The sequence below is a fragment of the Neolamprologus brichardi genome, chromosome 22 (genome assembly GCF_056152115.1).
Source record: "Neolamprologus brichardi isolate AB-2024 chromosome 22, ASM5615211v1, whole genome shotgun sequence".
Taxonomy (NCBI): Eukaryota; Metazoa; Chordata; class Actinopteri; order Cichliformes; family Cichlidae; genus Neolamprologus; species Neolamprologus brichardi.
In genome coordinates, this window is record NC_142124.1 from 9,924,703 (window position 1) to 9,996,791 (window position 72,089).

Genomic DNA, 72,089 nt, shown 5'->3' on the forward strand with positions numbered 1-72,089 from the left:
ATCTTGTCTGGTAGGTGGGATGGCAGACTCAATCACTGCTGACAATCATTTTATCTTAATGTAACCTGTTACATCCTTTAGAAAAGATGATCCAGTGAAATAGCCTTTAAAAAAGGATCTTTTCACTTGTAAACAACAATTATTTCATATATGCATGCTACAGATTTGACCATTAAAGCCTCTTATTTTCCACCTCATTTCCCCTTTAATTTAATGACTGATATGTTGAAATGGTTTGACACACAGTGAAATGATTTAATGCATCTCCACATTAAGATGAGTGTAGCCTGGAAAATGGTTAGCCACACAGGACACAAATACTGGGGTTCTTCATGTGCAGTTTTTATTGTCAATAAACAAAAATGTCCTTTGACCTTTACTTTTGTCAAACAGCAGCCATATGGACTTGTACTGAACACTGACAACATGAGAGGCAACGTGGCAAAGTAACAGAATAAACAATTTAAAAAAAAAAGATGTGCCGGTACAATATGAGGAAGAAAGGAAATGAAATAAAATACAAAACACAAAAATACAGCAGCGGCCTCTGTCTGTGCAGAACAAAATACAAAGAGCTAAATCACACAAGGCTCCTTTTTTAAAAAAAATGTGGAAGTGTTACATACATTTTCTATAAACACTGACATTCCACAGCAATCTCAGCTCACTTGGAATACTGCAGCACACAGCTCACAACTTATCCCTTGCATGCAGAAAATAGCTGCTCATGCACATACAGGTCCTTTGCATCATCCATTTCAGAAACACATCATCTTGTTAAAATACTGATGTTTTACCACTGCACTACAATTATACCAATATGTTTCAACGAGTTATGTGCATATTTAACAATTCCTTACCAACAATTTAACTTCTTCACAACAATCCCGTTCCACATTAACAAATAAAAGTAAACAGGAAGTCCCAAGATGCATTTCTTGGTAAGTTTTTTTGGGGAAACTGCAGGTAAAGCCTTAAGCACTGCTCCCCCTGTGACCACAATATGTAACTACACAAACCAATAAAATCAACAGGTTCAAGTGCACATAACATGCAGATAACAAAAGAAACAGCACAAGGAATAACATTAAATTACTCAATAACATTGTTGTCTTAACATACATGGAAGCAAAGAAACAACATTTTAAGACCCTGTTTTGAACCTTATATGGATATTTGGTTAACTGAAGGTTAACTGGCATGTTTTCTGCAACTGCAAACATACGAAATCCCATCTCATCTTTAGGTTTCTGCTCTGTGCTGGCCCCTTTCAGCTCATCTTTGTCAGGATTTGGATGGAAGACTTTATAATAAATAACTTTAAGTATTAGACCGAGGACGTAAACTGCAATAACACAGGCAGCTGTGATTAAAGCGTACATGGGCTGTATCACAAAATCAGGAGGATGTTTGCTCATCGTCCAGCACCACACAGCACAGATGATGCAAATATCAGTCATTATCAGTCAATAATCAGCATTTTTCCGTCTACAGAAAATGAAAATGGACTTTCTTTTGGTACTGTCACGAATACCTCGTACATTAAGGGATTATATTTTTAAGGAACTGAAATGTAAGTCTGACATAAGGGAAGAAGGGAACAAATAAAGTGAACTGGATGTATTTTATTAAAATAACTAGAAACTTGTAACATGCTAAGGTATAAACACCTAAAGAAGATACTCTCAAAAGGGAACAGTAAGTTTTCAGTACCTAAGTAAAATTTATTAGACTGTTTTTTCTTTGTTCAATGAAGTGACCAAAATGCTTAAGCAAATTAAGTCCCGTTTCAAACATGAACGGTAAGAGAATCGAGCCATGACGTCAGAAACTCTTACAGCCTGTTCTTTGTGGGCGTTACCTATTTTCAATCAGCCAATAGGGACCGTTGTTGTGGGCGGGGCCTGTTTCAAAGATGAAAGGCAAGAGAATCAGGCTGTGACGTCAAAGTCAACCCAACTCTATAAATAGCAGGTGAGACCCACACTGGACAAGCACGTTTCTTACTTACAGTCTCGAGCGATTCACTGGATGAACTTTTGTTCTGACACTTCAGTCATATCTGAATATCTGTTTCATTGTAACACCGTAGCGTTGTTTCAAATGTCAAAAATGAGCAACCAAGAAGCAAAACCACAATTTGTGTGCACTTTGCCAAAAAGTACACTGGACAAACTTAATCAGGTGAGGAAAGCCTTCCAAAACACTCTCTCTGAAAATCAACTTTTAAAAGAGGATACAAAGACAGCCAGACAGCAAATCAAACAGCTGATGGCCCAAATTTCACTGATGCGTGCCAAGCTGGACCAGTATGAGATCCAAGCTGGAGAACTCACTGATGAATCAGTGTCACGCAAAGTGGAAATGAGCAGCGCCACCAAAGAAAAAGGGGATCAGACTTGTTCAGGTCAGACCAACAACTTTGACCTTGACATGAACCGTCTGAAACAGCAGCTTCAGCAGAGGGACAGCGAAATCCTGACCCTGAAACAGGAGAAGGACAGTCTGTCTCCCGAACCTGCACAGCTTCAGACACACGAGAAACCCAAAGTTGTGTGCACGCTGCCAAAGAGTACACTGGACGACCTTGTTCGGGTTAGGAAAGCCTTCCTAAAAGCTCTGTCCGAAAATAAACTTTTAAAAGAGGATTCAAAGACAGCCAGACAGCAAATCAAACAGCTGATGGCCCAAATATCAATGATGCGTACCAAGCTGGAACAATATGAGATCCAAGCTGGAGAAGAAAAGGAGGAACAGACTTGTTCAGATCAGGAGAAGACCATCACCTCTGACCTTGAAATGAACTGTGTGAAAGAGCAGCTTGGGCAGAGGGACAGTGAAATCCTGATCCTGAAACAGGAGAAGGAAAGTCTGTCTGCTGAGCTCGCACAGGTTCAGAAACACCAGGCCTCTCTGGCAGAAACTCTGTGGAATGAGAGAAAACACAGAGAGAATCTGGAGCAGGAGAAGAAAGTCTTGGAGGAAGAAAATAAAGTCCTGGAAGAGCAGAAAGTGGTCAAGGACACAAACGAAATGCAGAAAAAGATGGACAAGCAGACCAAAGAATTAGCAGAGGCCAGGACTGAGACAGTAGAGACGGCAACCCCAGAGTTGTCCTCATCAGAAACCCTCCAGGTGTTTCAGAGCGCAGATGAGATCAACCAAATACTGGAGACAAAGGCTGAAACATCAACACTGGAGAAAACAATGAAAATGGAGGATAAGTTGCGCGTCAACAGACTGATCCAGTTGGTGGTTTCTCAGGCCATAGAAAAAGTCTCCTCTAAATACAAGCTCTTCACAGAGCGCCTCACTCCCGACTGCATCAGCGATCGCCTGATTGAGAAAATCTGGCCTGAAATCGAGCTGAAACATTTGGATCTGTCCCCAAAACGGCTGAAAAATCTAGACAAGGCCATTCTCAAGGATCTTTGCAAAACACACAACTGCAAGGAAAAATATTTGATTTTTAATCTGAGGGAACAGCTTGATAATATTACTGTCCCAGCCTTCACCAAACACCTGTTGTCATTACCAATAAGAGTCCTCAGTGTCTCTAAACACAGAGAAGAGTACAAGGAAGTGGTGAAAAATGTCACTAAAGATCTGGTAATGCACGCCATGAGCCAAGAAAATGTGACGACAACATGGCGTCCAGGAACATCAGATTTTATTATACAGAAGCTTTCCCATAAGATCTGGAAGAAAATTCTGTCCAAAAACTACAAAATGTCCTTGGAGAACATTGAACAACTCGCCCTGACAGTGTACAACGAACTGCATGACAGGTGGGATTCTCCAGCACTCTTATTGAAGTCAAGCAACCCAGTGGTTGACGAAATAATCGTCAAAACGTTCAAAAAACATGCCAAACTGAGGAGCCAAAACATCATCTTTAGGGCTTTCTCGTGTGCACGCTATGAATTGAACTGACACGTGCATGCGACTATGTGACAAAACTCTTAAAGTGGCTTAAAATATTCCTTTAAATTGGGCATCTAAATTTAATTTTAAAACCAGAGTGGTTAAAAAGAACCACTCTTCTTCTCCCAACTTCCTTCCCTCATCACCAACTGGCCGAGGCAGATGGCCACCCCATCCCAGAGCCTGGGTCTGCCGGAGGTTTCTCTCTTTTCAAAGTGAGTTTTTCCTTCCCACTGTCGCCAAAGTGCTTGCTCTAGGGGGTTGGAGTTTGTATGCATTATTGTAGGGTCTTGACCTTACAATATAAAGCACCATGAGGGAAGTGTTGTTGGGTTTGGTGCTCTTTATTAGCTCAAAATGTCCAATTACAACAAGACATTTTGAGTTCAGAAACAGCACCAAACCACAAAACAAATAAAACAATAAAATAAATAAAATAAAATAAAAATTGAATTTGTGCTTTGTTCTATTTGCTGTAAATTTGCTAAGAATGTCATACAAGATTAGAATTGTGTGTCTCAGTATCATGAATCGTAGCATCACCCTGTAGTTCAATTTGAAGTGGATGTCACAGTAATGTCTTTCTGTATGTGTGAAAAACACGGGAGATACATAAAGTATAACCGGTGTTTGAGGTTAGCTGGTTACATCTGTTTAGATATTCTACTCTCCGTGTTCCAGATCCCCAGAATTGATGCTTTCACCAAATGGTCTTTTCTGTCTGCCAGTGTGTCAAGCAGTTTTCAAGATTAAAGACCTTGGCAAAGAAAAAAGTTCCCCACTCCTGGAAATGCATCTAGCCTTCATAACAATATTATTTACAGACAATTAATTATTTTAATTTTGAATAGTGAAATGCCAAACACTGAAATGATTTAACACACAGGAGAAAGTGCATATTCAAATTCATCTCCACATTAAGATGAGTAATACCTTCAGATATTATATCTGTGGCTAATCAGACAAAATGTCAGAGTGCTACAAAACAGAGCCACGTGATCTCTATAAAACATTCTACATGACTCGGTCTCTTTCCAGTCGTCCTGTGGATGTCAAGTGCACATCAGGAGTAGAAGTTCTCGGCCAGCTTCCTCATTCTTTTATTGCAGTGTGCTGATGGGGCAGACGGACAGTGGTCTGCCATGTTTGCTGCAGCTGCAAACATACGAAATCCCACCTCATCTTCAGGTAGCTGCTCTGTGTTGGCTCCTTTTAGCTCATCTTTGCCAGGGTTGGATGGAAGACTTTATAATAAATAACTTTAAGTATTAGACATAGGACGTAAACAGAGGAATGGCTTATTTGAAGAGTTTCAGTCAGGTTTCAGAGGTCATCAGTACAGAAACAGATTTAGTGAAGGTTACAAATGATCTTCTTATGGCCTCTGACAGTGGACTCATCTCTGTGCTTGTCCCGCTTGACCTCAGTGCAGCGTCGAAACTGTTGACCATAATATCCTATTAGAGCGATTAGAGCATGCTGTAGGTATTACCAGAATCAAAACTAGATGATAGTAGCATCATAGACCTGCACTACACTGACAACACCTCTTTATTGTGGTAACATGAGACTGTATCTTCGAGGCCTGAGTTTTGAGAACCTATCAATAACATTTTCAAGGTCAATATTATTCAAGTATTCCTTTTCCATAGATAATATGATGAGTTACTAGTTTGTGCCATATTATTTTTTAATTCTACCAAAGTCCACTATTTAGATTCAGAAAAGTTTATAAAACTATTTAGCCTTGTTGTGCAAACAAGCCTGCTTAACTTAATAAATACAGAATTTGAAAAATAACAAACCTAAAAAGATACACTAGGTACTAGATACATGTTCTCATGAGTTTTGGCAAACAACCATTTGACTAACATGTGTGTCTCACCTGGCTCTCGTTCCATTTCTCTTCTGTCCTCATTCTCCTCTCCATCTACCTCTCTCTCCCTCTCTGTTCCTCTCTCTCCCTCTTTGTGCTGACAATCAAGCCAAACACCAACATCATCAAATATACAGTTGAAACCAGATATTTACATACTCTTCAGATAAAAACAAAAACACTTTTTTAATTGTAAAACATCAAATCAGACTAAATGTTTATTTTTTTAGATTGATGAATATAAAAAACATATTTGTTAACTTTAAGAGTAAAGAGAGAAACTATCTGTATTTATTAATTGCAAATGGCACCAAATTGTATTCAACATTGAGCTACACTTATGGAGCTCAACAATTCTTTTCCTGGTGTTTTGGTTGATATCTCTAGATTTTCCCATTTCAAAGAAACAGGCTGTGTTTTGCCTTATATGCATCCACAGGTGTGCCACCAATTTACTCAGATGGACTCTACTAACCTATCAGAAGCTTCTTAAGCTCAGATGGAATCGTCTGGAGTTTTCTTATTAATTAAAGACACAATAAACTTAGTGTATATGTACTCCTAAATATGATGAAAGTGATGAAAAAATTCGGACATTTAACTAATTCAAAAGTTATTTCAATATTTATTTATCTAAAACAAAAAAATTTACTCTAAATTGATGTTCAACAGTAAAAAAATGTTTTTTTGTTTTTTCCCTAAAGTGTATGTAAATATCTGGTTTCAACTGTGAATATACTGCTGTGTATTCAAATTCCTCTTGTTTTGCATAGAAATATATTAAACAACATACAAAGCATAATATATAAAATAACATTTACCTGAGTATTTTTCTTTGAAAGAAGCCGCTTATGTCCATTGTTGTGTTCATTTGCACATAACTGAAACTGATTTAGAGAGCTTTGTTTAGCCGTGGAGGGTAACAACTGAAAACATTAAAATTAACACACATGTAAGCTAAGATTCTCGAAAAAAAATAGCATTGTTGTTGTTCGGCTTTTCATTTCGCCATTTGTTGATTCACTCGAAGACCAAGTAACATAATATGGGTCAAGTGATCAGTTTGATATCAATCTTTTGTGATACACCGTCATATTTACATTATTTGTACAGTACGAATGATTTGCTTTGGTACCTGGTCAAACTTAAGCTCTCCTCTGTCTGCAGCAAACTCGCAGGCAGCAGCTTCTCCCCCCTCGCTCACATGCGTAAGTGCTCAGCCGCCTAGTGCCCGAGCTCGGATCATACCAAAATTAGGGGGAATTTACGACTGTGCGCTATGTGCTTCGAATATTGTGTAGTTTTTGTTTTATACAGCTGTCAGTCAGGCATCTAACTATGAGACAAATTACACTCCAAAAAACCCCGGGCTTCTGAAACAACAGCCCGGGCTTAAGCCCAGTAATGTCCCACTTGTCACTCTGGATACCCCTGACCGCCAACCGAAACACATTCATGTCACGAAAGCATATTTTTTAAAAAATGGCTAAGCAAACACGGCCAATAACTTTCATTCTGATGATCTGCAGAATGATTCGGGCACAAAACAAATTTCACTGTTCAAAAACTTGCAGACTATATACTGTGTGGACAGTGTGGACTGATCATATCCCACAAACTAAGTTTGTGCAAACTAAACTGTATTTGTTTGTATTCACTTACACAACATGTCTCTCAGGATTAACTGGAGTCATCAGCAACAGCATAGAGCAGTCAGGTCTCAAGTCTAATAACAGAAGACAGGAAAAGATCAATAAAGAAACAACTTCCCCAAACCAAAGCACAAATTAAACAATAAGTAAAACAGGTTGATCTAAAGTATAATTAAAGCTCAGCCTGATTAATATAAATGTCACTGACAATTATTAATATATTGGAAAACCAAAATAGTTACCACTCAGTTGATGACTTTCTGTCCAACTACTTCTTCTTACAGACTTGTAAGGGTTTGATGTAACCTGGGGAGCGCTGGTCCCGAGCCTCAAAGACAGTAAGAAGCAAGCAGAGGGAGAAAAAACAGAAAATTATTTAGAAACTGATTTGATCCTTAATAGCTGTGCAGCAGTTATAACTTACAACAGAGAAGGTCAATGTAAATCTCATACAACCAAAATAGACTAGCACATATAGTACTAAAAACATCTATTACTGTGTCTGAATGTGTGGCATTAACACTGTTAGTTTAGGCCTAAAGAGATGTGTTTAAAGAAAAGACCACCTAACTTAAATGTAATCATTGCACGCTTGTTAAAAGCTAACTTTCAATATATAAAGTTTCTAACAAGCACAATTACCAGATATAACATATGGCAGTGTTTATATGTGACACAGGCAACCCCAACATGTTTCTGATGATTCAACTGTGGGATTTAACTTCATTATTTAGAAAATAGAAGAAACTATAAAGCCAACATTGTCACGGCGAGTGAGATGAGCCGTGTGGAAAATAAAGGAGGATCCAAATGCAGGCACTTGTAAAGGTGTGATGGTGGTTTATTAAACACAAAATAAAAATGGACAAAAGGCGAACCGAACAAAGACTAAACTATACTGGGAACAAACTGAGTACAGAACACGAACATGAACGAGAGCGGGCGGAAACAGATGACGGTAGACTGCAGGGAAACACACAGATGAAGCAGGGTGGAAACGCAGACGGACCAGCAACTACAAACACAGAAGACACGACTTAAATACACTCAGAAAATCACAGGGAGATTACACACAGGTGGGAGACACAGCTGGGAGTCATTAACGAGACGAGAGGTAAAACTGAACACACTCACATGAGACGCAGACCTTCACAATAAAACAGGAACAAGAAATCATCACACTAAGACGCAGACTTGACATTGAGAGACAGACAGAAAATGACACATGGAACTAGACATATACTAAGCAGACACAACCGAAGAACAAATCCTAAACACAAATAAACAGAAACATGAAACTCTAATAATAAGCATCATAATCGTCATCATCAACACAACAAGAGAACAAGAAAACAATCCCTGATGGAAAATTAAACCAAAACATTATAAACTCAAAATACTGGGTAGAAACTGACCCAGAACCGTGACAAACATAGACTTTAACCATTTAACAAGCCACGAATCTGGTTTATGGCTTTGGACTTTCACAACAAAAAATGTGTTAAATTATTGTTTAAAATGTAATTACACAGATATGTTTGTTAAATGTAAAAGTAGTTTGCTTATGGCTGAAGGCTAGATTTGACATTAAGGATGCCACAGATGTTCAAAAGCTGCCACAAAGCATTCAAATAAATACAGGGGTTAAGAATAAACGGTTCATATGTTAGAAAGTTTTATATGGACTGAAAACAAGCCCCCAACCTTAACGGCTGCACCTTCCGAAAATGTTTCTTCTGGGCTCTTATATAATAGCTGCTCACTTTTCTATTTCAATTAATCAAAATAAAATTTCACTTTTTAAAACTGTGGGGTTAATGTTAAATAACAGGAGCCGAGAGGCAGCAGCAATGCTAGGCTAACACTAGCTAGCACATTCATAAATCTGGTGCTAAATTGAGAGAAGACACAAAAACAGTTTGAATAACAGTAAACATTTACTCACCAAATCAGTATATAACGTAAGGAATCACAGCAATGACAAGCGGCTCGATAAAGCCATTCTCCACAAAGACTTTCCATGAAGTTCGTCTTGAATCGCTAACGAAGAAGAATAAAACCAGCCAAGTGCAGATGAAGTGGGCGAAGATGAAGCAGGGCAGCACGGAAGCGAAAGAGCGAGGGCAGTGAGACGAGAAGAGATGAGAACCAGTGTCACGGCCTTTTAAGTTCTGGCGTTTATTTCGTGGAAAAATATAAACAAAAATCAACCCAATAATTTCTTACAACTGAAACATATACGGAAGTTAACTTAATCTGTGGTGTGGTTTAAAAAAATCATTTTAAACCCTCCCGTCGCCCCAACTGACATTTGGCAAACAAAACATTTCCACCACACACCTCCAGGGGGCTCTTGATTAGTGATGGGTCGGTCGCGAACGAAATGGCTCTTAGAGCCGAGTCTTTGACGTGAACGACGCGAGCCGGCTCCTTATCTCATGCTGTGGGGTTTTTTTTTCTTTCTCTCACCCTCTCTCTCGCACTTTTTCCGCTTCACTCAGCATGCGAGCCTTGTGCTTTATGCTGGGAAGAGGGGGGAGGGGCGGTAGTTACACTCACTAGCACAGGAACAGAGCAGGAGGGAAAGACAGAGAAAGAGCCAGGGACAACACCGTCACATTAGAAAGGTATAGTAATCATCCACAACTATTTTCAGTTGCAGATGATAAAGGATTCAGAAAGTTTATTCATGCAGGTCCATATGACAGAGAATATGCATCTTCTTTTTGTTTTCATATTTTAATTTATATTTAATTGTGTTGTGGTTTGCAGTGTTTTGTGTTGTTTCACTTTAAATTTGTAAAAGGAAAAAGCTGAAAATTTAAATAGTTAAAAGTTGAAATGTGAATAGTTGATTTTTGCATTATATGATTTATTTATTACATTTTATGTGGAGTGAATAAATAAAAGTATATTTACGGTGGCCCCTACAGACAAAGCACATACAAACTTCAAATCACGTACGAACTCTGAAGCACGTACAAACTCCAAAACACATAAAAACACGTTAAAACACGTACAAACTCCAAAACATGTAAAAACTCCAAAACATGTAAAAACTCCAAAACACGTAAAAACTCCAAAACACGTAAAAACTCCAAAACACATAAAAACTCCAAAACACGTAAAAACATGTACAAACTCCAAAGCACGTAAAAACTCAGAAGCACATAAAAACTCAAAACACGTACAAAAGACAACAGAAGTGCTCCAGGATGTTAGGGCCAGTGTTGAGCTTTTGTTACCTAGTGGCTACACAAGCCAACGACCGGATTTGGTGTGTGGTAATAACGGGTAAATGAACATTTTTTTAAAATTATTTGACTATATATGAATGCTTGTGTATAAATACATAAACAATACACATATGCTTTCATGCTTTCAATTGTGTAATTTAAGTGATCTAGGTAGCTCTGTTTTGGAAGTTCAGTTCATGCTAGAAATGTGTTTTGGAGTTTGTACGTGCTTTGTCTCTAGGGGGCCACCGCATATATTTATATATAAACATATATAAATAAAACCACTTTTTTTTGTACATTAGTAATTCCTTTTGTGCATAATTTTATATTAAAAATCAAATCAAATCACTTTTATTGTCACATCACATGTGCAGGTACACTGGTACAGTACATGTGAGTGAAATTCTTGTGTGCGAGCTTCACAAGCAACAGAGGTGTGCAAAGTACAATAACATAAGAACAAACAAATGTAAGAATGGCTAAATCTGAGAATTATATGAATAAATATATGTACAATATAAGAGTGTATGCATATTACTGAATGTGTATACTAAATATGTATGTCTACGTGTGTGTATATATGTGTGTGTGTATACATATTTTGCAAATTAAATAGAGTAAAAATAAAATAAATATATAAAATATACAGAGGTTGGTAGTTGGATATTGTGCAAAACAAGTGGCATTTATATACAGCATGGATTGGATAATGTTGAAGTTCCAGTAGTGAAGGTGAGGTGTCTATGAAGTGTTCAGCAGTCTGATGACCTGGTGGAAAAAGCTGTCTCTCAGTCTGCTGGTACGGACCGGATGCTGCAGAACCTCCTTCCTGATGGAAGTAGTTTGAACAGTTTATGGCTGGGGTGACTGGAGTCCTTGATGATCCTCCCCGCTTTCCTCAGGCACCGCTTCCTGTAGATGTCCTGGAGGGAGGGAAGCTCACCTCCAATTATCAATTATTAACAATTATTATTGTTAATAATAAATTAATTAAAGCAACAAAACAACCTGAAGAGCCGGTTCGGAGCCGAAAGAGCCGGCTCTTTTTAGTGAGCCAAACCGAAAGAGCCGGTTCTCTAAAAAGAACCGAAAATCCCATCACTACTCTTAATCCCTTAATTATTGGGAGGGTCCAGAAGTTAACAAACTATTCACTTTTACAAACCTTTTCCAAAAATAAAATTAATTACAAAACTACATAGCAAAACTAGGTAAGCATATTCTTACTGTTATAACAAACAGGACTTTCTAACAAATGTGTATTTGTATTGCAGGGAATAGGTAAGGTTAAAGTTAAACAACAAACACTGAGCCTCACTTTTGATATTCGCACAACACATGAATAAACTGAGATCCAAATCTGTCTCGCAGCCTTTTCTATTAAAATACCTCATATAGCACTAAATGTGGTACCTGAACACAGTGAAATATCTTCATTTTTAACATATTTATGGCTGTGATGAATCAGCATCTCTCTCATGTGTTTTAATCAGGGGCGATTCTAGGATCAGAGCTTTGGGGGTGCTGAGCACCCAGAGAGCTGCCCATCCAGGCAAGATAAACTTTACTCGTCACGATGAGACGTCTTCCCCGTCTCTGTCAGTCCGTGCATCCTTAAATGTCTCCAGTTGTCCCGAGTTCCCTCTGACTGTCTCCTTGGTGCATTTAAACCCCTGTTCCTCCCTGTCCTCATCGTCTGCTGACTTCATCTCCATTATCAGTCATCAAAATTTAAGCCTCTCTGTGCAAGTCTGCAAATTTCTTTATTAAATCATAAGATTCTTAAATTCATCAAGTCTCTCTGTGCCTGGTTCCTCATCACAAAAGATGACATCACTGTTTTGTACATTTTAACACAATTTAATCCCCACATTTGTGAAAGAAAAGCAAAACACTTTTTTGAAAAGTCTGTAACAAAACCATCAAATCTGATCAAGGTTATTTAAATGCTGCAAAAGAAGAATGGATTGGAATTTTAAAAAAAAACCCATATCCTAACCTTAATTACTGGGAGAATAATGAATGATGCTCATAATGATGCTCATAGTGAGTATGCAGTACAGAGAGGCTGCCTCTCTGTACTGCATCCAGTCAGTTAGCTAGTTAGTAACTTGGGTTCAATATCGGCACATGCACATATGACAAAATAACCAGTTTCTCTCATTACATTTCAAACAGGACAGTGGTAACAACAGCAGGCAAGATAATGTTAAGTTTTAGATTTTAAATAGGCTGTATAAATTTCAATGGGAGCAACGGGACGGTCAAATATCACTGATTTTACTACAGAGTAGGACGGATTGTAGGGTAGCAAACATCGTCGGAAAAGACATTTTCAACACTGCAGGTTACCTGGTGTAATGTTTTTCAGCTAAAAAGAAACATGGTCTGACTCCTACCAACTATATAAAGAGTAAATGAAGGTTAAATGCAGCTAATATGTCCTGTTTTAAGCCAGGCACTTCCCCCTCCGCTCCGCTGCGTCTCAGCCACTATCGCTCTGGCAGCAGTGTTGCCAACTCCTCAGTAAGGAAAATCGCTATTGGTTGTCCTAAAAGTCGCTAGAAGTCGCTAAATGACATCATCACCGAATTTGCATAATTGGTCATGCTAATGTAATTGTAACCTACGCTGCTGGAGAGAGAAATAACATCATGGACGAGACATAAAGTGAGCAAAAAACGTCCTAAATGCAGTTAGAATTTATTTAGAACTACAAATTAAAATTCTTTTACCAATTATTGTTTTTTGTAATGTCACAATTCCAACCCTGCTCCTTAATCCGGGCTTGGACCGGCAAAAGTGACCCGCAATTGGCACTCTGGGAGAGTTACTTTGTGTGTGTGTGTGTGTGTGTGTTTATTAGTAGTTTTAAAAGTTGTGATCCACAAAACAGCATAACAGTAAAATAAGATCTGACTGCGTTACAGTCAGTGCGGGAGCAGCGGCTTCACTCATGCGCGATTCATTTGCAGTTTGGACCCATAGGTGTGAACATCTCCTGCCCTGATAGCAGCTGGGGGAGGACTATCCTCCGCCCGTGAGCGCTTTGGCACGGGTGAGGTGCACCGTGCCAAAGCACCGCTGCTTGTTGAGAGTAAGAGCGATACGCGCTTTCACATCAAAAATTCGACATAAATAAGTCTCCAATAACACCAGAAAGTGTCGCCAGATTTGTAGCTTTTTAGAAAAAAAAGTCGCTAAGAGGGTCTGAAAACTCGCTAAATATAGCGACAAAGTCGCTAAGTTGGCAACACTGGCTGTCTTCAGCTTACTGCACCTTATATCAGTTGCACAGAAGTAGCTCTACATAATCTGGGCGCTACAGCTGTAAGTAGCTCCCGCGGACGGCAATCACTTTCTGCCAGACGATCACTTTCTAGCACAACACCTGGAACTAGGGGGCAAAACAATGGCATGAGTGTTGCTGTTTGCCTGAGGAAGAATAAAGTAGTCGTGGTAAGCCAATCACATGAGCACTTCAAGATGACAAAGCAACAAGGTGATATTTAAACCAGTCTTTTAATTGTGTTGATAGGCCACATAAAACCAGAGTCATGATAAACAATATATATGTAGTGTTTTTCCTCAATATTTTCGTCATGTTTACTGTGTAAGGACAGCACTAGCAAGCACTCTCTGCTATGACCAAAAAACACCAAACAAACAAACAAACAAAAAAAACCCACCCCTCTCATGTTGGTGGAAAAATGCACCATGTCGACCAATCAAAAAATGATATGGCAACATGACATTTGGTTGTTTAGAAAGAGGGGTAAGTTTTAGGAGTGACAGAGAGAGAGAGCAGAAAAAGAGAGAGAGAGCATCTTTGGAGTGTGTAGTTAATGTGTTGTCTTGTGTAGTTAGTGTGTAGTGTTGTAGATAGTTTTCTGCAGGTGTCAGGCTTGTGATGTTCTCCTTTATAGTGGACAGAAATTATTTTTTTTGGAGTGGCAAAAATAATTTGTGTGGCATCTTATATTTGCATTTAAAGTCATGAAATATGATTCAGTAAACATGTTTGTGGTTTTTCGTCTGATTTTAGATCAATTGTGTTAATACAGTATGTCAAAATGAAAATATAAATATAAATTCAGACACGTGAGGTTGTGCTGAAAAGAATGATACCAAACAGGGCAAAGTAAATAGTTTTTAACGGTGAAATGAGGTAAAACCAAATGTAGTGAAAAATGGCCAATTACACCCTGGACCCCAAAGGGTTAATTTTTTTCCTAAGTAATGCAATAGTTACTTTTCAAGAAATTAATTACTTTTAGAATCTTGTAACTCAGTTACTTTTTTGAAGAAGTAACTAGTAACTAAATTAAATTACTTTTTCAAAGTAACTTGCTCAACAATGGCCACCACTATTGTCTCATGCACAAACTTCAAGATGAAATAGGAGATACTAGTGGCCGTGCAGTCGTAGGTGTAGAGTGAGTACATCCATCCATCCATCCATTCGCTTCCGCTTATACTTTTCAGGGTCGCGGGGGGCGCTGGAGCCTATCCCAGCTGTCATAGGGCGAGAGGCAGGGTACACCCTGGACAGGTCGCCAGTCTGTCGCAGGGCCAACACACAGGGACAGACAACCATTCGCACTCACATTCGCACCTAGTGGCAATTTGGATTTTCCAATTAACCTATCCCCACAAGCTGCATGTCTTTGGACGGTGGGAGGAAGCCGGAGTACCCGGAGGGAACCCACGCAAACACGGGGAGAACATGCAAACTCCACACAGAAAGACCCCGGCCTGATGGTGGAATTGAACTCAGGACCTTCTTGCTGTGCGGCAACAGTGCTAACCACCGTGCCACCGTGCTGCCCATTAGAGTTCAATATACACCCCTGACGTAACGCCACGCTGCCGTCTGCGAAGGTTTCATGATGTTACACCACGCCACACTGGCCACACAGGTCACACCAGTCACACAAGTCACACTGCGCTGCCGTCACACTGCCCGTCACACCCATCACACCGTGCTGCCTGCGTGGCTTAACTGGCAGCGTGGTTTAATGGGTAGCGCGGTTTCACGGGCAGCAAGGTTTCACTGGTAGCGCGGTTTAACGGGTAGCGCGGTTTCACGGGTAGCGCGGTTTATCGGGTAGCGCGGTTTCACGGGTAGCGCGGTTTATCGGGTAGCGCGGTTTCACGGGTAGCGCGGTTTAACGGGCAGCAAGATTTCACGGGTACCACAGTTTCATGGCTAGCGTGGTTTGTCACACTGCGCTGTCATTGAAGGGTATGGAAGTATGTTTTTTGTGTGAACTGACCATTTGAGATTCTCCGCCAGATGTACGGCTAGGAAACAGAAGCGATTCACTCTTTCCACAGCAGCGCCGTTGATGGTAATCGGGGTATGTGCTTTACTACACCTCCAGAAGTCCACCGTCATCTCTTCTGTTTTTCTGACATTGAGGGTGAGATGGTTCGCATTAAAGTTTAAAGGCACTGAGATCCTTCTTGTAACATCACCCTCACTATTGTGTCATCCGCAAACATCAAAATGAAATTGGAGATACTAGTGGCCGTGAAGTCAAAGGTGTAGAGTGAGTACATGAGAGTTCAGTATACACCCCTGACGTAACACCATGCTGCCGTCTGTGAAGGCTGCATGATGTTACACCGCGCCACACCGGTCACACAGGTCGCACCGTGCTGCCGTCACATCCGGGTTTCACCTTTGGTGATAAGACCCACCACTGTTGTATTGTCCGCCAACTTCACATTGAAATTGGAGATACTAGTGGCCGTGCAGTCGTAGGTGTAGTGTGAGTACATGAAAGTATACACCTCTGACGTAACACCACACTTCCGTCTACAAAGGCTGCGTAACGTCACACCAGTGACATCGGATACACAGGTCACATCTTGCTGCCGTCACATCGGTCACACCGGGGTATTAAACCCACCACTGTTGTATCGTCCGCAAACTTCACAATGAAATTGGAGATACTAGTTGCCGTGCAGTCGTAGGTGTAGAGTTCAATATACACCCCTGACGTAACACCACGCTGCCGTCTACGAAGGCTGCTTGACGTTACACCACGCCACACTGGTCACACCGCGCTGCCGTCACACCAGTCGCACCTCGCTGCTGCCTGCGAAGGTTGTATGACGTCACATCAGTCACACAGATTAGAAACACGCTGCCGTCACACTGCCCGTCACACTGCCCGTCACACCCACCAGACTGTGCTGCCTGCGTGGTTTAACTGGCATTTTCACAGGCAGCGCAGTTTAATTTATCCCTTTTTGCAGTTCTCCATTTCCGGGTGAGCGTACGCTGGCGTGTTTTTCTGCCGCTGCTCTCCGTGTGTGTGTTTTTCGTGCGTAGCTCTGTTTTAATATTTCACTAAACTATTTAAATTTTTACAGTCTTAGCCTCCGAGCACGGCTTTTATTTTTGACCCTGGAAACCTGGATTTTATCGTTTTTGTTTTTCTTCTGTGATCGACTCTCCTGGGGACCTGTTTCACCAGCCTAACGCGAGCCCTCGCTGCCTCCCGCACGTACTACTGTTCGGCCTGTCATCGCATCAAGTATCCGTCTTCTCAAGCTGCCGACGTTGTGCACAGTGCCAGGTAGGTAATCATAGCTACTTTTCCGGCACTGGGCTGTAATCCGTGGCTGTGGTATGCTGGCTAACGTGGTTTTAACTTGGTTGTGTGAACAAATGGAGAAACTATGATTCCCCTTTTAACCATACGATGGATACGCCTACTGTTGCTTGGTTTTATCATTGGACTATGCAGTGTTTTTTATAGCCATATTAAAGGCTCGGACCTTTGTGCTAATGACGGAATGCACTATTCAAAACTGGAACTGCTACATCTTAACACAAGGACTCGGCTGCCTCCCCAAACTTATGCGCGCTGTGTTGCTTTGGGGATAGCTCGCTGTCCACGCTATATTCACCGGGGCTGCCGTCATAATCTGCATGTGTATAATCATCCTGTGGGAAACGGACTTTCTCACCAAATACCATCTATTTGGTCAGCTTTCCGACATAACCCAACTAGACTGAACAGGAAAAAAGGAGGTGCCAACACCACCAACTTTCAGCATCTGGAATTTGTACCCTCTGGTGCTGTCACACATTCAGTCTCGGATTCTTCACCACTTAAATTGGCATTAATCAATGCAAGGTCCGTGGTGAACAAGACTTTCATATACCGTGACCTGTTTGTTTCTCATGGCTTGGACTTTCTCTTTATTACTGAAACTTGGCTACCTTCTGATGATCTAGCTGCTTTTGTGGAACTGACTCCTGAAAACTGTAACTTCCTCAACACACCTTGGACCTGCCGTCGTGGAGGCGGCCTGGCAACAGTCTTCAGAGATAACTTTAAATGTAGAATGCTACCCAGAAGTGTCTACACCAGTTTTGAACTGCAACTGTTTATGCTGGATCTGTGCTCTCCTGTACTCTGTGCTCTAGTTTATAGGCCTCCTCACCTTAACAAAGACCTCATTATCGAATTTTCGGATTTTCTATCTGTGACATTACCAACCACTGACAGGCTTCTAATCCTTGGTGACTTCAATATCCATATGTGTTGCCCCTCTAAACCTTTGGTTAGGGAGTTTTTACAACTTTTGGACTCATTTAACCTGACCCAGTCTGTCAACGGCCCTACACACAAGCAGGGCCACACTCTTGACCTCATCTTGTCATCTGGGCTCTCAGTGATCGGCGTTGAAGTGATTGATGTGTGTCCGTCTGACCATAATTTTATTTTGTTTAATATTCCAATTCCTCACTCATCCCCCAAACAAACCCAGGTCCCCTCTCTTATACGCCCTATAACACCTGAAACTGCTCCCCAATTCTCAGCTTCCTTCGCTGCATCTCCTTTAGCCATCTCTGATGAAAGTTCTCCTCATAGCAATAGTCCTGATGAGCTTCTTGCATGTTTTAATTGTGCTTGTACCAACATAATGGACTCAATTGCTCCTTTAAAATGTAGACGGCAAAAATTTAAAACTCAGCCTTGGCTAAATAAGGTCACTCGTGCCGTCAGGCAGGAATGCAGGAAAGCAGAACGAAAATGGAAGAAAGATAAGCTCCACGTTTCTTATCAAGTGTTTAGAGATTGCTTAAATAACTATCAGCGCACCATCAAGGTAGAAAGAGCAAATTATTTCTCCATGATCATTAACAAGAAGTCTGGTAATCCTAAAGCTCTATTCAATACAATCAACTCTGTCTTGCATCCCACCACATCAGTCATATCTGAGACTGCCCCACACACGCCTGAGGATTTTCAAAAATTCTTTACTGAAAAAATTAATGATATCCGAGCACATATCCCGCTCCCATCCCAAGACCCCTCTGAACCACCTACATGTTCGTTCCTTTTTTCAGAATTTAAACCGGTTTCATTATCCCATCTCACTGATATAATAATGCACATGAAACCAACTACGTGCCCCTTGGATATGTTACCTACACCATTTCTCAGAGATGTGCTGAAGACAGTCGGCCCCAGCATCCTTGCTATTGTAAATGGCAGTATCTCATATGGAACTGTTCCTGACTTGTTTAAACAAGCTGTTGTCCAGCCGCTTCTAAAAAAACCTGGTTTAAATCCGTCAGTTCTTGGCAATTTTAGACCAATCTCTAAGCTGCCATTTTTGTCTAAGGTTCTTGAGAAGATTGTCCTCCACCAATTATCCTCATTCTTAGACACGCATAATATTCTGGACAAATATCAGTCTGGTTTCAGGGCCTTCCACAGCACAGAGTCTGCTCTACTGAAGGTGTTCAATGATGTGCTTCTAGCTGCTGATTCTGGAAAAAGTACAGTTTTAATCCTTTTAGACCTGAGCGCAGCATTTGACACTGTCGACCACACAATCCTATTGAACCGTCTAAAGACATGTGTCGGCATTCAAGGTTCTGCTCTAAAATGGTTTGCCTCTTACCTAGAGAGCAGAACATATTCTGTGATGCTGGGTAACAAATACCCCAGCTACACTAACCTGTGGAATACCTCAGGGCTCTATTCTGGGTCCGGTCTTATTCTCCTTATACATGCTCCCATTAGGCTCCATTTTTCAGAAACACCAGATCTCTTACCACTCTTATGCAGACGATACACAGTTCTACCTTTCTCTAAAACCAGGTGCTGATAGTACGCTGCAGAAAGTCTCAGAGTGTCTTAGCGACATACATTGCTGGATGTCTCTGAACCTTCTCAAACTAAATCATGACAAAACCGACATTATAATCTTCGGTAAGCAGGACTCTATTAGTCTCATAAGAAACAATCTGGGCCCATTATCAGCTAATGTACATCCCCATGTAAAAAATCTTGGTTTCATCTTTGATTCCACTCTCAAGACTCAAAAATATCCTGTCATCTAAAGACCTGGAAACTGTTATCCATGCTTTCATATCGTCACGTTTTGACTATTGTAACTCTCTCTATTTAGGTATTTGTCACTCAAGCCTGTCACGCCTGCAACTTGTTCAAAATGCAGCTGCAAGGCTCCTGACGGGTACTAGAAAGAGAGAGAATATTACCCCGGTACTCGCATCACTACATTGGCTACCAGTTAAATATAGAATTGATTTTAAGGTTTTATTATTTGTTTTTAAAGCCCTCCATGGTTTGGCTCCAGGTTAAATTTCAGATCTTCTTAGCCTGCACTTGCCCACTCGATCTCTGCGCTCCTCCAGTCAGATGGTTTTATCACTTCCACGCTCCCAGCTCAAATAGAGGTGACAGGGCTTTCTCCATTGCCGCCCCGAGACTCTGGAATAGTCTCCCCCCCCTCATAAAATTCTCGCCATCCTTGGAAATCTTTAAATCAAATCTCAAGACCTACTTATTTTCCAAGGCTTTTGGATTTCGCTGATATTACATGTCTTACAAAGTTTTCTTTCTATTTTAATTATTTAAATTTTTTTTATTATATTATTCCTCTGTTCAGCACTTTGGCCGACACTTGATGTCTTTTAAATGTGCTATATAAATAAAGTTGACTTGACTTGACTTGACTTAACGGCTAGCGCCGTTTGTCACTCTCGTCACACTGCGCCGTCTATGAAGGGGTATGTTGTTCGTGTGAACTGACCATTTGAGATCCTCTGCCAGATGTACAGCTAGGAAACGGAAATTATTCACTCTTTCTACAGCAGCGCCGTTGATGGTGATGTGGGTATGTGCTTTACTACACCTCCAAAAGTCCACTATCATCTCTTCTGTTTTTGTGACATTGAGTGTGAGATGGTTCTCTTAGCATTAAAGTTTAAAGGCACTGAGATCCTTCTTGTAACCGTCTTGAAATGGCGTTACAAGCAACGGCGTTACAAGCAACGGCGTTACAAGCAAAGGCGTTACAAGCAATGGCGTTACAAGCAACGGCGTTACAAGCAAAGGCGTTACAAGCAAAGGCGTTACAAGCAATGGCGTTACAAGCAACGGCGTTACAAGCAACGGCGTTACAAGCAACGGCGTTACTAACTGCGTTACCTTTTTCAGTAACAAGTAATCTAACTAATTACTATTCCTATCGTTACAACGCCGTAACCGTTTCTACCAAGAAAATGCGGAGCGGTTGCGTTACTGTTTTTCAACAAACAGACGGTTGAACCTGTCTTCAGTGTTGCCAACTCCTCAGTAGGGAAAATCGCTATTGGTTGTCCTAAAAGTCGCTAGAAGTCACTAAATGATGTCATCGCCTAATTTGAATAATTGGCCATGCTAATGTAATTGTAACCTACGTTGTTGGAGAGAGAAATAACATCGTGGAAGAGACATAAAGTGAGTAAAAAAATGTCCTAAATGCATTTAGAATTAGAACTACAAATTAAATTTCTTTTAGCAATTATTGTTTTTTAATGTCACAATTCCAACCCTGATCTTTACCCGGGCTTGGACCGACAAAAGTGACCCGAAATTGGCACTCTGGGAGAGTTACTTTGTGTGTGTGTGTGTGTGTGTTTATTAGTAGTTTTAAAAGTTGTAATCCACAAAACAGCATAACAGTAAAATAAGATCTGACTGAGTACATTAGAGTTCAATATACACCCCTGACGTAACGCCACGCTGCCGTCTGCGAAGGTTTCATGATGTTACACCACGCCACACTGGCCACACAGGTCACACCAGTCACACAAGTCACACTGCGCTGCCGTCACACTGCCCGTCACACCCATCACACCGTGCTGCCTGCGTGGCTTAACTGGCAGCGTGGTTTAATGGGTAGCGCGGTTTCACGGGCAGCAAGGTTTCACAGGTAGCGCGGTTTAACGGGTAGCGCGGTTTATCGGGTAGCGCGGTTTCACGGGTAGCGCGGTTTATCGGGTGGCGCGGTTTCACGGGTAGCGCGGTTTATCGGGTAGCGCGGTTTCACGGGTAGCGCGGTTTATCGGGTAGCGCGATTTCACGGGTAGCGCGGTTTCACGGGTAGCGCGGTTTAACGGGCAGCAAGATTTCACGGGTACCACAGTTTCACGGCTAGCGTGGTTTGTCACACTGCGCTGTCATTGAAGGGTATGGAAGTATGTTTTTTGTGTGAACTGACCATTTGAGATTCTCCGCCAGATGTACGGCTAGGAAACGGAAGCGATTCACTCTTTCCACAGCAGCGCCGTTGATGGTAATCGGGGTATGTGCTTTACTACACCTCCAGAAGTCCACCGTCATCTCTTCTGTTTTTCTGACATTGAGGGTGAGATGGTTCGCATTAAAGTTTAAAGGCACTGAGATCCTTCTTGTAACATCACCCTCACTATTGTGTCATCCGCAAACATCAAAATGAAATTGGAGATACTAGTGGCCGTGAAGTCAAAGGTGTAGAGTGAGTACATGAGAGTTCAGTATACACCCCTGACATAACACCACGCTGCCGTCTGTGAAGGCTGCATGATGTTACACCACGCCACACCGGTCACACAGGTCGCACCGTGCTGCCGTCACATCCGGGTTTCACCTTTGGTGATAAGACCCACCACTGTTGTATTGTCCGCCAACTTCACATTGAAATTGGAGATACTAGTGGCCGTGCAGTCGTAGGTGTAGTGTGAGTACATGAAAGTATACACCTCTGACGTAACACCACACTTCCGTCTACAAAGGCTGCGTAACGTCACACCAGTGACATCGGATACACAGGTCACATCTTGCTGCCGTCACATCGGTCACACCGGGGTATTAAACCCACCACTGTTGTATCGTCCGCAAACTTCACAATGAAATTGGAGATACTAGTTGCCGTGCAGTCGTAGGTGTAGAGTTCAATATACACCCCTGACGTAACACCACGCTGCCATCTACGAAGGCTGCTTGACGTTACACCACGCCACACTGGCCACACCGCACTGCCGTCACACCAGTCGCACCTCGCTGCTGCCTGCGAAGGTTGTATGACGTCACATCAGCCACACAGATTAGAAACGCGCTGCCGTCACACTGCCCGTCACACTGCCCGTCACACCCACCAGACTGTGCTGCCTGCGTGGTTTAACTGGCATTTTCACAGGCAGCGCAGTTTCACGGGTAGCGCAGTTTAACGGCTAGCGCGGTTTGTCACTCTCATCACACTGCGCCGTCTATGAAGGGGTATGTTGTTCGTGTGAACTGGCCATTTGAGATCCTCTGCCAGATGTACAGCTAGGAAACGGAAATTATTCACTCTTTCTACAGCAGCGCCGTTGATGGTGATGTGGGTATGTGCTTTACTACACCTCCAGAAGTCCACTATCATCTCTTCTGTTTTTGTGACATTGAGGGTGAGATGGTTCTCTTAGCATTAAAGTTTAAAGGCACTGAGATCCTTCTTGTAACCGTCTTGAAATGGCGTTACAAGCAACGGCGTTACAAGCAACGGCGTTACAAGCAACAGCGTTACTAACTGCGTTACCTTTTTCAGTAACAAGTAATCTAACTAATTACTATTCCTATCGTTACAACGCCGTTACCGTTTCTACCAAGGAAAAAACTGCGTTACTATTTTTCAACAAACAGACGGTTGAACCTGTCTTCAGTGTTGCCAACTCCTCAGTAGGGAAAATCGCTATTGGTTGTCCTAAAAGTCGCTAGAAGTCACTAATTGATGTCATCGCCTAATTTGAATAATTGGCCATGCTAATGTAATTGTAACCTACGTTGTTGGAGAGAGAAATAACATCGTGGAAGAGACATAAAGTGAGTAAAAAAATGTCCTAAATGCATTTAGAATTAGAACTACAAATTAAATTTCTTTTAGCAATTATTGTTTTTTAATGTCACAATTCCAACCCTGATCCTTTACCCGGGCTTGGACCGACAAAAGTGACCCGCAATTGGCACTCTGGGAGAGTTACTTTGTGTGTGTGTGTGTGTGTGTGTGTGTGTTTATTAGTAGTTTTAAAAGTTGTGATCCACAAAACAGCATAACAGTAAAATAAGATCTGACTGCGTTACAGTCAGTGCGGGAGCAGCGGCTTCACTCATGCGCGATTCATTTGCAGTTTGGACCCATAGGTGTGAACATCTCCTTCCCTGATAGCAGCTGGGGGAGGACTGTCCTCCGCCTGTGAGCGCTTTGGCACGGGTGAGGTGCACCGTGCCAAACCACCGCTGCTTGTTGAGAGTAAGAGCGATACGCGCTTTCACATCAAAAATTCGACATAAATAAGTCTCCAATAACACCAGAAAGAGTCGCCAGATTTGTAGCTTTTTAGAAAAAAAAGTCGCTAGGGGGTCTGAAAACTCGCTAAATATAGCGACAAAGTCACTAAGTTGGCAACACTGGCTGTCTTCAGCTTACTGCACCTTATATCAGTTGCACAGAAGTAGCTCTACATAATCTGGGCGCTACAGCTTTAAGTAGCTCCCGCGGACGGCAATCACTTTCTGCCAGACGATCACTTTCTAGCACAACACCTGGAACTAGGGGGCAAAACAATGGCATGAGTGTTGCTGTTTGCCTGAGGAAGAATAAAGTAGTCGTGGTAAGCCAATCACATGACCACTTCAAGATGACAAAGCAACAAGGTGATATTTAAACCAGTCTTTTAATTGTGTTGATAGGCCACATAAAACCAGAGTCATGATAAACAATATATATGTAGTGTTTTTCCTCAATATTTTCGTCATGTTTACTGTGTAAGGACAGCACTAGCAAGCACTCTCTGCTATGACCAAAAAACACCAAACAAACAAACAAACAAAAAAACCCCACCCCTCTCATGTTGGTGGAAAAATGCATCATGTCGACCAATCAAAAAATGATATGGCAACATGACATTTGGTTGTTTAGAAAGAAGGGTAAGTTTTAGGAGTGACAGTGAGAGAGAGAGAGCAGAAAAAGAGAGAGAGAGCATCTTTGGAGTGTGTAGTTAATGTGTTGTCTTGTGTAGTTAGTGTGTAGTGTTGTAGATAGTTTTCTGCAGGTGTCAGGCTTGTGATGTTCTCCTTTATAGTGGACAGAAATTATTTTTTTTGGCGTGGCACAAATAATTTGTGTGGCATCTTATATTTGCATTTAAAGTCATGAAATATGATTCAGTAAACATGTTTGTGGTTTTTCGTCTGATTTTAGATCAATTGTGTTAATACAGTATGTCAAAATGAAAATATAAATATAAATTCAGACACGTGAGGTTGTGCTGAAAAGAATGATACCAAACAGGGCAAAGTAAATAGTTTTTAACGGTGAAATGAGGTAAAACCAAATGTAGTGAAAAATGGCCAATTACACCCTGGACCCCAAAGGGTTAATTTTTTTCCTAAGTAATGCAATAGTTACTTTTCAAGTAATTAATTACTTTTAGAATCTTGTAACTCAGTTACTTTTTTGAAGAAGTAACTAGTAACTAAAATAAATTACTTTTTCAAAGTAACTTGCTCAACAATGCCCACCACTATTGTCTCATGCACAAACTTCAAGATGAAATAGGAGATACTAGTGGCCGTGCAGTCGTAGGTGTAGAGTGAGTACATTAGAGTTCAATATACACCCCTGACGTAACGCCACGCTGCCGTCTGCGAAGGCGGCATGATGTTACACCACGCCACACTGGCCACACAGGTCACACCAGTCACACAAGTCACACTGCGCTGCCATCACACTGCCCGTCACACCCATCACACCGTGCTGCCTTGCGTGGCTTAACTGGCAGCGTGGTTTAACGGGTAGCACGGTTTCACGGGTAGCGCGGTTTATCGGGTAGCGCGGTTTATCGGGTAGCGCGGTTTATCGGGTAGCGCGGTTTGTCACACTGCGCTGTCATTGAAGGGTATGGAAGTATGTTTTTTGTGTGAACTGACCATTTGAGATTCTCCGCCAGATGTACGGCTAGGAAACGGAAGCGATTTACCCTTTCCACAGCAGCGCCGTTGATGGTAATCGGGGTATGTGCTTTACTACACCTCCAGAAGTCCACCGTCATCTCTTCTGTTTTTCTGACATTGTGGGTGAGATGGTTCGCATTAAAGTTTAAAGGCACTGAGATCCTTCTTGTAACATCACCCTCACTATTGTGTCATCCGCAAACATCACAATGAAATTGGAGATACTAGTGGCCGTGAAGTCAAAGGTGTAGAGTGAGTACATGAGAGTTCAGTATACACCCCTGACGTAACACCACGCTGCCGTCTGTGAAGGCTGCTTGACGTTACACCACGCCACACTGGCCACACCGCGCTGCCGTCACACCAGTCGCACCTCGCTGCTGCCTGCGAAGGTTGTATGACGTCACATCAGTCACACAGATTAGAAACGCGCTGCCGTCACACTGCCCGTCACACTGCCCGTCACACCCACCAGACTGTGCTGCCTGCGTGGTTTAACTGGCATTTTCACAGGCAGCGCAGTTTAACAGGTAGCGCAGTTTAACGGCTAGCGCGGTTTGTCACTCTCGTCACACTGCGCCGTCTATGAAGGGGTATGTTGTTCGTGTGAACTGACCATTTGAGATCCTCTGCCAGATGTACAGCTAGGAAACGGAAATTATTCACTCTTTCTACAGCAGCGCCGTTGATGGTGATGTGGGTATGTGCTTTACTACACCTCCAGAAGTCCACTATCATCTCTTCTGTTTTTGTGACATTGAGGGTGAGATGGTTCTCTTAGCATTAAAGTTTAAAGGCACTAAGATCCTTCTTGTAACCGTCTTGAAATGGCGTTACAAGCAACGGCGTTACAAGCAACGGCGTTACAAGCAACGGCGTTACAAGCAAAGGCGTTACAAGCAATGGCGTTACAAGCAACGGCGTTACAAGCAACGGCGTTACTAACTGCGTTACCTTTTTCAGTAACAAGTAATCTAACTAATTACTATTCCTATCGTTGCAACGCCGTTACCGTTTCTACCAAGAAAATGCGGAGCGGTTGCGTTACTATTTTTCAACAAACAGACGGTTGAACCTGTCTTCAGTGTTGCCAACTCCTCAGTAGGGAAAATCGCTATTGGTTGTCCTAAAAGTCGCTAGAAGTCACTAAATGATGTCATCGCCTAATTTGAATAATTGGCCATGCTAATGTAATTGTAACCTACGTTGTTGGAGAGAGAAATAACATCGTGGAAGAGACATAAAGTGAGTAAAAAAACGTCCTAAATGCATTTAGAATTAGAACTACAAATTAAATTTCTTTTAGCAATTATTGTTTTTTTAATGTCACAATTCCAACCCTGATCCTTTACCCGGGCTTGGACCGACAAAAGTGACCCGAAATTGGCACTCTGGGAGAGTTACTTTGTGTGTGTGTGTGTGTGTGTGTGTGTTTATTAGTAGTTTTAAAAGTTGTGATCCACAAAACAGCATAACAGTAAAATAAGATCTGACTGCACCCCCAAAAATAGGCTAAAATCGCCCCTGGTTTTAATACATGTGACATGACGGTCATGAGCCTGCACACAGACGTTGTGTTGAACAGATGGCGCTGTGGTGAGGTCAGAATAACTAAGAGCTGATTACGCTCAAAACTGAAACTTTTTTGTTTGATTGTAAACAGCCTTGAAAGTTAAATGTTGCTACCAGGGGCGTCATAGTGGAGGCTAAAGTGATGCTTAGATGAAGACACCCACGGAGCCAAAGGAAGGAGGCAGCCGCAGGTCTCTCTCTTAAGGATGTAACACAAGATGGCAATTAAACATTATTAAAACAGCAAATAGCTTTTATCGGTGGAAGTGAAGAGAGCTGAAAATAAAAGGTTTTCTACCACAGAGAAGAGCTTTTCTCTAAGTGGTGTAAATGGTTTTCGGGTAAATGAAGAGGGATGAGTTCTACTAAATTTAAATGAATATATTTCAAATTAATTTCTACTTTATTATTTCTAACTATAAATGAAATTGTAAAAAATCTGACAGCCTGTTCTTTGTGGGCGTTACCTATTTTCAATCAGCCAATAGGGAACGTTGTTGTGGGCGGGGCCTGTTTCAAAGATGAAAGGCAAGAGAATCAGGCTGTGACATCACCGTCAACCCAACTCCATAAATAGCAGGTGAGACCCACACTGGACAAGCACGTTTCTTACTTACAGTCACGAGCGATTCACTGGATGAACTTTTGTTCTGACACCTCAGTCATATCTGAATATCTGTTTCATTGTAACACCGTAGCGTTGTTTCAAATGTCAAAAATGAGCAACCAAGAAGCAAAACCACAATTTGTGTGCACTTTGCCAAAAAGTACACTGGACAAACTTAATCAGGTGAGGAAAGCCTTCCAAAACACTCTCTCTGAAAATCAACTTTTAAAAGAGGATACAAAGACAGCCAGACAGCAAATCAAACAGCTGATGGCCCAAATTTCACTGATGCGTGCCAAGCTGGACCAGTATGAGATCCAAGCTGGAGAACTCACTGATGAATCAGTGTCACGCAAAGTGGAAATGAGCAGCGCCACCAAAGAAAAAGGGGATCAGACTTGTTCAGGTCAGACCAACAACTTTGACCTTGACATGAACCGTCTGAAACAGCAGCTTCAGCAGAGGGACAGCGAAATCCTGACCCTGAAACAGGAGAAGGACAGTCTGTCTCCCGAACCTGCACAGCTTCAGACACACGAGAAACCCAAAGTTGTGTGCACGCTGCCAAAGAGTACACTGGACGACCTCGTTCGGGTTAGGAAAGCCTTCCTAAAAGCTCTGTCCGAAAATAAACTTTTAAAAGAGGATTCAAAGACAGCCAGACAGCAAATCAAACAGCTGATGGCCCAAATATCAATGATGCGTACCAAGCTGGAACAATATGAGATCCAAGCTGGAGAAGAAAAGGAGGAACAGACTTGTTCAGATCAGGAGAAGACCATCACCTTTGACCTTGAAATGAACTGTGTGAAAGAGCAGCTTGGGCAGAGGGACAGCGAAATCCTGATCCTGAAACAGGAGAAGGAAAGTCTGTCTGCTGAGCTCGCACAGGTTCAGAAACACCAGGCCTCTCTGGCAGACACTCTGTGGAATGAGAGAAAACACAGAGAGAATCTGGAGCAGGAGAAGAAAGTCCTGGAGGAAGAAAATAAAGTCCTGGAAGAGCAGAAAGTGGTCAAGGACACAAACGAAATGCAGAAAAAAATGGACAAGCAGACCAAAGAATTAGCAGAGGCCAGGACTGAGACAGTAGAGACGGCAACCCCAGAGTTGTCCTCATCAGAAACCCTCCAGGTGTATCACAGTGCAGATGAGATCAACCAAATACTGGAGACAAAGGCTGAAACATCAACACTGGAGAAAACACTGAAAATGGAGGATAAGTTGCGCGTCAACAGACTGATCCAGTTGGTGGTTTCTCAGGCCATAGAAAAAGTCTCCTCTAAATACAAGCTCTTCACAGAGCGCCTGACTCCCGACTGCATCAGCGATCGCCTGATTGAGAAAATCTGGCCTGAAATTGAGCTGAAACATTTGGATCTGTCCCCGAAACGTCTGAAAAATCTAGACAAGGCCATTCTCAAGGATCTTTGCAAAACACACAACTGCAAGGAAAAATATTTGATTTTTAATCTGAGGGAACAGCTTGATAATATTACTGTCCCAGCCTTCACCAAACACCTGTTGTCATTACCAATAAGAGTCCTCAGTGTCTCTAAACACAGGGAAGAGTACAAGGAAGTGGTGAAAAACGTCACTAAAGATCTGGTAATGCACGCCATGAGCCAAGAAAATGAGACAACATGGCGTCCAGGAACATCAGATTTTATTATACAGAAGCTTTCCCATAAGATCTGGAAGAAAATTCTGTCCAAAAACTACAAAATGTCCTTGGAGAACGTTGAACAACTCGCCCTGACAGTGTACAACGAACTGCATGACAGGTGGGATTCTCCAGCACTCTTATTGAAGTCAAGCAACCCAGTGGTTGACGAAGCAATCGTCAAAACCTTCAAAAAACACGCCAAACTGAGGAGCCAAAACATCATCTTTAGGGCTTTCTCGTGTGCACGCTAAAATTGAACTGACACGTGCATGCGACTATGTGACAAAACTCTTAAAGTGGCTTAAAATATTCCTTTAAATTGGGCATCTAAATTTAATTTTAAAACCAGAGTGGTTAAAAAGAACCACTCTTCTTCTCCCAACTTCCTTCCCTCATCACCAACTGGCCGAGGCAGATGGCCACCCCATCCCAGAGCCTGGGTCTGCCGGAGGTTTCTCTCTTTTCAAAGTGAGTTTTTCCTTCCCACTGTCGCCAGAGTGCTTGCTCTAGGGGGTTGGAGTTTGTATGCATTATTGTAGGGTCTTGACCTTACAATATAAAGCACCATGAGGGAAGTGTTGTTGGGTTTGGTGCTCTTTATTAGCTCAAAATGTCCAATTACAACAGGACATTTTGAGTTCAGAAACAGCACCAAACCACAAAACAAATAAAACAATAAAATAAATAAAATAAAATAAAAATTGAATTTGTGCTTTGTTCTATTTGCTGTAAATTTGCTAAGAATGTCATAAGATTAGAATTGTGTGTCTCAATATCATGTATCGTAGCATCACCCTGTAGTTTAATTTGAAGTGGATGTCACAGTAATGTCTTTCTGTATGTGTGAAAAACACAGGAGATACATAAAGTATAACCGGTGTTTGAGGTTAGCTGGTTACATCTGTTTAGATATTCTACTCTCCGTGTTCCAGATCCCCAGAATTGATGGTTTCACCAAATGGTCTTTTCTGTCTGCCAGTGTGTCATGCAGTTTTCAAGATTAAAGACCTTGGCAAAGAAAAAAGTTCCCCACTCCTGGAAATGCATCTAGCCTTCATAACAATATTATTTACAGACAATTAATTATTTTAATTTTGAATAGTGAAATGCCAAACACTGAAATGATTTAACGCACAGGAGAAAGTGCATATTCAAATTCATCTCCACATTAAGATGAGTAATACCTTCAGATATTATATCTGTGGCTAATCAGACAAAATGTCAGAGTGCTACAAAACAGAGCCACGTGATCTCTATAAAACATTCTACATGACAAGTGCACATCAGGAGTAGAAGTTCTCGGCCAGCTTCCTCATTCTTTTATTGCAGTGTGCTGATGGGGCAGACGGACAGTGGTCTGCCATGTTTGCTGCAGCTGCAAACATACGAAATCCCACCTCATCTTCAGGTTGCTGCTCTGTGTTGGCTCCTTTCAGCTCATCTTTGTCAGGGTTGGATGGAAGACTTTATAATAAATAACTTTAAGTATTAGACATAGGACGTAAACAGAGGAATGGCTTATTTGAAGAGTTTCAGTCAGGTTTCAGAGCTCATCACAGTACAGAAACAGATTTAGTGAAGGTTACAAATGATCTTCTTATGGCCTCTGACAGTGGACTCATCTCTGTGCTTGTCCCGCTTGACCTCAGTGCAGCGTCGAAACTGTTGACCATAATATCCTATTAGAGCGATTAGAGCATGCTGTAGGTATTACCAGAATCAAAACTAGATGATAGTAGCATCATAGACCTGCACTACACTGACAACACCTCTTTATTGTGGTAACATGAGACTGTATCTTTGAGGCCTGAGTTTTGAGAACCTATCAATAACATTTTCAAGGTCAATATTATTCAAGTATTCCTTTTCCATAGATAATATGATGAGTTACTAGTTTGTGCCATATTATTTTTTAATTCTACCAAAGTCCACTATTTAGATTCAGAAAAGTTTATAAAACTATTTAGCCTTGTTGTGCAAACAAGCCTGCTTAACTTAATAAATACAGAATTTGAAAAATAACAAACCTAAAAAGATACACTAGGTACTAGATACATGTTCTCATGAGTTTTGGCAAACAACCATTTGACTAACATGTGTGTCTCACCTGCTCTTGTTACATTTCTCTTCTGTCCTCATTCTCCATCTTCCTGTCTGTTCCTCTCTCTCTCCCTCTTTGTGCTGACAATCAAGCCAAACACCAACATCATCAAATATACAGTTGAAACCAGATATTTACATACTCTTCAGATAAAAACAAAAACACTTTTTTAATTGTAAAACATCAAATCAGACTAAATGTTTATTTTTTTAGATTGATGAATATAAAAAACATATTTGTTAACTTTATGAGTAAAGAGAGAAACTATCTGTATTTATTAATTGCAAATGGCACCAAATTGTATTCAACATTGAGCTACACTTATGGAGCTCAACAATTCTTTTCCTGGTGTTTTGGTTGATATCTCTAGATTTTCCCATTTCAAAGAAACAGGCTGTGTTTTGCCTTATATGCATCCACAGGTGTGCCACCAATTTACTCAGATGGACTCTACTAACCTATCAGAAGCTTCTTAAGCTCAGATGGAATCGTCTGGAGTTTTCTTATTAATTAAAGACACAATAAACTTAGTGTATATGTACTCCTAAATATGATGAAAGTGATGAAAAATAGACAGCTCTTTCTCTCTCTTTATTCGGACATTTAACTAATTCAAAAGTTATTTCAATATTTATTTATCTAAAACAAAAAAAATTTACTCTAAATTGATGTTCAACAGTAAAAAAATGTTTTTTTGTTTTTTCCCTAAAGTGTATGTAAATATCTGGTTTCAACTGTGGATATACTGCTGTGTATTCAAATTCCTCTTGCTTTGCATAGAAATATATTGAACAACATACAAAGCATAATATATAAAATAACATTTACCTGAGTATTTTTCTTTGAAAGAAGCCGCTTATGTCCATTGTTGTGTTCATTTGCACATAACTGAAACTGATTTAGAGAGCTTTGTTTAGCCGTGGAGGGTAACAACTGAAAACATTAAAATTAACACACATGTAAGCTAAGATTCTCGAAAAAAAATAGCATTGTTGTTGTTCGGCTTTTCATTTCGCCATTTGTTGATTCACTCGAAGACCAAGTAACATAATATGGGTCAAGTGATCAGTTTGATATCAATCTTTTGTGATACACCGTCATATTTACATTATTTGTACAGTACGAATGATTTGCTTTGGTACCTGGTCAAACTTAAGCTCTCCTCTGTCTGCAGCAAACGCAGGCAGCAGCTTCTCCCCCCTCGCTCACATGCGTAAGTGCTCAGCCGCCTAGTGCCCGAGCTCGGATCATACCAAAATTAGGGGGAATTTACGACTGTGCGCTATGTGCTTCGAATATTGTGTAGTTTTTGTTTTATACAGCTGTCAGTCAGGCATCTAACTATGAGACAAATTACACTCCAAAAAACCCCGGGCTTCTGAAACAACAGCCCGGGCTTAAGCCCAGTAATGTCCCACTTGTCACTCTGGATACCCCTGACCGCCAACCGAAACACATTCATGTCACGAAAGCATATTTTTTAAAAATGGCTAAGCAAACACGGCCAATAACTTTCATTCTGATGATCTGCAGAATGATTCGGGCACAAAACAAATTTCACTGTTCAAAAACTTGCAGACTATATACTGTGTGGACAGTGTGGACTGATCATATCCCACAAACTAAGTTTGTGCAAACTAAACTGTATTTGTTTGTATTCACTTACACAACATGTCTCTCAGGATTAACTGGAGTCATCAGCAACAGCATAGAGCAGTCATGTCTCAAGTCTAATAACAGAAGACAGGAAAAGATCAATAAAGAAACAACTTCCCCAAACCAAAGCACAAATGAAACAATAAGTAAAACAGGTTGATCTAAAGTATAATTAAAGCTCAGCCTGAATAATATAAATGTCACTGACAATTATTAATATATTGGAAAACCAAAATAGTTACCACTCAGTTGATGACTTTCTGTCCAACTGCTTCTTCTTACAGACTTGTAAGGGTTTGATGTAACCTGGGGAGCGCTGGTCCCGAGCCTCAAAGACCGTAAGAAGCAAGCAGAGGGAGAAAAAACAGAAAATTATTTAGAAACTGATTTGATCCTTAATAGCTGTGCAGCAGTTATAACTTACAACACAGAAGGTCAATGTAGACCTCATACAACCAAATCAGACTAGCACATATAGTACTAAAATCCTCTATTACTGTGTCTGAATTTGTGGCATTAACACTGTTAGTTTAGGCCTAAAGAGATGTGTTTAAAGAAAAGACCACCTAACTTAAATGTAATCATTGCACGCTTGTTAAAAGCTAACTTTCAATACATAAAGTTTCTAATAAGCACAATTACCAGATATAACATATGGCAGTGTTTATATGTGACACAGGCAACCCCAACATGTTCTGATGATTCAACTGTGGGATTTAACTTCATTATTTAGAAAATAGAAGAAACTATAAAGCCAACATAGACTTTAACCATTTAGCAAGCCACGAATCTGGTTTATGGCTTTGGACTTTCACAACAATAAATGTGTCTAAACACAAAACAAAATACTGTTGTTCTTCTTCTTATTGTTTAAAATGTAATTACACAGATATGTTTGTTAAATGTAAAAGTAGTTTGCTTATGGCTAAAGGCTAGATTTGACATCAATAGATGCCACAGATGCAGTAGCGGTTTTTGATATGGGCGACATGGGACCAGGGCGGCATCACGGGCATCAGCAAAAATTATTTTTTGCTTGTACTCATCCTGTCCCGACATCATGCCAGCGCATACTGGGAATGGCATAGGCACTGATCGATTTTCTATTGCCCATTTGCTGGGAGTAAGGGCGCCCTCCGTTTGCGAGGTGCGCCTGCTGCTTGCAGCACAGGGAGGAGAGGGCAGGGCGGCGGGGGATTCTCTGGCTGGCTGGAGCAGAGTCTAATAACCAACTCGCAAAATAAAATAAAATAAAAACAAACCAACAAACACGAAAACACCAGACATTATAATACAGACTTATAATTTGCACCAATGGTTTTTCTAAATTCTGTACGCGATAAGTGAGCGTGAGAGCCCTCGGTGTGCCTGCTTGCTGCTGCGCTGAAGTCGAAGTAAACTTTATTGTCATCTCCGCTATATACAGTACAGTAGAGAGACGAGATGACGAGGGTCAGGTTACAGCAGTGAAAGTAAACAAACAATAAATTTAAGAAGAGTAAGAAAATGAATATGCACTTTAGGACTAGGGGTAAAGGGATCAATAACAATTTAAAATTTATAATTTACAGTTTGACGAATTAAAGTCTCACACACAACCTGTCGAAAGGAGAGGGGGGCCGGCTGCTTCCAAATAGAGCACATTTCATTCATAATGTTGTAATGTTGTGTCGAATCTGTGAACTAACTTAAGGTGTAAGTTTATTATGCTATATTGTGGTGATCCTCGGGTTGGGGGATGGGTGTTCATACTGGAGTGAAAAATTAAAACCAATGGAAGATGGGCGCCAGAGGGAGTGTTCGCCCAAGGCGCCAAACAGGCTAGGACCGCCACTGCACAGATGTTCAAAAGCTGCCACAAAGCATTAAAATAAATACAGGGGTTAAAAATAAAAACTTAATGTTATAAAGTTTTATATGGACTAAAAACAAGCCCCCGACCTTAACGGCTGCACCTTCCGAAAAGGTTTCTTCCGGGCTCTTATATAATAGCTGCTCACTTTTCTATTTCAAACAATCCAAAGAAAATTTCACTTTTTAAAAGGAGTTAATTTTAAGTAACAAGAGCCGAGAGGCAGCAGCAATGCTAGGCTAACACTAGCTAGCTAGCATGATCATGAATCTGGTGCTAAACTGAGAGAAGACACAAAACAGTTTGAATAACAGTAAACATTTACTCACCAAATCAGTATATAACGTAAGGAATCACAGCAATGACAAGCGGCTCGATAAAGCCATTCTCCACAACGACTTTCCATAAAGTTCGTCTTGAATCGCTAACGAAGAAGAATAAAACCAGCCAAGTGCAGATGAAGTGGGCGAAGATGAAGCAGGGCAGCACGGAGGCGAAAGAGCGAGGGCAGTGAGACGAGAAGAGATGAGAAACAGAGCAAATGACTCACCAGTGAGTGGATCGAGAGAGGGTATAAAGTCGACATGGAGTCCGTAAATAGTCAATATCTGACAAGCTTGCCAACCAGAGGATCTGGAGGGTAACAGTGGTCCCAGTGGTAATCGGAGTGCTGGGTGCAGTGACCCCCTTCATAAGTGCTTCATAAGTGGCTCCAGCAGATCCCAGGAACAACATCAAAGATCTCTGAGCACAGTCCTAGGAACAGCAAAGACACTGAGCAGGACTCTCAAGCTCCCAGGCCTCTGGTAGAGGACCTGAGCTTGAAGGATAAAGACTACCCGCAGGGGGGAGAGGGAAATTTGACATATATATATAAAGATACAGTTGAAAGATACAGACATAGCTGAAGTTATAAAAGAAATAAGCTGATTTTCAGGTGTTGGGTGGGAGGCAATTAATTTATTGAACACCATAAATTCACTTCTGGCTTCATGTCAAAGTAGTCATAGCTGTACCACATCCAGCTGTAAACCTGAGTGAGTCGTGATGAGCCCATAAGAAATGGCAGCAGGACACCATCTTGTAATCCTTCCCCTTCACTCTCTAAACATTTGAACAAATGATAATGGATGAGTGAAAGTAGCACTAGATTTGGCAGCTAAATACATAGAAATGCCTTTGTTTCTAAAACATTCATCTCTGTGAATAGCTGAATTTGCAACTATCATCTTTTGTCAAAAGGATTCAAGTCAGAGATTACAGTCAAATAGTTTAAACACAATAGAAAGAACAACAAAAACATAATACACATGATTTAAAAGTTATAGTGTTGTGTAGAAAACTCATAAATACAATCACAGTAATTTTCATAAGTTTAAAGTTTAGTGGAAATGTTCAAATGCCCGACTCAGAAAAGCACCTGATCAGAAAACGTTTAGGATTGTTGTTTGTGTTTTATACTTAATACAAGTGCCTGTAATAAAACGGTTATCGTTTAGTATGGGTTATTACTATTGTTTAGAATTGTTGCAGAACAGGGTTTGGTTTTTGTAATACAATATTAAACCATATGAAATAGTTGATGCTCATTTTCATCAACTCTGGCCAAAAAGATCAATTTCTAATGCTGCTTAAAGTAGTAGCATCAACTTAGATAGTTTAACTAAACACAGTGAGGCTGATTACATGGACATTCATAGAAATCTTGTCTGGTAGGTGGGATGGCAGACTCAATCACTGCTGACAATCATTTTATCTTAATGTAACCTGTTACATCATTTAGAAAAGATGATCCAGTGAAATAGCCTTTGAAAAAGGATCTTTTCACTTGTAAACAACAATTATTTCATATATGCATGCTACAGATTTGACCATTAAAGCCTCTTATTTTCCACCTCATTTCCCCTTTAATTTAATGACTGATATGTTGAAATGGTTTGACACACAGTGAAATGATTTAATGCATCTCCACATTAAGATGAGTGTAGCCTGGAAAATGGTTAGCCACACAGGACACAAATACTGGGGTTCTTCATGTGCAGTTTTTATTGTCAATAAACAAAAATGTCCTTTGACCTTTACTTTTGTCAAACAGCAGCCATATGGACTTGTACTGAACACTGACAACATGAGAGGCAACGTGGCAAAGTAACAGAATAAACAATTTTAAAAAAAAAGATGTGCAATATGAGGAAGAAAGGAAATGAAATAAAATACAAAACACAAAAATACAGCAGCGGCCTCTGTCTGTGCAGAACAAAATACAAAGAGCTAAATCACACAAGGCTCCTTTTTAAAAGAAAATGTGGAAGTGTTACATACATTTTCTATAAACACTGACATTCCACAGCAATCTCAGCTCACTTGGGATACTGCAGCACACAGCTCACAACTTATCCCTTGCATGCAGAAAATAGCCGCTCATACACATACAGGTCCTTTGCATCATCCCAATAAAATTAACAGGTTCAAGTGCACATAACATGCAGATAACAAAAGAAATAGCACAAGGAATAACATAAAATTACTCAATAACATTGTTGTCTTAACATACATGGAAGCAAAGAAACAACATTTTAAGACCCTGTTTTGAACCTTATATGGATATTTGGTTAACTGAAGGTAAACTGGCATGTTTTCTGCAACTGCAAACATACGAAATCCCATCTCATCTTTAGGTTTCTGCTCTGTGCTGGCCCCTTTCAGCTCATCTTTGTCAGGATTTGGATGGAAGACTTTATAATAAATAACTTTAAGTATTAGACCGAGGACGTAAACTGCAATAACACAGGCAGCTGTGATTAAAGCGTACATGGGCTGTATCACAAAATCAGGAGGATGTTTGCTCATCGTCCAGCACCACACAGCACAGATGATGCAAATATCAGTCATTATTAGTCAATCAGCATTTTTCCGTCTACAGAAAATGAAAATGGACTTTCTTTTGGTACTGTCACGAATACCTCGTACTTTAAGGGATTATATTTTTAAGGAACTGAAATGTAAGTCTGACATAAGGGAAGAAGGGAACAAATAAAGTGAACTGGATGTCTTTTATTAAATTAACTAGAAACTTGTAACGTGCTAAGGTATAAACACCTAAAGAAGATACTCTCAAAAGGGAACAGTAAGTTTTCAGTACCTAAGTAAAATTTATTAGACTGTTTTTTCTTTTTTCAGTGAAGTGACCAAAATGCTTAAGCAAATTAAGTCCCGTTTCAAACATGAACGGCAAGAGAATCGAGCCATGACGTCAGAAACTCTTACAGCCTGTTCTTTGTGGGCGTTACCTATTTTCAATCAGCCAATAGGGAACGTTGTTGTGGGCGGGGCCTGTTTCAAAGATGAAAGGTAAGAAAATCAGGCTGTGACATCACCGTCAACCCAACTCTATAAATAGCAGGTGAGACCCGCACTGGACAAGCACGTTTCTTACTTACAGTCTCGAGCGATTCACTGGATGAACTTTTGTTCTGACACCTCAGTCATATCTGAATATCTGTTTCATTGTAACACTGTAGCGTTGTTTCAAATGTCAAAAATGAGCAACCAAGAAGCAAAACCACAATTTGTGTGCACTTTGCCAAAAAGTACACTGGACAAACTTAATCAGGTGAGGAAAGCCTTCCAAAACACTCTCTCTGAAAATCAACTTTTAAAAGAGGATACAAAGACAGCCAGACAGCAAATCAAACAGCTGATGGCCCAAATTTCACTGATGCGTGCCAAGCTGGACCAGTATGAGATCCAAGCTGGAGAACTCACTGATGAATCAGTGTCACGCAAAGTGGAAATGAGCAGCGCCACCAAAGAAAAAGGGGATCAGACTTGTTCAGGTCAGACCAACAACTTTGACCTTGACATGAACCGTCTGAAACAGCAGCTTCAGCAGAGGGACAGCGAAATCCTGACCCTGAAACAGGAGAAGGACACTCTGTCTCCCGAACCTGCACAGCTTCAGACACACGAGAAACCCAAAGTTGTGTGCACGCTGCCAAAGAGTACACTGGACGACCTTGTTCGGGTTAGGAAAGCCTTCCTAAAAGCTCTGTCCGAAAATAAACTTTTAAAAGAGGATTCAAAGACAGCCAGACAGCAAATCAAACAGCTGATGGCCCAAATATCAATGATGCATACCAAGCTGGAACAATATGAGATCCAAGCTGGAGAAGAAAAGGAGGAACAGACTTGTTCAGATCAGGAGAAGACCATCACCTTTGACCTTGAAATGAACTGTGTGAAAGAGCAGCTTGGGCAGAGGGACAGCGAAATCCTGATCCTGAAACAGGAGAAGGAAAGTCTGTCTGCTGAGCTCGCACAGGTTCAGAAACACCAGGCGTCTCTGGCAGAAACTCTGTGGAATGAGAGAAAACACAGAGAGAATCTGGAGCAGGAGAAGAAAGTCTTGGAGGAAGAAAATAAAGTCCTGGAAGAGCAGAAAGTGGTCAAGGACACAAACGAAATGCAGAAAAAAATGGACAAGCACACCAAAGAATTAGCAGAGGCCAGGACTGAGACAGTAGAGACGGCAACCCCAGAGTTGTCCTCATCAGAAACCCTCCAGGTGTATCACAGTGCAGATGAGATCAACCAAATACTGGAGACAAAGGCTGAAACATCAACACTGGAGAAAACACTGAAAATGGAGGATAAGTTGCGCGTCAACAGACTGATCCAGTTGGTGGTTTCTCAGGCCATAGAAAAAGTCTCCTCTAAATACAAGCTCTTCACAGAGCGCCTCACTCCTGACTGCATCAGCGATCGCCTGATTGAGAAAATCTGGCCTGAAATCGAGCTGAAACATTTGGATCTGTCCCCAAAACGGCTGAAAAATCTAGACAAGGCCATTCTCAAGGATCTTTGCAAAACACACAACTGCAAGGAAAAATATTTGATTTTTAATCTGAGGGAACAGCTTGATAATATTACTGTCCCAGCCTTCACCAAACACCTGTTGTCATTACCAATAAGAGTCCTCAGTGTCTCTAAACACAGGGAAGAGTACAAGGAAGTGGTGAAAAATGTCACTAAAGATCTGGTAATGCACGCTATGAGCCAAGAAAATGAGACAACATGGCGTCCAGGAACATCAGATTTTATTATACAGAAGCTTTCCCATAAGATCTGGAAGAAAATTCTGTCCAAAAACTACAAAATGTCCTTGGAGAACGTTGAACAACTCGCCCTGACAGTGTACAACGAACTCCATGACAGGTGGGATTCTCCAGCACTCTTATTGAAGTCAAGCAACCCAGTGGTTGACGAAGCAATCGTCAAAACCTTCAAAAAACACGCCAAACTGAGGAGCCAAAACATCATCTTTAGGGCTTTCTCGTGTGCACGCTAAAATTGAACTGAAACGTGCATGCGACTATGTGACAAAACTCTTAAAGTGGCATAAAATATTCCTTTAAATTGGGCATCTAAATTTAATTTTAAAACCAGAGTGGTTAAAAAGAACCATTCTTCTTCTCCCAACTTCCTTCCCTCATCACCAACTGGCCGAGGCAGATGGCCACCCCATCCCAGAGCCTGGGTCTGCCGGAGGTTTCTCTCTTTTCAAAGTGAGTTTTTCCTTCCCACTGTCGCCAAAGTGCTTGCTCTAGGGGGTTGGAGTTTGTATGCATTATTGTAGGGTCTTGACCTTACAATATAAAGCACCATGAGGGAAGTGTTGTTGGGTTTGGTGCTCTTTATTAGCTCAAAATGTCCAATTACAACAAGACATTTTGAGTTCAGAAACAGCACCAAACCACAAAACAAATAAAACAATAAAATAAATAAAATAAAATAAAAATTGAATTTGTGCTTTGTTGTATTTGCTAAGAATGTCATACAAGATTAGAATTGTGTGTCTCAATATCATGTATCGTAGCATCACCCTGTAGTTTAATTTGAAGTGGATGTCACAGTAATGTCTTTCTGTATGTGTGAAAAACACAGGAGATACATAAAGTATAACCGGTGTTTGAGGTTAGCTGGTTACATCTGTTTAGATATTCTACTCTCCGTGTTCCAGATCCCCAGAATTGATGGTTTCACCAAATGGTCTTTTCTGTCTGCCAGTGTGTCATGCAGTTTTCAAGATTAAAGACCTTGGCAAAGAAAAAAGTTCCCCACTCCTGGAAATGCATCTAGCCTTCATAACAATATTATTTACAGACAATTAATTATTTTAATTTTGAATAGTGAAATGCCAAACACTGAAATGATTTAACGCACAGGAGAAAGTGCATATTCAAATTCATCTCCACATTAAGATGAGTAATACCTTCAGATATTATATCTGTGGCTAATCAGACAAAATGTCAGAGTGCTACAAAACAGAGCCACGTGATCTCTATAAAACATTCTACATGACAAGTGCACATCAGGAGTAGAAGTTCTCGGCCAGCTTCCTCATTCTTTTATTGCAGTGTGCTGATGGGGCAGACGGACAGTGGTCTGCCATGTTTGCTGCAGCTGCAAACATACGAAATCCCACCTCATCTTCAGGTTGCTGCTCTGTGTTGGCTCCTTTCAGCTCATCTTTGTCAGGGTTGGATGGAAGACTTTATAATAAATAACTTTAAGTATTAGACATAGGACGTAAACAGAGGAATGGCTTATTTGAAGAGTTTCAGTCAGGTTTCAGAGCTCATCACAGTACAGAAACAGATTTAGTGAAGGTTACAAATGATCTTCTTATGGCCTCTGACAGTGGACTCATCTCTGTGCTTGTCCCGCTTGACCTCAGTGCAGCGTCGAAACTGTTGACCATAATATCCTATTAGAGCGATTAGAGCATGCTGTAGGTATTACCAGAATCAAAACTAGATGATAGTAGCATCATAGACCTGCACTACACTGACAACACCTCTTTATTGTGGTAACATGAGACTGTATCTTTGAGGCCTGAGTTTTGAGAACCTATCAATAACATTTTCAAGGTCAATATTATTCAAGTATTCCTTTTCCATAGATAATATGATGAGTTACTAGTTTGTGCCATATTATTTTTTAATTCTACCAAAGTCCACTATTTAGATTCAGAAAAGTTTATAAAACTATTTAGCCTTGTTGTGCAAACAAGCCTGCTTAACTTAATAAATACAGAATTTGAAAAATAACAAACCTAAAAAGATACACTAGGTACTAGATACATGTTCTCATGAGTTTTGGCAAACAACCATTTGACTAACATGTGTGTCTCACCTGCTCTTGTTACATTTCTCTTCTGTCCTCATTCTCCTCTCCATCTCTGTTCCTCTCTCTCCCTCTCTGTTCCTCTCTCTCCCTCTTTGTGCTGACAATCAAGCCAAACACCAACATCATCAAATATACAGTTGAAACCAGATATTTACACACTCTTCAGATAAAAACAAAAACACTTTTTTAATTGTAAAACATCAAATCAGACTAAATGTTTATTTTTTTAGATTGATAAATATAAAAAACATATTTGTTAAATTTAAGAGTAAACTATCTGTATTTCTTAATTGCAATTGGCACCAAATTGTATTCAAAATTGAGCCACACTTATGGAGCTCAACAATTCTTTTCCTGGTGTTTTGGTTGATATCTCTGGATTTTCACATTTCAAAGAAACAGGCTGTGTTTTGCCTTATATGCATCCACAGGTGTGCCACCAATTTACTCACATGGACTCTACTAACCTATCAGAAGCTTCTTAAGCTCAGATGGAATCGTCTGGAGTTTTTTTATTAATTAAAGACACAATAAACTTAGTGTATATGTACTCCTAAATATGATGAAAGTGATAAAAAAAATAGACAGCTCTCTCTCTTTATTCTGACATTTAACTAATTCAAAAGTTATTTCAATATTTATTTATCTAAAACAAAAAAAATTACTCTAAATTGATGTTCAACAGTAAAAAAATGTTTTTATGTTTTTTCCCTAAAGTGTATGTAAATATCTGGTTTCAACTGTGGATATACTGCTGTGTATTCAAATTCCTCTTGCTTTGCATAGAAATATATTGAACAACATACAAAGCATAATATATAAAATAACATTTACCTGAGTATTTTTCTTTGAAAGAAGCCGCTTATGTCCATTGTTGTGTTCATTTGCACATAACTGAAACTGATTTAGAGAGCTTTGTTTAGCCGTGGAGGGTAACAACTGAAAACATTAAAATTAACACACATGTAAGCTAAGATTCTCGAAAAAAAATAGCATTGTTGTTGTTCGGCTTTTCATTTCGCCATTTGTTGATTCACTCGAAGACCAAGTAACATAATATGGGTCAAGTGATCAGTTTGATATCAATCTTTTGTGATACACCGTCATATTTACATTATTTGTACAGTACGAATGATTTGCTTTGGTACCTGGTCAAACTTAAGCTCTCCTCTGTCTGCAGCAAACTCGCAGGCAGCAGCTTCTCCCACCTCGCTCACATGCGTAAGTGCTCAGTCGCCTAGTGCCCGAGCTCGGATCATACCAAAATTAGGGGGAATTTACCACTGTGCGCTATGTGCTTCGAATATTGTGTAGTTTTTGTTTTATACAGCTGTCAGTCAGGCATCTAACTAGGAGACAAATTACACTCCAAAAAACCCCGGGCTTCTGAAACAACAGCCCGGGCTTAAGCCCAGTAATGTCCCACTTGTCACTCTGGATACCCCTGACCGCCAACCGAAACACATTCATGTCACGAAAGCATATTTTTTAAAAATGGCTAAGCAAACACGGCCAATAACTTTCATTCTGATGATCTGCAGAATGATTCGGGCACAAAACAAATTTCACTGTTCAAAAACTTGCAGACTATATACTGTGTGGACAGTGTGGACTGATCATATCCCACAAACTAAGTTTGTGCAAACTAAACTGTATTTGTTTGTATTCACTTACACAACATGTCTCTCAGGATTAACTGGAGTCATCAGCAACAGCATAGAGCAGTCATGTCTCAAGTCTAATAACAGAAGACAGGAAAAGATCAATAAAGAAACAACTTCCCCAAACCAAAGCACAAATGAAACAATAAGTAAAACAGGTTGATCTAAAGTATAATTAAAGCTCAGCCTGATTAATATAAATGTCACTGACAATTATTAATATATTGGAAAACCAAAATAGTTACCACTCAGTTGATGACTTTCTGTCCAACTACTTCTTCTTACAGACTTGTAAGGGTTTGATGTAACCTGGGGAGCGCTGGTCCCGAGCCTCAAAGACAGTAAGAAGCAAGCAGAGGGAGAAAAAACAGAAAATTATTTAGAAACTGATTTGATCCTTAATAGCTGTGCAGCAGTTATAACTTACAACACAGAAGGTCAATGTAGACCTCATACAACCAAATCAGACTAGCACATATAGTACTAAAATCCTCTATTACTGTGTCTGAATTTGTGGCATTAACACTGTTAGTTTAGGCCTAAAGAGATGTGTTTAAAGAAAAGACCACCTAACTTAAATGTAATCATTGCACGCTTGTTAAAAGCTAACTTTCAATACATAAAGTTTCTAATAAGCACAATTACCAGATATAACATATGGCAGTGTTTATATGTGACACAGGCAACCCCAACATGTTTCTGATGATTCAACTGTGGGATTTAACTTCATTATTTAGAATATAGAAGAAATTATAAAGCCAACATAGACTTTAACCATTTAGCAAGCCACGAATCTGGTTTATGGCTTTGGACTTTCACAACAATAAATGTGTCTAAACACAAAACAAAATACTGTTGTTCTTCTTCTTATTGTTTAAAATGTAATTACACAGATATGTTTGTTAAATGTAAAAGTAGTTTGCTTATGGCTAAAGGCTAGATTTGACATTAATAGATGCCACAGATGCAGTAGCGGTTTTTGATATGGGCGACATGGGACCAGGGCGGCATCACGGGCATCAGCAAAAATTATTTTTTTGCTTGTACTCATGCTGTCCCAACATTATGCCAGCGCATACTGGGAATGGCATAGGCACCGATCGGTTTTCTATCGCCCATTTGCAGGGAGTAAGGGCGCCCTCCGTTTGCAAGGTGCGCCTGCTGCTTGCAGCACAGGGAGGAGAGGGCGGAGCGGCGGGGGATTCTCTGGCTGGCTGGAGCAGCATCTAATAACCAACTCGCAAAATAAAATAAAAACAAACCAACAAACACGAAAACACCAGACATTATAATACAGACTTATAATTTGCACCAATTTGCATCGAAATTCTGTACGCGATAAGTGAGCGTGAGAGCCCTCGGTGTGCCTGCTTGCTGCTGCGCTGAAGTCGAAGTAAACTTTATTGTCATCTCCGCTATATACAGTACAGTATCATGAAGTTCAGACCAAGACAGACTTTTAACTCATTTGAAAGCCTGATGCTTAACATTATCCACCCCAGCTGTGTAACTCAGAAACCAGTCTTACTTGTTATCATCTATCGTCCACCTGGGCCTTACACAGAGTTTCTGTCTGATTTCTCAGACTTTATATCTGATTTAGTTCTGAGCTCAGATAAAATAATTATTGTGGGTGATTTTAACATCCATGTAGATGCTAAAAATGACAGCCTCAACATGGCATTTAATCTGTTGTTAGACTCAATTGGTTTCTCTCAAAATGTAAAAGAACCCACCCACCACTTTAATCACACTCTAGATCTGGTTTTAACATATGGCATAGAAACTGAACATTTAACAGTGTTTCCTGAAAACCCTCTCCTGTCTGATCATTTCTTGATAACATTTACATTTACAATAATTGATTACGCAGCAGTGGAGAGTGGACTTTATCAAAGTAGATGTCTTTCTGAAAGCGCTGTAACTAAGTTTAAGAATATAATCCAGCCACTGTTATCATCGTCAATGCCCTGTACCAACACAGAGCAGAGCAGCTATCTGAACGCTACCCCAACAGAGGTCGATTATCTTGTTAATAATTTCACCTCCTCACTACGTACGACTCTGGATACTGTAGCTCCAGTGAAAACTAAGGTCTCTAATCAGAAGTACATGACCCCGTGGTATAATTCTCAAACACGTACCCTCAAGCAGACGACTCGTAATCTGGAGAGGAAATGGCGTGTCACAAATTTAGAGGATCATCTTTTAGCCTGGAGAAATAGTTTGTTGCTTTATAAGAAAGCCCTCCGCAAAGCCAGAACAGCTTACTATTCGTCACTGATTGAAGAAAATAAGAACAACCCCAGGTTTCTCTTCAGCACTGTAGCCAGGCTGACAAAAAGCCAGAGCTCTTTTGAGCCAACCATCCCTTTAACGTTAACTAGTGATGACTTCATGAACTTCTTCACAAATAAAATTTTTATCATTAGAGAAAAAATTACCAATAATCATCCCACAGATGTAATATTATCTACAGCTACTTGTAGTTCCATTGATGTTAAGTTAGACTCTTTTTTTCCAATCGATCTTTCTGAGTTAACGTCAATAATTACTTCCTCCAAACCATCAACGTGTCTTTTAGACCCCATTCCTACAAAACTGCTCAAAGAAGTCCTGCCATTGATTAATTCTTCGATCTTATACTTGATCAACCTATCTCTAATAATCAGCTATGTACCACAGGCCTTCAAGGTGGCTGCAGTTAAACCTTTACTCAAAAAGCCATCTCTAGACCCAGCAGTCTTAGCTAATTATAGGCCAATCTCCAACCTTCCTTTCATATCAAAAATCCTTGAAAGAGTAGTTGTCAAACAGCTAACAGATCATCTGCAGAGGAATGGTTTATTTGAAGAGTTTCAGTCAGGTTTCAGAGCTCATCACAGCACAGAAACAGCTTTAGTGAAGGTTACTAATGATCTTCTTATGGCCTCTGACAGTGGACTCATCTCTGTGCTTGTCCTTCTTGACCTTAGTGCAGCATTCGATACTGTTGACCATAATATTCTATTAGAGCGATTAGAACATGCTGTAGGTATTACAGGTATTGCACTGCAGTGGTTTGTATCATATCTATCTAATCGACTCCAATTTGTGCATGTAAATGGAGAGTCCTCTTCACACACTGAGGTTAATTATGGAGTTCCACAGGGTTCAGTGCTAGGACCAATTCTGTTTACATTATACATGCTTCCCCTAGGCAGCATCATTAGAAGACATAGCATACATTTTCACTGCTATGCAGATGACACCCAGCTCTATCTGTCCATGAAGCCAGATAACACACACCAATTAGTTAAACTGCAGGAATGTCTTAAAGACATAAAGACTTGGATGGCCACTAACTTTCTGCTTCTCAACTCAGATAAAACTGAGGTCATTGTACTCGGCGCTGAAAAGCTTAGAAATTTGGTATCTAACCAGATTCTTACTCTGGATGGCATTACCTTGGCCTCCAGTAACACTGTGAGGAACCTTGGAGTCATTTTTGACCAGGATATGTCCTTCAACGCACATATTAAACAAATATGTAAGACTGCGTTCTTCCATTTGCGCAACATCTCTAAAATTAGAAATATCCTGTCTCAGAGTGACGCTGAAAAACTAGTTCATGCATTTATTACTTCCAGGCTGGACTACTGCAATTCATTATTATCAGGATGTCCAAAAAACTCACTGAAAAGCCTTCAGTTAATCCAAAATGCTGCAGCAAGAGTACTGACAGGGACTAGAAAGAGAGAGCATATTTCTCCTGTTTTGGCTTCCCTTCATTGGCTTCCTGTTAAATCCAGAATTGAATTCAAAATCCTGCTCCTCACATACAAGGTCTTAAATAATCAGGCCCCATCTTATCTTAATGACCTTGTAGTACCATATCACCCTATTAGAGCACTTCGCTCTCGCTCTGCAGGCCTACTTGTTGCTCCTAGAGTATTTAAAAGTAGAATGGGAGGGAGAGCCTTCAGTTTTCAGGCCCCTCTTCTGTGGAACCAGCTTCCAGTTTGGATTCGGGAGACAGACACTATCTCTACTTTTAAGATTAGGCTTAAAACTTTCCTTTTTGCTAAAGCATATAGTTAGGGCTGGACCAGGTGACCCTGAATCCTCCCTTAGTTATGCTGCAATAGATGTAGGCTGCCGGGGGATTCCCATGATGCATTGAGTTTTTCCTTTCCAGTCACCTTTCTCACTCACTATGTATTAACAGACCTCTCTGTATTGAATCATATCTGTTATTAATCTCTGTCTCTCTTCCACAGCATGTCTTTATCCTGTCTTCCTTCTCTCACCCCAACCGGTCGCAGCAGATGGCCGCCCCTCCCTGAGCCTGGTTCTGCCGGAGGTTTCTTCCTGTTATAAGGGAGTTTTTCCTTCCCACTGTCGCCAAACTGCTTGCTCATAGGGGGTCATATGATTGTTGGGCTTTTCTCTGTATCTATGAAGCGCCTTGAGGCGACATTTGTTGTGATTTGGCGCTATATAAATAAAATTGAATTGAATTGAATTGAGTACAGTAGAGAGACGAGACGACGAGGGTCAGGTTACAGCAGTGAAAGTAAACAAACAATAAATTTAAGAAGAGTAAGAAAATGAATATGCACTTTAGGACAAGGGGTAAAGGGATCAATAACAATTTAAAATTTATAATTTACAGTTTGACGAATTAAAGTCTCACACACAACCTGTCGAAAGGAGAGGGGGGCCGGCTGCTTCCCAATAGAGCACATTTCATTCATAATGTTGTAACTCCAAGCCCATTATGTATTCATGATTTGAATCCTGGGTTGTGTGTAACCCCATAAATAAACCCTAGACAAAGCGAATCTGTGAACTAACTTAAGGTGTAAGTTTATTACGCTATATTGTGGTGATCCTCGGGTTGGGGGATGGGTGTTCATACTGGAGTGCAAAATTAAAACCAATGGAAGATGGGCGCCAGAGGGAGTGTTCGCCCAAGGCGCCAAACAGGCTAGGACCGCCACTGCACAGATGTTCAAAAGCTGCCACAAAGCATTCAAATAAATACAGGGGTTAAAAATAAAAACTTAATATGTTAGAAAGTTTTATATGGACTAAAAACAAGCCCCCAACCTTAACGGCTGCACCTTCCGAAAAGGTTTCTTCCGGGCTCTTATATAATAGCTGCTCACTTTTCTATTTCAAACAATCCAAAGAAAATTTCACTTTTTAAAAGGAGTTAATTTTAAATAACAGGAGCCGAGAGGCAGCAGCAATGCTAGGCTAACACTAGCTAGCTAGCAAGATCATAAATCTGGTGCTAAACTGAGAGAAGGCACAAAACAGTTTGAATAACAGTAAACATTTACTCACCAAATCAGTATATAACGTAAGGAATCACCGCAATGACAAGCGGCTCGATAAAGCCATTCTCCACAACGACTTTCCATAAAGTTCGTCTTGAATCGCTAACGAAGAAGAATAAAACCAGCCAAGTGCAGATGAAGCGGGCGAAGATGAAGCAGGGCAGCACGGAGGCGAAAGAGCGAGGGCAGTGAGACAAGAAGAGATGAGAAACAGAGCAAATAACTCACCATTGAGTGGATCGAGAGAGGGTATAAAGTTGAATAAGTCGGCCAGGTTATTGCACGCTGTCAGTCGACATGGAGTCCGTAGTCAATATCTGACAAGCTTGCCAACTAGGGTTGCCAACTCCCTGAGAAATAAATAAGCAAATAAACAAAAATCATTTAGCCATTTATTTTTAGCTCAAAATGACAACATTAACACAATAAAACAGGTCTCTTTCTTAAACAGAAGCCTGTCATGCTTAACTTTTGAGAATAAAAGTAAATCTTTCTTTAAAAGAACTCTGTCCTGCTTAACTTAAAATTATATAAATTAATAGAAAACAATAGAAAGAAAAATATTCTTGTAACAGTGCACATTTAGTGCACATTATTTCAGCTTTTGCTCCCATTTGTAAACCCACTTGTTTCCATGATTACGCATCATAACTCTTTTCCTTTTCCCACTCTTCCCTGTACTTTTGCAGCCTTTTTTCTTTCTCTGAGAGGAACAAACATTGCTGGTCTAATGCTGGGCTTACACTGCGATTTTTGGCCCATTTTGAGCCGATTTTTGAGTCGTGCGACCAATTTGGTGATCGGCCCGATTTTGGCCTTCATCGTGCATCGTGTAGTATACGTGGGGTAACGAGAAGCGATTAACACCTCACGACCAGCTCCCGATCATCAATCGCTCGTGAGGGTGTCACCGCAGCCGCTCACACTGCTCACGCGCAAACACGTAAACGTCGGTGAAAAAGACGGAGCAGCACGGCTGTGCAGCGTGTGATCTGGACACAAGCGATGGAGGCACAACTTGTAGAACTTTGGAAAGCTCATCCGAGCCTTTTCGATGTGGCATCACCGAATTATCACGACCACAACAACCGTGAAAATAGTTGGATTTACATTGCTGCTCAATCACAGCTGCCTGATCAGTGTTTTTCATTAGCAATTTAGCAAAGTTGATGGTGGTGTGTGTCTGTGTGAGTGAAAGACAGAGAGGGAGAGCGAGCGACAGATTTTCTGTTATAACCTTCATTTTATGGAGGCACAGTGTGAGCACTCAGGTCGCATCAGAGCATCGGGCCGTATAGTGTGAGACCCTGCATCGTGACCTACGAACTTATAAACCATGCGAGCCAATGGTGCAGTTTGAAAATCGCACAGTGTTTGCCCAGCTTCAGGTGTACTGTCGTCTGAGACTTGCACCGCAGTGTCGGCGTTTGTTTCCCCGTTGGCCATGCTTTTTGTTGTGGTCATCTGTTGTCTTCCGGTATTTTCTCCGCAAGCGACCTTTCCTAAACCAATGAGATGAGCGGTAATCTGAATTGTCATACTCGAATTGTCATAAGTGCGCTGTCAGCTCATTGGTCACAAAGCAGGAGCGGGGCTGGGAAGTATGTTTTCAAACAAAGCGTTAATTACATTAAAACTTAAAGAATACGTTTGATTCTCACTGTATTACGGGACAAAGTGCGTCCCTTTTCAGCTCAATACGGGACGTGTACTTTTGTTTCTAAATACGCGACGATTCCGTTTTTTAAGGGACGGTTGGCAACCCTATTGCCAACCAGAGGATCTGGAGGGTAACAGTGGTCCCAGTGGTAATCGGAGTGCTGGGTGCAGTTACCCCCAAGCTTCATAAGTGGCTCCAGCAGATCCCAGGAACAACATCAAAGATCTCTGTCTAGAAGAGCGCAGTCCTAGGAACAGCAAAGACACTGAGCAGGACTCTCAAGCTCCCAGGCCTCTGGTAGAGGACCTGAGCTTGAAGGATAAAGACTGCCCGCAGGGGGGAGAGGGAAATTTGACATATATATATAAAGATACAGTTTAAAGATACAGACATAGCTGAAGTTATAAAAGAAATAAGCTGATTTTCAGGTGTTGGGTGGGAGGCAATTAATTTATTGAACACCATAAATTCACTTCTGGCTTCATGTCAAAGTAGTCATAGCTGTACCACATCCAGCTGTAAACCTGAGTGAGTCGTCATGAGCCCATAAGAAATGGCAGCAGGACACCATCTTGTAATCCTTCCCCTTCACTCTCTAAACATTTGAACAAATGATAATGGATGAGTGAAAGTAGCACTAGATTTGGCAGCAAAATACAGAGAAATGCCTTTGTTTCTAAAACATTCATCTCTGTGAATAGCTGAATTTGCAATTATCATCTTTTGTCAAAAGGATTCAAGTCAGAGATTACAGTCAAATATTTTAACACAATAAAAAGAACAACAAAAACATAATACACATGATTTAAAAGTTATAGTGTTGTGTAGAAAACTCATAAATACAATCACAGTCATTTTCACAAGTTTAAAGTTTAGTGGAAATGTTCAAATGCCCCGACTCAGAAAAGCACCTGATCAGAAAACGTTTAGGATTGTTGTTTGTGTTTTATACTTAATACAAGTGCCTGTAATAAAACGGTTATCGCTTAGTATGGGTTATTACTATTGTTTAGAATTGTTGCAGAACACGGTTTGGTTTATGTAATGCAATATTAATCCATATGAAATAGTTGATGCTCATTTTCATCAACTCTGGCCAAAAAGATCAATTTCTAATGCTGCTTAAAGTAGTAGCATCAACTTAGATAGTTTAACTAAACACAGTGAGGCTGATTACATGGACATTCATAGAAATCTTGTCTGGTAGGTGGGATGGCAGACTCAATCACTGCTGACAATCATTTTATCTTAATGTAACCTGTTACATCCTTTAGAAAAGATGATCCAGTGAAATAGCCTTTAAAAAAGGATCTTTTCACTTGTAAACAACAATTATTTCATATATGCATGCTACAGATTTGACCATTAAAGCCTCTTGTTTTCCACCTCATTTCCCCTTTAATTTAATGACTGATATGTTGAAATGGTTTGACACACAGTGAAATGATTTAATGCACAGCAGAAAGTGCATATTCAAATTCATCTCCACATTAAGATGAGTGTAGCCTGGAAAATGGTTAGCCACACAGGACACAAATACTGGGGTTCTTCATGTGCAGTTTTTATTGTCAATAAACAAAAATGTCCTTTGACCTTTACTTTTGTCAAACAGCAGCCATATGGACTTGTACTGAACACTGACAACATGAGAGGCAACGTGGCAAAGTAACAGAATAAACAATTTAAAAAAAAAAGATGTGCCGGTACAATATGAGGAAGAAAGGAAATGAAATAAAATACAAAACACAAAAATACAGCAGTGGCCTCTGTCTGTGCAGAACAAAATACAAAGAGCTAAATCACACAAGGCTCCTTTTTTAAAAAAAATGTGGAAGTGTTACATACATTTTCTATAAACACTGACATTCCACAGCAATCTCAGCTCACTTGGGATACTGCAGCACACAGCTCACAACTTATCCCTTGCATGCAGAAAATAGCCGCTCATGCACATACAGGTCCTTTGCATCATCCATTTCAGAAACACATCATCTTGTTAAAATACTGATGTTTTACCACTGCACTACAATTATACCAATATGTTTCAACGAGTTATGTGCATATTTAACAATTCCTTACCAACAATTTAACTTCTTCACAACAATCCCGTTCCACATTAACAAATAAAAGTAAACAGGAAGTCCCAAGATGCATTTCTTGTTAAGTTTTTTGGGGGAAACTGCAGGTAAAGCCTTAAGCACTGCTCCCCCTGTGACCACAATATGTAACTACACAAACCAATAAAATCAACAGGTTCAAGTGCACATAACATGCAGATAACAAAAGAAACAGCACAAGGAATAACATTAAATTACTCAATAACATTGTTGTCTTAACATACATGGAAGCAAAGAAACAACATTTTAAGACCCTGTTTTGAACCTTATATGGATATTTGGTTAACTGAAGGTAAACTGGCATGTTTTCTGCAACTGCAAACATACGAAATCCCATCTCATCTTTAGGTTTCTGCTCTGTGCTGGCCCCTTTCAGCTCATCTTTGTCAGGATTTGGATGGAAGACTTTATAATAAATAACTTTAAGTATTAGACCGAGGACGTAAACTGCAATAACACAGGCAGCTGTGATTAAAGCGTACATGGGCTGTATCACAAAATCAGGAGGATGTTTGCTCATCTTCCAGCACCACACAGCACAGATGATTCAAATATCAGTCATTATCAGTCAATAATCAGCATTTTTCCGTCTACAGAAAATGAAAATGGACTTTCTTTTGGTACTGTCACGAATACCTCGTACATTAAGGGATTATATTTTTAAGGAACTGAAATGTAAGTCTGACATAAGGGAAGAAGGGAACAAATAAAGTGAACTGGATGTCTTTTATTAAATTAACTAGAAACTTGTAACGTGCTAAGGTATAAACACCTAAAGAAGATACTCTCAAAAGGGAACAGTAAGTTTTCAGTACCTAAGTAAAATTTATTAGACTGTTTTTTCTTTGTTCAATGAAGTGACCAAAATGCTTAAGCAAATTAAGTCCCGTTTCAAACATGAACGGCAAGAGAATCGAGCCATGACGTCAGAAACTCTTACAGCCTGTTCTTTGTGGGCGTTACCTATTTTCAATCAGCCAATAGGGACCGTTGTTGTGGGCGGGGCCTGTTTCAAAGATGAAAGGTAAGAGAATCAGGCTGTGACATCAAAGTCAGCCCAACTCCATAAATAGCAGGTGAGACCCGCACTGGACAAGCACGTTTCTTACTTACAGTCACGAGCGATTCACTGGATGAACTTTTGTTCTGACACCTCAGTCATATCTGAATATCTGTTTCATTGTAACACCGTAGCGTTGTTTCAAATGTCAAAAATGAGCAACCAAGAAGCAAAACCACAATTTGTGTGCACTTTGCCAAAACGTACACTGGACAAACTTAATCAGGTGAGGAAAGCCTTCCAAAACACTCTCTCTGAAAATCAACTTTTAAAAGAGGATACAAAGACAGCCAGACAGCAAATCAAACAGCTGATGGCCCAAATTTCACTGATGCGTGCCAAGCTGGACCAGTATGAGATCCAAGCTGGAGAACTCACTGATGAATCAGTGTCACGCAAAGTGGAAATGAGCAGCGCCACCAAAGAAAAAGGGGATCAGACTTGTTCAGGTCAGACCAACAACTTTGACCTTGACATGAACCGTCTGAAACAGCAGCTTCAGCAGAGGGACAGCGAAATCCTGACCCTGAAACAGGAGAAGGACACTCTGTCTCCCGAACCTGCACAGCTTCAGACACACGAGAAACCCAAAGTTGTGTGCACGCTGCCAAAGAGTACACTGGACGACCTCGTTCGGGTTAGGAAAGCCTTCCTAAAAGCTCTGTCTGAAAATAAACTTTTAAAAGAGGATTCAAAGACAGCCAGACAGCAAATCAAACAGCTGATGGCCCAAATATCAATGATGCGTACCAAGCTGGAACAATATGAGATCCAAGCTGGAGAAGAAAAGGAGGAACAGACTTGTTCAGATCAGGAGAAGACCATCACCTCTGACCTTGAAATGAACTGTGTGAAAGAGCAGCTTGGGCAGAGGGACAGCGAAATCCTGATCCTGAAACAGGAGAAGGAAAGTCTGTCTGCTGAGCTCGCACAGGTTCAGAAACACCAGGCCTCTCTGGCAGAAACTCTGTGGAATGAGAGAAAACACAGAGAGAATCTGGAGCAGGAGAAGAAAGTCTTGGAGGAAGAAAATAAAGTCCTGGAAGAGCAGAAAGTGGTCAAGGACACAAACGAAATGCAGAAAAAAATGGACAAGCAGACCAAAGAATTAGCAGAGGCCAGGACTGAGACAGTAGAGACGGCAACCCCAGAGTTGTCCTCATCAGAAACCCTCCAGGTGTTTCAGAGCACAGATGAGATCAACCAAATACTGGAGACAAAGGCTGAAACATCAACACTGGAGAAAACACTGAAAATGGAGGATAAGTTGCGCGTCAACAGACTGATCCAGTTGGTGGTTTCTCAGGCCATAGAAAAAGTCTCCTCTAAATACAAGCTCTTCACAGAGCGCCTGACTCCTGACTGCATCAGCGATCGTCTGATTGAGAAAATCTGGCCTGAAATCGAGCTGAAACATTTGGATCTGTCCCCAAAACGGCTGAAAAATCTAGACAAGGCCATTCTCAAGGATCTTTGCAAAACACACAACTGCAAGGAAAAATATTTGATTTTTAATCTGAGGGAACAGCTTGATAATATTACTGTCCCAGCCTTCACCAAACACCTGTTGTCATTACCAATAAGAGTCCTCAGTGTCTCTAAACACAGAGAAGAGTACAAGGAAGTGGTGAAAAATGTCACTAAAGATCTGGTAATGCACGCCATGAGCCAAGAAAATGAGACAACATGGCGTCCAGGAACATCAGATTTTATTATACAGAAGCTTTCCCATAAGATCTGGAAGAAAATTCTGTCCAAAAACTACAAAATGTCCTTGGAGAACATTGAACAACTCGCCCTGACAGTGTACAACGAACTGCATGACAGGTGGGATTCTCCAGCACTCTTATTGAAGTCAAGCAACCCAGTGGTTGACGAAGCAATCGTCAAAACGTTCAAAAAACACGCCAAACTGAGGAGCCAAAACATCATCCTTAGGGCTTTCTCGTGTGCACGCTAAAATTGAACTGACACGTGCATGCGACTATGTGACAAAACTCTTAAAGTGGCTTAAAATATTCCTTTAAATTGGGCATCTAAATTTAATTTTAAAACCAGAGTGGTTAAAAAGAACCACTCTTCTTCTCCCAACTTCCTTCCCTCATCACCAACTGGCCGAGGCAGATGGCCACCCCATCCCAGAGCCTGGGTCTGCCGGAGGTTTCTCTCTTTTCAAAGTGAGTTTTTCCTTCCCACTGTCGCCAAAGTGCTTGCTCTAGGGGGTTGGAGTTTGTATGCATTATTGTAGGGTCTTGACCTTACAATATAAAGCACCATGAGGGAAGTGTTGTTGGGTTTGGTGCTCTTTATTAGCTCAAAATGTCCAATTACAACAGGACATTTTGAGTTCAGAAACAGCACCAAACCACAAAACAAATAAAACAATAAAATAAATAAAATAAAATAAAAATTGAATTTGTGCTTTGTTCTATTTGCTGTAAATTTGCTAAGAATGTCATAAGATTAGAATTGTGTGTCTCAATATCATGTATCGTAGCATCACCCTGTAGTTCAATTTGAAGTGGATGTCACAGTAATGTCTTTCTGTATGTGTGAAAAACACAGGAGATACTCAAAGTATAACCGGTGTTTGAGGTTAGCTGGTTGCATTTGTTTAGATATTCTACTCTCCGTGTTCCAGATCCCCAGAATTGATGGTTTCACCGAATGGTCTTTTCTGTCTGCCAGTGTGTCATGCAGTTTTCAAGATTAAAGACCTTGGCAAAGAAAAAAGTTCCCCACTTCTGGAAATGCATCTAGCCTTCATAACAATATTATTTACAGACAATTAATTATTCTAATTTTGAATAGTGAAATGCCAAACAGTGAAATGATTTAATGCACAGGAGAAAGTGCATATTCAAATTCATCTCCACATTAAGATGAGTAATACCTTCAGATATTATATCTGTGGCTAATCAGACAAAAGGTCAGAGTGCTACTCTTCTACTGATCTCTATAAAACATTCTACATGACTCGGTCTCTTTCCAGTCGTCCTGTGGATGTCAAGTGCACGTCAGGAGTAGAAGTTCTCGGCCAGCTTCCTCATTCTTTTATTGCAATGTGCTGATGGGGCAGACGGACAGTGGTCTGCTATGTTTGCTGCAGCTGCAAACATACGAAATCCCACCTCATCTTCAGGTAGCTGCTCTGTGTTGGCTCCTTTCAGCTCATCTTTGTCAGGGTTGGATGGAAGACTTTATAATAAATAACTTTAAGTATTAGACATAGGACGTAAACAGAGGAATGGCTTATTTGAAGAGTTTCAGTCAGGTTTCAGAGCTCATCACAGTACAGAAACAGATTTAGTGAAGGTTACAAATGATCTTCTTATGGCCTCTGACAGTGGACTCATCTCTGTGCTTGTCCCGCTTGACCTCAGTGCAGCGTCGAAACTGTTGACCATAATATCCTATTAGAGCGATTAGAGCATGCTGTAGGTATTACCAGAATCAAAACTAGATGATAGTAGCATCATAGACCTGCACTACACTGACAACACCTCTTTATTGTGGTAACATGAGACTGTATCTTTGAGGCCTGAGTTTTGAGAACCTATCAATAACATTTTCAAGGTCAATATTATTCAAGTATTCCTTTTCCATAGATAATATGATGAGTTACTAGTTTGTGCCATATTATTTTTTAATTCTACCAAAGTCCACTATTTAGATTCAGAAAAGTTTATAAAACTATTTAGCCTTGTTGTGCAAACAAGCCTGCTTAACTTAATAAATACAGAATTTGAAAAATAACAAACCTAAAAAGATACACTAGGTACTAGATACATGTTCTGATGAGTTTTGGCAAACAACCATTTGACTAACATGTGTGTCTCACCTGGCTCTTGTTACATTTCTCTTCTGTCCTCATTCTCCTCTCCATCTCTGTTCCTCTCTCTCCCTCTCTGTTCCTCTCTCTCCCTCTTTGTGCTGACAATCAAGCCAAACACCAACATCATCAAATATACAGTTGAAACCAGATATTTACACACTCTTCAGATAAAAACAAAAACACTTTTTTAATTGTAAAACATCAAATCAGACTAAATGTTTATTTTTTTAGATTGATAAATATAAAAAACATATTTGTTAACTTTAAGAGTAAAGAGAGAAACTATCTGTATTTCTTAATTGCAATTGGCACCAAATTGTATTCAAAATTGAGCTACACTTATGGAGCTCAACAATTCTTTTCCTGGTGTTTTGGTTGATATCTCTGGATTTTCCCATTTCAAAGAAACAGGCTGTGTTTTGCCTTATATGCATCCACAGGTGTGCCACCAATTTACTCACATGGACTCTACTAACCTATCAGAAGCTTCTTAGGCTCAGATGGAATCGTCTGGAGTTTTTTTATTAATTAAAGACACAATAAACTTAGTGTATATGTACTCCTAAATATGATGAAAGTGATAAAAAAAATCTCTCTTTATTCTGACATTTAACTAATTCAAAAGTTATTTCAATATTTATTTATCTAAAACAAAAAAAATTACTCTAAATTGATGTTCAACAGTAAAAAAATGTTTTTATGTTTTTTCCCTAAAGTGTATGTAAATATCTGGTTTCAACTGTGGATATACTGCTGTGTATTCAAATTCCTCTTGCTTTGCATAGAAATATATTGAACAACATACAAAGCATAATATATAAAATAACATTTACCTGAGTATTTTTCTTTGAAAGAAGCCGCTTATGTCCATTGTTGTGTTCATTTGCACATAACTGAAACTGATTTAGAGAGCTTTGTTTAGCCGTGGAGGGTAACAACTGAAAACATTAAAATTAACACACATGTAAGCTAAGATTCTCGAAAAAAAATAGCATTGTTGTTGTTCGGCTTTTCATTTCGCCATTTGTTGATTCACTCGAAGACCAAGTAACATAATATGGGTCAAGTGATCAGTTTGATATCAATCTTTTGTGATACACCGTCATATTTACATTATTTGTACAGTACGAATGATTTGCTTTGGCACCTGGTCAAACTTAAGCTCTCCTCTGTCTGCAGCAAACTCGCAGGCAGCAGCTTCTCCCACCTCGCTCACATGCGTAAGTGCTCAGTCGCCTAGTGCCCGAGCTCGGATCATACCAAAATTAGGGGGAATTTACCACTGTGCGCTATGTGCTTCGAATATTGTGTAGTTTTTGTTTTATACAGCTGTCAGTCAGGCATCTAACTAGGAGACAAATTACACTCCAAAAAACCCCGGGCTTCTGAAACAACAGCCCGGGCTTAAGCCCAGTAATGTCCCACTTGTCAGTCTGGATACCCCTGACCGCCAACCGAAACACATTCATGTCACGAAAGCATATTTTTTAAAAATGGCTAAGCAAACACGGCCAATAACTTTCATTCTGATGATCTGCAGAATGATTCGGGCACAAAACAAATTTCACTGTTCAAAAACTTGCAGACTATATACTGTGTGGACAGTGTGGACTGATCATATCCCACAAACTAAGTTTGTGCAAACTAAACTGTATTTGTTTGTATTCACTTACACAACATGTCTCTCAGGATTAACTGGAGTCATCAGCAACAGCATAGAGCAGTCATGTCTCAAGTCTAATAACAGAAGACAGGAAAAGATCAATAAAGAAACAACTTCCCCAAACCAAAGCACAAATGAAACAATAAGTAAAACAGGTTGATCTAAAGTATAATTAAAGCTCAGCCTGATTAATATAAATGTCACTGACAATTATTAATATATTGGAAAACCAAAATAGTTACCACTCAGTTGATGACTTTCTGTCCAACTACTTCTTCTTACAGACTTGTAAGGGTTTGATGTAACCTGGGGAGCGCTGGTCCCGAGCCTCAAAGACCGTAAGAAGCAAGCAGAGGGAGAAAAAACAGAAAATTATTTAGAAACTGATTTGATCCTTAATAGCTGTGCAGCAGTTATAACTTACAACAGAGAAGGTCAATGTAAATCTCATACAACCAAAATAGACTAGCACATATAGTACTAAAAACATCTATTACTGTGTCTGAATGTGTGGCATTAACACTGTTAGTTTAGGCCTAAAGAGATGTGTTTAAAGAAAAGACCACCTAACTTAAATGTAATCATTGCACGCTTGTTAAAAGCTAACTTTCAATATATAAAGTTTCTAACAAGCACAATTACCAGATATAACATATGGCAGTGTTTATATGTGACACAGGCAACCCCAACATGTTTCTGATGATTCAACTGTGGGATTTAACTTCATTATTCAGAATATAGAAGAAACCATAAAGCCAACATTGTCACGGCGAGTGAGATGAGCCGTGTGGAAAATAAAGGAGGATCCAAATGCAGGCACTTGTAAAGGTGTGATGGTGGTTTATTAAACACAAAATAAAAATGGACAAAAGGCGAACCGAACAAAGACTAAACTATACTGGGAACAAACTCTGTACAGAACACGAACATGAACGACAGCGGGCGGAAACAGATGACGGTAGACTGCAGGGAAACACACAGATGAAGCAGGGTGGAAACGCAGACGGACCAGCAACTACAAACACAGAAGACACGACTTAAATACACTCAGAAAATCACAGGGAGATTACACACAGGTGGGAGACACAGCTGGGAGTCATTAACGAGACGAGAGGTAAAACTGAACACACTCACATGAGACGCAGACCTTCACAATAAAACAGGAACAAGAAATCATCACACTAAGACGCAGACTTGACATTGAGAGACAGACAGAAAATGACATATGGAACTAGACATATACTAAGCAGACACAACCGAAGAACAAATCCTAAACACAAATAAACAGAAACATGAAACTCTAATAATAAACATCATAATCGTCATCATCAACACAACAAGAGAACAAGAAAACAATCCCTGATGGAAAATTAAACCAAAACATTATAAACTCAAAATACTGGGTAGAAACTGACCCAGAACCGTGACAAACATAGACTTTAACCATTTAACAAGCCACGAATCTGGTTTATGGCTTTGGACTTTCACAACAAAAAATGTGTTAAATTATTGTTTAAAATGTAATTACACAGATATGTTTGTTAAATGTAAAAGTAGTTTGCTTATGGCTAAAGGCTAGATTTGACATTAAGGATGCCACAGATGTTCAAAAGCTGCCACAGAGCATTCAAATAAATACAGGGGTTAAGAATAAACGGTTCATATGTTAGAAAGTTTTATATGGACTGAAAACAAGCCCCCAACCTTAACGGCTGCACCTTCCGAAAATGTTTCTTCTGGGCTCTTATATAATATCTGCTCACTTTTCTATTTCAATTAATCAAAATAAAATTTCACTTTTTAAAACTGTGGGGTTAATGTTAAATAACAGGAGCCGAGAGGCAGCAGCAATGCTAGGCTAACACTAGCTAGCACATTCATAAATCTGGTGCTAAATTGAGAGAAGACACAAAAACAGTTTGAATAACAGTAAACATTTACTCACCAAATCAGTATATAACGTAAGGAATCACAGCAATGACAAGCGGCTCGATAAAGCCATTCTCCACAACGACTTTCCATGAAGTTCGTCTTGAATCGCTAACGAAGAAGAATAAAACCAGCCAAGTGCAGATGAAGTGGGCGAAGATGAAGCAGGGCAGCACGGAAGCGAAAGAGCGAGGGCAGTGAGACGAGAAGAGATGAGAACCAGTGTCACGGCCTTTTAAGTTCTGGCGTTTATTTCGTGGAAAAATATAAACAAAAATCAACCCAATAATTTCTTACAACTGAAACATATACGGAAGTTAACTTAATCTGTGGTGTGGTTTAAAAAAATCATTTTAAACCCTCCCGTCGCCCCAACTGACATTTGGCAAACAAAACATTTCCACCACACACCTCCAGGGGGCTCTTGATTAGTGATGGGTCGGTCGCGAACGAAATGGCTCTTAGAGCCGAGTCTTTGACGTGAACGACGCGAGCCGGCTCCTTATCTCATGCTGTGGGGTTTTTTTTTCTTTCTCTCACCCTCTCTCTCGCACTTTTTCCGCTTCACTCAGCATGCGAGCCTTGTGCTTTACGCTGGGAAGAGGGGGGAGGGGCGGTAGTTACACTCACTAGCACAGGAACAGAGCAGGAGGGAAAGACAGAGAAAGAGCCAGGGACAACACCGTCACATTAGAAAGGTATAGTAATCATCCACAACTATTTTCAGTTGCAGATGATAAAGGATTCAGAAAGTTTATTCATGCAGGTCCATATGACAGAGAATATGCATCTTCTTTTTGTTTTCATATTTTAATTTATATTTAATTGTGTTGTGGTTTGCAGTGTTTTGTGTTGTTTCACTTTAAATTTGTAAAAGGAAAAAGCTGAAAATTTAAATAGTTAAAAGTTGAAATGTGAATAGTTGATTTTTGCATTATATGATTTATTTATTACATTTTATGTGGAGTGAATAAATAAAAGTATATTTACGGTGGCCCCTACAGACAAAGCACATACAAACTTCAAATCACGTACGAACTCTGAAGCACGTACAAACTCCAAAACACGTAAAAACACGTTAAAACACGTACAAACTCCAAAACATGTAAAAACTCCAAAACATGTAAAAACTCCAAAACACGTAAAAACTCCAAAACACGTAAAAACACGTAAAAACTCCAAAACACATAAAAACTCCAAAACACGTAAAAACATGTACAAACTCCAAAGCACGTAAAAACTCAGAAGCACATAAAAACTCAAAACACGTACAAAAGACAACAGAAGTGCTCCAGGATGTTAGGGCCAGTGTTGAGCTTTTGTTACCTAGTGGCTACACAAGCCAACGACCGGATTTGGTGTGTGGTAATAACGGGTAAATGAACATTTTTTTAAAATTATTTGACTATATATGAATGCTTGTGTATAAATACATAAACAATACACATATGCTTTCATGCTTTCAATTGTGTAATTTAAGTGATCTAGGTAGCTCTGTTTTGGAAGTTCAGTTCATGCTAGAAATGTGTTTTGGAGTTTGTACGTGCTTTGTCTCTAGGGGGCCACCGCATATATTTATATATAAACATATATAAATAAAACCACTTTTTTTTGTACATTAGTAATTCCTTTTGTGCATAATTTTATATTAAAAATCAAATCAAATCACTTTTATTGTCACATCACATGTGCAGGTACACTGGTACAGTACATGTGAGTGAAATTCTTGTGTGCGAGCTTCACAAGCAACAGAGGTGTGCAAAGTACAATAACATAAGAACAAACAAATGTAAGAATGGCTAAATCTGAGAATTATATGAATAAATATATGTACAATATAAGAGTGTATGCATATTACTGAATGTGTATACTAAATATGTATGTCTACGTGTGTGTATATATGTGTGTGTGTATACATATTTTGCAAATTAAATAGAGTAAAAATAAAATAAATATATAAAATATACAGAGGTTGGTAGTTGGATATTGTGCAAAACAAGTGGCATTTATATACAGCATGGAGTGGATAATGTTGAAGTTCCAGTAGTGAAGGTGAGGTGTCTATGAAGTGTTCAGCAGTCTGATGACCTGGTGGAAAAAGCTGTCTCTCAGTCTGCTGGTACGGACCGGATGCTGCAGAACCTCCTTCCTGATGGAAGTAGTTTGAACAGTTTATGGCTGGGGTGACTGGAGTCCTTGATGATCCTCCCCGCTTTCCTCAGGCACCGCTTCCTGTAGATGTCCTGGAGGGAGGGAAGCTCACCTCCAATTATCAATTATTAACAATTATTATTGTTAATAATAAATTAATTAAAGCAACAAAACAACCTGAAGAGCCGGTTCGGAGCCGAAAGAGCCGGCTCTTTTTAGTGAGCCAAACCGAAAGAGCCGGTTCTCTAAAAAGAACCGAAAATCCCATCACTACTCTTAATCCCTTAATTATTGGGAGGGTCCAGAAGTTAACAAACTATTCACTTTTACAAACCTTTTCCAAAAATAAAATTAATTACAAAACTACATAGCAAAACTAGGTAAGCATATTCTTACTGTTATAACAAACAGGACTTTCTAACAAATGTGTATTTGTATTGCAGGGAATAGGTAAGGTTAAAGTTAAACAACAAACACTGAGCCTCACTTTTGATATTCGCACAACACATGAATAAACTGAGATCCAAACTCTGTCTCGCAGCCTTTTCTATTAAAATACCTCATATAGCACTAAATGTGGTACCTGAACACAGTGAAATATCTTCATTTTTAACATATTTATGGCTGTGATGAATCAGCATCTCTCTCATGTGTTTTAATCAGGGGCGATTCTAGGATCAGAGCTTTGGGGGTGCTGAGCACCCAGAGAGCTGCCCATCCAGGCAAGATAAACTTTACTCGTCACGATGAGACGTCTTCCCCGTCTCTGTCAGTCCGTGCATCCTTAAATGTCTCCAGTTGTCCCTAGTTCCCTCTGACTGTCTCCTTGGTGCATTTAAACCCCTGTTCCTCCCTGTCCTCATCGTCTGCTGACTTCATCTCCATTATCAGTCATCAAAATTTAAGCCTCTCTGTGCAAGTCTGCAAATTTCTTTATTAAATCATAAGATTCTTAAATTCATCAAGTCTCTCTGTGCCTGGTTCCTCATCACAAAAGATGACATCACTGTTTTGTACATTTTAACACAATTTAATCCCCACATTTGTGAAAGAAAAGCAAAACACTTTTTTGAAAAGTCTGTAACAAAACCATCAAATCTGATCAAGGTTATTTAAATGCTGCAAAAGAAGAATGGATTGGAATTTAAAAAAAAAACCCATATCCTAACCTTAATTACTGCGGGAGAATAATGAATGATGCTCATAATGATGCTCATAGTGAGTATGCAGTACAGAGAGGCTGCCTCTCTGTACTGCATCCAGTCAGTTAGCTAGTTAGTAACTTGGGTTCAATATCGGCACATGCACATATGACAAAATAACCAGTTTCTCTCATTACATTTCAAACAGGACAGTGGTAACAACAGCAGGCAAGATAATGTTAAGTTTTAGATTTTAAATAGGCTGTATAAATTTCAATGGGAGCAACGGGACGGTCAAATATCACTGATTTTACTACAGAGTAGGACGGATTGTAGGGTAGCAAACATCGTCGGAAAAGACATTTTCAACACTGCAGGTTACCTGGTGTAATGTTTTTCAGCTAAAAAGAAACATGGTCTGACTCCTACCAACTATATAAAGAGTAAATGAAGGTTAAATGCAGCTAATATGTCCTGTTTTAAGCCAGGCACTTCCCCCTCCGCTCCGCTGCGTCTCAGCCACTATCGCTCTGGCAGCAGTGTTGCCAACTCCTAAGTAAGGAAAATCGCTATTGGTTGTCCTAAAAGTCGCTAGAAGTCGCTAAATGACATCATCACCGAATTTGCATAATTGGTCATGCTAATGTAATTGTAACCTACGCTGCTGGAGAGAGAAATAACATCATGGACGAGACATAAAGTGAGCAAAAAACGTCCTAAATGCAGTTAGAATTTATTTGGAACTACAAATTAAAATTCTTTTAGCAATTATTGTTTTTTGTAATGTCACAATTCCAACCCTGCTCCTTAATCCGGGCTTGGACCGGCAAAAGTGACCCGCAATTGGCACTCTGGGAGAGTTACTTTGTGTGTGTGTGTGTGTGTGTGTTTATTAGTAGTTTTAAAAGTTGTGATCCACAAAACAGCATAACAGTAAAATAAGATCTGACTGCGTTACAGTCAGTGCGGGAGCAGCGGCTTCACTCATGCGCGATTCATTTGCAGTTTGGACCCATAGGTGTGAACATCTCCTGCCCTGATAGCAGCTGGGGGAGGACTATCCTCCGCCCATGAGCGCTTTGGCACGGGTGAGGTGCACCGTGCCAAACCACCGCTGCTTGTTGAGAGTAAGAGCGATACGCGCTTTCACATCAAAAATTCGACATAAATAAGTCTCCAATAACACCAGAAAGTGTCGCCAGATTTGTAGCTTTTTAGAAAAAAAAGTCGCTAAGAGGGTCTGAAAACTCGCTAAATATAGCTGGCTGTCTTCAGCTTACTGCACCTTATATCAGTTGCACAGAAGTAGCTCTACATAATCTGGGCGCTACAGCTGTAAGTAGCTCCCGCGGACGGCAATCACTTTCTGCCAGACGATCACTTTCTAGCACAACACCTGGAACTAGGGGGCAAAACAATGGCATGAGTGTTGCTGTTTGCCTGAGGAAGAATAAAGTAGTCGTGGTAAGCCAATCACATGAGCACTTCAAGATATGACAAAGCAACAAGGTGATATTTAAACCAGTCTTTTAATTGTGTTGATAGGCCACATAAAACCAGAGTCATGATAAACAATATATATGTAGTGTTTTTCCTCAATATTTTCGTCATGTTTACTGTGTAAGGACAGCACTAGCAAGCACTCTCTGCTATGACCAAAAAACACCAAACAAACAAACAAACAAAAAAACCCCACCCCTCTCATGTTGGTGGAAAAATGCACCATGTCGACCAATGATATGGCAACATGACATTTGGTTGTTTAGAAAGAAGGGTAAGTTTTAGGAGTGACAGTGAGAGAGAGAGAGCAGAAAAAGAGAGAGAGAGCATCTTTGGAGTGTGTAGTTAATGTGTTGTCTTGTGTAGTTAGTGTGTAGTGTTGTAGATAGTTTTCTGCAGGTGTCAGGCTTGTGATGTTCTCCTTTATAGTGGACAGAAATTAATTTTTTTGGAGTGGCACAAATAATTTGTGTGGCATCTTATATTTGCATTTAAAGTCATGAAATATGATTCAGTAAACATGTTTGTGGTTTTTCGTCTGATTTTAGATCAATTGTGTTAATACAGTATGTCAAAATGAAAATATAAATATAAATTCAGACACGTAAGGTTGTGCTGAAAAGAATGATACCAAACAGGGTAAAGTAAATAGTTTTTAACAGTGAAATGAGGTAAAACCAAATGTAGTGAAAAATGGCCAATTACACCCTGGACCCCAAAGGGTTAATTTTTTTCCTAAGTAATGCAATAGTTACTTTTCAAGTAATTAATTACTTTTAGAATCTTGTAACTCAGTTACTTTTTTGAAGAAGTAACTAGTAACTAAAATAAATTACTTTTTCAAAGTAACTTGCTCAACAATGCCCACCACTATTGTCTCATGCACAAACTTCAAGATGAAATAGGAGATACTAGTGGCCGTGCAGTCGTAGGTGTAGAGTGAGTACATTAGAGTTCAATATACACCCCTGACGTAACGCCACGCTGCCGTCTGCGAAGGCTGCATGATGTTACACATCGCCACACTGGCCACACAGGTCACACCAGTCACACAAGTCACACTGCGCTGCCATCACACTGCCCGTCACACCCATCACACCGTGCTGCCTGCGTGGCTTAACTGGCAGCGTGGTTTAATGGGTAGCGCGGTTTCACGGGCAGCAAGGTTTCACAGGTAGCGCGGTTTAACGGGTAGCGCGGTTTATCGGGTAGCGCGGTTTCACGGGTAGCGCGGTTTATCGGGTAGCGCGGTTTCACGGGTAGCGCGGTTTATCGGGTAGCGCGGTTTCACGGGTAGCGCGGTTTATCGGGTAGCGCGGTTTCACGGGTAGCGCGGTTTCACGGGTAGCACGGTTTATCGGGTAGCGCGGTTTCACGGGTAGCAAGATTTCACGGGTACCACAGTTTCACGGCTAGCGTGGTTTGTCACACTGCGCTGTCATTGAAGGGTATGGAAGTATGTTTTTTGTGTGAACTGACCATTTGAGATTCTCCGCCAGATGTACGGCTAGGAAACAGAAGCGATTCACTCTTTCCACAGCAGCGCCGTTGATGGTAATCGGGGTATGTGCTTTACTACACCTCCAGAAGTCCACCGTCATCTCTTCTGTTTTTCTGACATTGTGGGTGAGATGGTTCGCATTAAAGTTTAAAGGCACTGAGATCCTTCTTGTAACATCACCCTCACTATTGTGTCATCCGCATCAAAATGAAATTGGAGATACTAGTGGCCGTGAAGTCAAAGGTGTAGAGTGAGTACATGAGAGTTCAGTATACACCCCTGACGTAACACCACGCTGCCGTCTGTGAAGGCTGCATGATGTTACACCGCGCCACACCGGTCACACAGGTCGCACCGTGCTGCCGTCACATCCGGGTTTCACCTTTGGTGATAAGACCCACCACTGTTGTATTGTCCGCCAACTTCACATTGAAATTGGAGATACTAGTGGCCGTGCAGTCGTAGGTGTAGTGTGAGTACATGAAAGTATACACCTGTGACGTAACACCACACTTCCGTCTACAAAGGCTGCGTAACGTCACACCAGTGACATCGGATACACAGGTCACATCTTACTGCCGTCACATCGGTCACACTGGGGTATTAAACCCACCACTGTTGTATTGTCCGCAAACTTCACAATGAAATTGGAGCTACTAGTTGCCGTGCAGTCGTAGGTGTAGAGTTCAATATACACCCCTGACGTAACACCACGCTGCCGTCTACGAAGGCTGCTTGACGTTACACCACGCCACACTGGCCACACCGCGCTGCCGTCACACCAGTCGCACCTTGCTGCTGCCTGCGAAGGTTGTATGACGTCACATCAGCCACACAGATTAGAAACGCGCTGCCGTCACACTGCCCGTCACACCCACCAGACTGTGCTGCCTGCGTGGTTTAACTGGCGTTTTCACAGGCAGCGCAGTTTCACAGGTAGCGCAGTTTAACGGCTAGCGCGGTTTGTCACTCTCGTCACACTGCGCCGTCTATGAAGGGGTATGTTGTTCGTGTGAACTGACCATTTGAGATCCTCTGCCAGATGTACAGCTAGGAAACGGAAATTATTCACTCTTTCTACAGCAGCGCCGTTGATGGTGATGTGGGTATGTGCTTTACTACACCTCCAGAAGTCCACTATCATCTCTTCTGTTTTTGTGACATTGAGGGTGAGATGGTTCTCTTAGCATTAAAGTTTAAAGGCACTGAGATCCTTCTTGTAACCGTCTTGAAATGGCGTTACAAGCAACGGCGTTACAAGCAACGGCGTTACAAGCAACGGCGTTACTAACTGCGTTACCTTTTTCAGTAACAAGTAATCTAACTAATTACTATTCCTATCGTTACAACGCCGTTACCGTTTCTACCAAGAAAATGCGGAGCGGTTGCGTTACTATTTTTCAACAAACAGACGGTTGAACCTGTCTTCAGTGTTGCCAACTCCTCAGTAGGGAAAATCGCTATTGGTTGTCCTAAAAGTCGCTAGAAGTCACTAAATGATGTCATCGCCTAATTTGAATAATTGGCCATGCTAATGTAATTGTAACCTACGTTGTTGGAGAGAGAAATAACATCGTGGAAGAGACATAAAGTGAGTAAAAAAATGTCCTAAATGCATTTAGAATTAGAACTACAAATTAAATTTCTTTTAGCAATTATTGCTTTTTAATGTCACAATTCCAACCCTGATCCTTTACCCAGGCTTGGACCGACAAAAGTGACCCGAAATTGGCACTCTGGGATAGTTACTTTGTGTGTGTGTGTGTGTGTTTATTAGTAGTTTTAAAAGTTGTGATCCACAAAACAGCATAACAGTAAAATAAGATCTGACTGCGTTACAGTCAGTGCGGGAGCAGCGGCTTCACTCATGCGCGATTCATTTGCAGTTTGGACCCATAGGTGTGAACATCTCCTGCCCTGATAGCAGCTGGGGGAGGACTATCCTCCGCCCGTGAGCGCTTTGGCACGGGTGAGGTGCACCGTGCCAAACCACCGCTGCTTGTTGAGAGTAAGAGCGATATGCGCTTTCACATCAAAAATTCAACATAAATAAGTCTCCAATAACACCAGAAAGTGTCGCCAGATTTGTAGCTTTTTAGGAAAAAAAGTCGCTAAGAGGGTCTGAAAACTCGCTAAATATAGCGACAAAGTCGCTAAGTTGGCAACACTGGCTGTCTTCAGCTTACTGCACCTTATATCAGTTGCACAGAAGTAGCTCTACATAATCTAGGCGCTACAGCTTTAAGTAGCTCCCGCGGACGGCAATCACTTTCTGCCAGACGATCACTTTCTAGCACAACACCTGGAACTAGGGGGCAAAACAATGGCATGAGTGTTGCTGTTTGCCTGAGGAAGAATAAAGTAGTCGTGGTAAGCCAATCACATGACCACTTCAAGATATGACAAAGCAACAAGGTGATATTTAAACCAGTCTTTTAATTGTGTTGATAGGCCACGTAAAACCAGAGTCATGATAAACAATATATATGTAGTGTTTTTCCTCAATATTTTCGTCATGTTTACTGTGTAAGGACAGCACTAGCAAGCACTCTCTGCTATGACCAAAAAACACCAAACAAACAAACAAACAAAAAAAAAAAACCCCACCCCTCTCATGTTGGTGGAAAAATGCAATCCTGTCGACCAATCAAAAAATGATATGGCAACATGACATTTGGTTGTTTAGAAAGAGGGGTAAGTTTTAGGAGTGACAGTGAGAGAGAGAGAGCAGAAAAAGAGAGAGAGAGCATCTTTGGAGTGTGTAGTTAATGTGTTGTCTTGTGTAGTTAGTGTGTAGTGTTGTAGATAGTTTTCTGCAGGTGTCAGGCTTGTGATGTTCTCCTTTATAGTGGACAGAAATTATTTTTTTTGGAGTGGCACAAATAATTTGTGTGGCATCTTATATTTGCATTTAAAGTCATGAAATATGATTCAGTAAACATGTTTGTGGTTTTTCGTCTGATTTTAGATCAATTGTGTTAATACAGTATGTCAAAATGAAAATATAAATATAAATTCAGACACGTGAGGTTGTGCTGAAAAGAATGATACCAAACAGGGTAAAGTAAATAGTTTTTAACAGTGAAATGAGGTAAAACCAAATGTAGTGAAAAATGGCCAATTACACCCTGGACCCCAAAGAGTTAATTTTTTTCCTAAGTAATGCAATAGTTACTTTTCAAGTAATTAATTACTTTTAGAATCTTGTAACTCAGTTACTTTTTTGAAGAAGTAACTAGTAACTAAAATAAATTACTTTTTCAAAGTAACTTGCTCAACAATGCCCACCACTATTGTCTCATGCACAAACTTCAAGATGAAATAGGAGATACTAGTGGCCGTGCAGTCGTAGGTGTAGAGTGAGTACATTAGAGTTCAACATACACCCCTGACGTAACGCCACGCTGCCGTCTGCGAAGGCTGCATGATGTTACACCACGCCACACTGGCCACACAGGTCACACAGGTCACACCAGTCACACAAGTCACACCGCGCTGCTGTCACACTGCCCGTCACACTGCCCGTCACACCCATCACACCGTGCTGCCTGCGTGGCTTAACTGGCAGCGCGGTTTAACGGGTAGCGCGGTTTATTGGGTAGTGCGGTTTCACGGGTAGCGCGGTTTATCGGGTAGCGCGGTTTCACGGGTAGAGCGGTTTCACGGGTAGCGCGGTTTAACGGGTAGCGCGGTTTAACGGGTAGCGCGGTTTCACGGGTAGCGCGGTTTATCGGGTAGCGCGGTTTCACGGGTAGCGCGGTTTAACGGGCAGCAAGATTTCACGGGTACCACAGGAAACGGAAGCGATTCACTCTTTCCACAGCAGCGCCGTTGATGGTAATCGGGGTATGTGCTTTACTACACCTCCAGAAGTCCACCGTCATCTCTTCTGTTTTTCTGACATTGTGGGTGAGATGGTTCGC

At 40.6% G+C, this 72,089-nt stretch overlaps 3 protein-coding genes and 2 long non-coding RNA genes across 5 annotated transcripts; 3 read left to right on the plus strand and 2 right to left on the minus strand.

Annotated features, from left to right (window-relative positions):
• Positions 1 to 1,921: 1,921 nt before the first annotated feature.
• Positions 1,922 to 4,365, plus strand: LOC148096691 (uncharacterized). Its single transcript, XM_087835418.1, has one exon. The coding sequence runs from the start codon at positions 2,032 to 2,034 to the stop codon at positions 3,931 to 3,933; it is 1,902 nt and encodes a 633-aa protein (XP_087691544.1). The 5' UTR covers positions 1,922 to 2,031; the 3' UTR covers positions 3,934 to 4,365.
• Positions 4,366 to 6,621: 2,256 nt separating this feature from the next.
• Positions 6,622 to 9,720, minus strand: LOC148096692 (uncharacterized). Its single transcript, XR_015717143.1, has 4 exons — positions 9,398 to 9,720; positions 7,695 to 7,780; positions 7,463 to 7,526; positions 6,622 to 6,687 (listed from the first exon to the last, which is right to left on the minus strand). It is a non-coding gene; the product is annotated as an uncharacterized LOC148096692 (long non-coding RNA).
• An 18,425-nt stretch (positions 9,721 to 28,145) lies between these two features.
• Positions 28,146 to 30,502, plus strand: LOC148096693 (uncharacterized). Its single transcript, XM_087835421.1, has one exon. It carries the CDS (start codon positions 28,191 to 28,193, stop codon positions 30,075 to 30,077), a length of 1,887 nt encoding a protein of 628 aa, XP_087691547.1. The 5' UTR covers positions 28,146 to 28,190; the 3' UTR covers positions 30,078 to 30,502.
• Positions 30,503 to 32,754: 2,252 nt separating this feature from the next.
• On the minus strand, positions 32,755 to 36,032 carry LOC148096694 (uncharacterized). The gene is made up of 4 exons (XR_015717144.1): positions 35,765 to 36,032; positions 33,826 to 33,911; positions 33,594 to 33,657; positions 32,755 to 32,821 (listed from the first exon to the last, which is right to left on the minus strand). It is a non-coding gene; the product is annotated as an uncharacterized LOC148096694 (long non-coding RNA).
• A 2,800-nt stretch (positions 36,033 to 38,832) lies between these two features.
• On the plus strand, positions 38,833 to 56,848 carry LOC148096695 (uncharacterized). The gene is made up of 2 exons (XM_087835492.1): positions 38,833 to 40,773; positions 54,462 to 56,848. Exons 1-2 carry the CDS (start codon positions 38,896 to 38,898, stop codon positions 56,403 to 56,405), a joined length of 3,822 nt encoding a protein of 1,273 aa, XP_087691618.1. The 5' UTR covers positions 38,833 to 38,895; the 3' UTR covers positions 56,406 to 56,848.
• The last annotated feature ends 15,241 nt before the right edge of the window (positions 56,849 to 72,089 follow it).

What these genes read in the sequence shown, in the direction of transcription:
- LOC148096693 (XM_087835421.1), top strand. Translation starts at nt 28,191, where the DNA reads ATGAACTTTTGTTCTGACACCTCAGTCATATCTGAATATCTGTTTCAT.
- LOC148096691 (XM_087835418.1), top strand. Translation starts at nt 2,032, where the DNA reads ATGAACTTTTGTTCTGACACTTCAGTCATATCTGAATATCTGTTTCAT.
- LOC148096695 (XM_087835492.1), top strand. Translation starts at nt 38,896, where the DNA reads ATGAACTTTTGTTCTGACACCTCAGTCATATCTGAATATCTGTTTCAT. An exon ending in TCTTTAGGGCTTTCTCGTGT is followed by an intron (nt 40,774 to 54,461) that starts GCACGCTAAAAT and finishes CATAAATAGCAG; the next exon opens with GTGAGACCCGCACTGGACAA.